The 70,155-nt window shown below is 43.4% G+C and overlaps 5 protein-coding genes across 8 annotated transcripts; 2 read left to right on the top strand and 3 right to left on the bottom strand.

Annotated features, from left to right (window-relative positions):
* Positions 1–27,053: 27,053 nt before the first annotated feature.
* On the bottom strand, positions 27,054–29,361 carry LOC112896254 (peroxygenase-like). The gene is made up of 7 exons (XM_025964174.1): positions 29,257–29,361; positions 29,011–29,144; positions 28,662–28,811; positions 28,295–28,380; positions 27,952–28,046; positions 27,735–27,860; positions 27,054–27,526 (listed from the first exon to the last, which is right to left on the bottom strand). Exons 1-7 carry the CDS (start codon positions 29,322–29,324, stop codon positions 27,388–27,390), a joined length of 798 nt encoding a protein of 265 aa, XP_025819959.1. The 5' UTR covers positions 29,325–29,361; the 3' UTR covers positions 27,054–27,387.
* A 4,091-nt stretch (positions 29,362–33,452) lies between these two features.
* LOC112897381 lies at positions 33,453–34,642 on the top strand. Of its 2 annotated transcripts, XM_025965669.1 has the most exons (4): positions 33,453–33,629; positions 33,707–33,851; positions 33,961–34,122; positions 34,196–34,642. In XM_025965669.1, exons 2-4 carry the CDS (start codon positions 33,738–33,740, stop codon positions 34,586–34,588), a joined length of 669 nt encoding a protein of 222 aa, XP_025821454.1. In that variant the 5' UTR covers positions 33,453–33,629; positions 33,707–33,737; the 3' UTR covers positions 34,589–34,642. The 2 variants fall into 2 exon arrangements, with proteins under 2 accessions (XP_025821454.1, XP_025821453.1); XM_025965668.1 differs by having other exon boundaries at positions 33,453–33,851.
* Positions 34,643–36,776: 2,134 nt separating this feature from the next.
* LOC112896756 ((DL)-glycerol-3-phosphatase 2) lies at positions 36,777–39,024 on the top strand. Of its 2 annotated transcripts, XM_025964885.1 has the most exons (6): positions 36,777–36,996; positions 37,084–37,308; positions 38,102–38,162; positions 38,285–38,432; positions 38,521–38,597; positions 38,675–39,024. In XM_025964885.1, exons 1-6 carry the CDS (start codon positions 36,903–36,905, stop codon positions 38,796–38,798), a joined length of 729 nt encoding a protein of 242 aa, XP_025820670.1. In that variant the 5' UTR covers positions 36,777–36,902; the 3' UTR covers positions 38,799–39,024. The 2 variants fall into 2 exon arrangements, with proteins under 2 accessions (XP_025820670.1, XP_025820669.1); XM_025964884.1 differs by having other exon boundaries at positions 36,786–37,308.
* A 204-nt stretch (positions 39,025–39,228) lies between these two features.
* Positions 39,229–47,444, bottom strand: LOC112896755 (phosphatidylinositol 3-kinase, root isoform). Of its 2 annotated transcripts, none has more exons than XM_025964882.1 (18): positions 47,041–47,444; positions 46,506–46,602; positions 46,020–46,116; positions 45,309–45,467; positions 44,969–45,178; positions 44,501–44,679; positions 44,216–44,363; positions 43,881–43,976; positions 42,536–42,671; positions 42,053–42,174; positions 41,764–41,958; positions 41,497–41,667; positions 41,100–41,237; positions 40,790–40,944; positions 40,151–40,294; positions 39,916–40,060; positions 39,650–39,824; positions 39,229–39,537 (listed from the first exon to the last, which is right to left on the bottom strand). In XM_025964882.1, the coding sequence occupies exons 1-17, from the start codon at positions 47,120–47,122 to the stop codon at positions 39,687–39,689; spliced, it is 2,412 nt and encodes an 803-aa protein (XP_025820667.1). In that variant the 5' UTR covers positions 47,123–47,444; the 3' UTR covers positions 39,229–39,537; positions 39,650–39,686. The 2 variants fall into 2 exon arrangements, with proteins under 2 accessions (XP_025820667.1, XP_025820668.1); XM_025964883.1 differs by having other exon boundaries at positions 39,234–39,502.
* Positions 47,445–52,278: 4,834 nt separating this feature from the next.
* LOC112897449 (NADPH--cytochrome P450 reductase-like) lies at positions 52,279–57,504 on the bottom strand. Its single transcript, XM_025965741.1, has 17 exons — positions 56,983–57,504; positions 56,109–56,168; positions 55,914–55,990; positions 55,417–55,558; positions 55,273–55,309; positions 55,117–55,186; positions 54,824–55,015; positions 54,621–54,713; positions 54,297–54,492; positions 54,107–54,190; positions 53,868–54,019; positions 53,672–53,768; positions 53,317–53,466; positions 53,159–53,236; positions 52,943–53,065; positions 52,740–52,853; positions 52,279–52,619 (listed from the first exon to the last, which is right to left on the bottom strand). The coding sequence occupies exons 1-17, from the start codon at positions 57,325–57,327 to the stop codon at positions 52,539–52,541; spliced, it is 2,091 nt and encodes a 696-aa protein (XP_025821526.1). The 5' UTR covers positions 57,328–57,504; the 3' UTR covers positions 52,279–52,538.
* Between the last annotated feature and the right edge of the window lie 12,651 nt (positions 57,505–70,155).

Here is a 70,155-nt window from a genome sequence, read left to right as displayed (position 1 = left end):
AGATACAAGCTCGGATGGACGAAAGGGTCGAACAGGCAGTGGCACTTGCTCTCAGCAAGCAGCAGGGTGCTGGAGCGCAGGCGGATGTTGTGATTAGCCTAGTCTCTCAGCGATGTAGCAGCTACGCATCCACGGCGGCCACTGGGGATGAGCCCCAAGAGAACATGCCAGTGGTCAACATCGAAAGATATCTAGTGGATTATATCACCATGCAGACACCATTTGAGCTACATGTGAAAGCAAAAAATATCACCGCTTTGGTAGCCTACGGGTCAGCCTTACCGGTGATTCTTGGTGGTATGATTCATGGAAGGTCGGTACCCTGGCTACTCCATTGCCACCATGGAGCAGATTGTGGAAGCCAACGGAGAAAATGAAAAACTCGAGCTCGATTTCGTTGGAGGAGATGGAGAAAAGACATTGGGATAGGCACTCCACGGTGTCATTCTATGGCACAAGGCTTACATCAAACTTATTGGTAATACAGCGGCTTCCCTGGATCCTCCTTCTCCACCAGACATAGATAATGATGATGACGACTTTGTTGGTGGTCCTTCATCTCCACCACCACGGCCTCCCTCACCGTCTCCGCCAAGGGTCAGGAGTAATCAGGCTCCAGCACCGGGCAAAGAAAAAAAAATAGACCTCGTCCCTCCCACCCACTAGAATCCCCAAGAAAGCGGAAGATTATCAAAAGGAAAATAGGCCCTAAGAAGAAATTAGCTTATGAGCCGACCGACAAGGAACCAGGAACCGATGGAGCATAAGCACCAAGCGGTGAAAGATCATTTGAAACCTCGATCACCAGAGAAGAGGGTACCAATAGGGTACCAATAGAAGCACTACTGGCATCAAAGTTCTATGATTGCTTGAGCGACGCCGCCAAGAGAAAGATAAAACTACCCTCTGACTTCGACCGCAAGCTGATAAAGGCCCATTAGAAATAGAAGAAAAGTGGGAAGACCGTTCCTCAACTAGGCACATAACACAAAATCCTTGAGCCCCTCCGGATGCAGATGGATAAAGAGAAACACGCGACAGATTTATGCAAGAAACGGGATTTACCTATATGCAGACAGCCGGGCAAACGGATGATCTCCCATTCGCTGAAGTTGTTGATCTTCCATAAGAGTATGGAAAATCTTTTGTCACTGATGATGAGGAGATCAGTCTAGGTACGCAGATGCACAAAATCCATAGATGGTACCTGCAAAAGTCGAAGGAAGAAGACAAACAATACATGTTTGGAGTTAAGTATCGCGACCACGATTTCTTCACTCGGGAGGATGACTTCTGGGTGAACTTCGAAGATGTACATGCAATATACTGTCGAGATGCCCTCGACATCTCTCTCATCATCAGCTGGGTCCTATAAGTATCGACAAATCTCTAGATTAATACATTTTATTAACCAGCATCGTATACTTTGGGAACAAGTCTTACATAACCCTCCAACTATTGGGGTCGGACTACATCACCACCTGAACTAAAAAACCGGATATTTAACACCTTTAACTTTATGAAACCATTCACTTAACCCCTTCAGTTTTGCTGAGTGGTTTTGTACACGTGGCGTGCTGAGCTGGATTGAAATGCTGAGGTGGATGTAAGTGAATGGTTTTGCAAAGTTAAGGGTGTTAAATATCCATTTTTTAGTTCAGGTGGTGATGTAGTCTGACTCCAATAGTTGGGGGGTTATGTAGACTTCTTCCGTATCCTTCGTGTACTATCTAATTTATATTGTATCATGTAGTATGGAGCTTCAAAGATGCCAAAAAGAAGGATGGAACCATCGGGTGGGCTTCATGAATCCCATGATTATCAACGAGGCAAATTTACTGACGAAATATCAGGAAACATGTGTTAACATGTTCAATGCCCTAGATAAGCAATTTTACAAACCCTATATACTCATACCCTACAATTTCGAGTAAGTCTTTATCGACTCATAACTCTTTTCTATTCCTAAATAAATGTTAAATCTAATACATGTATATATGCTTGTATATCTATATGTGCAGTTTTCAATTGATTTTGCTCATAATTTTCATGGAGTATAGCAAACTTATAGTGTTCGACTCGAAGAGGAGAAAATCCAACACATCATAGACCCATTGAACAGGTAAGTTAAATTTGCACAATAAAATCCTTTTCATTTTTAGATCAATTAAACATCAAACTTATTTTTAAGCGCATGGTGTGGAAAAAATTTATGAAAAAGAATAGAGGCGGCGGTCAATGGAAGGATAAATTGACTGTTAGAATGGACTTTCCGGTACGTGGGGTCACTACCATTTTGCATGTCATTTGGTGTTCTGTATACGCATACACAAATATTGTATAACTAAGTTATTATAGTGTTCGAGATAAGAAGACGAAAATAATTGGTTTGGGTACTATGTATGTGAATTCATGCGCGCCCTAACCAAATGTGGGCAGATGACGACCGAGAGCTTAAGAGTGCGTACAAACCATTCATAAATACGTTTCTAATTATGCCGATGTGATGAATTAATTATCGAGCTTTATTTTTTCAAAATGATAGATGATACAAATCAAGGAAGAAGTTCTCCATGTGTATAGGATCATGGCCATGTCGGAGCAGTTCATAGGATTCATTATGAACGAGATCCTGGATTCTAGAGGCGAGTTCTACCACGACGGCCATATTAATAGAGTATCTACATCGACGTCGTGAGAGGCTTAGTACTTATAATCGAAACAGAAATGACTGCTCGTTACGTTTCTAGTACTTGTAATAATCATGGTATTTGTATATTTATAAATATTATTATGTCTAAATAACTTAATTACATGATTGGGAGTGTTATTTAGTTTTTTCATACATTATTTTAACTTGAACATGACTAACAAATGTATAGTAGGGTATAGCTCTGGTACACGTAGCAATTCTAAAAGAATAAAGAGTAATAAATAATTAAAATAAAATAGGAATTAAGAAAAATAGGGAAAATCCTTTGGTACCGGTTGGAAAGACCAACCGGTGCTAAAGCGTTGCGTCAGCATAGCGGCCCCCTTAGTATCGGATGGTCTTACCAGCTGGTACTAAATGCAGCCTTAATCACCAGTTATTTTACCCGGTGATGAAGATCTGTGATTTTAGTCTCATTCTCGTAGTACCGGTTCTAGAACTGGTGCCTAAGGCCCCTTTTTATCCGGTTATTGAAGGCCCGTTTTGTACTAGTGAATAAGACAAAACAAATAAACTCTAAACCCTGGAACACCACATGGGATGCAATTCTGACCACGGGCGAACTTACATAGAGGTGAGGGGAGGCACGGGCCGCCGCTCAAAATTTTGATGTTAAAGGAGCTAACAAATTTTCACCATGTTTGAAGTTTAATAATCTACTTTCTTTTAAGGTGTGCCGCCACTCAAGATTTACTCTAGATTCGCCCCTAATTCTGACTAGTGTTGGTTCAACACTAACCTACTCGAGCACCCGCGAGTCTATGAATGACCATCTTTGCTTCTTAGGCAGATCAACAAGTTGATGGACTGGATCGCAAAGCTGATGTTATCCAATGAAACATTGATAACAGGGAAGGAAGAGCACCCAAACCTGGGAGGAGAATTCCATCGAACCCGTTCACCAAACAGGTCAAGAAAAGCATACCTTCCTAGCTAGACCTTCATCGGGTATCCTTTCCATTTCTTGCTTAATTCTCAACGTTTGCTACTACTTGGTGGTGGTTTGTAACTCCAGGCTTCGAGGGTTGTTTCGAAGTTGCATCGATATAATTCTCTTGCTCTTGATGAAATACGTGTTCAAGCATAGCTGTGGAAAAAAAACTTCATCGGAGAACCCTTTCCCTAGCCACGCTAGAAAAAAGAGGAAGGAAAACCAAGGCATTGTCGCTGTACAATGCTCCAGGTCGCTGAGTCGCTCAAATTAATGGAAGATATGTCTAATAATTTCAGAATTCGTGGAGCTGGACTGATAGATTTGAAGATCTTTGAGTATGTCAAGCTATTTTTGAATCTTGGATAAGAGTTTTAAATTATTTTATACTATATTTACACAAAATAATTTCAGTACCCTTTTTCCAGTAATGGATGACAGTAATGGATAAGAGCCTCTAGAAGCTAAATCAGCAAACATCAATTACCGACCACCAATGACTCCGAAAATACTTGTTAGTAGATTAAAATACTGTGGTATAGTGCCATTTTGATTACAAACTCTCGGTAAACTCACGAGAACCCTGAAGTTGGAATTAGAAAAAAGAATAAGGAAGGAGAGGTTGAGGGTTCCTTTGCTTGCTATGGAGGACAGAATCGAGTAGGATCAAGTACCATTTACCCAAAGCCCAAAGGCTGTGGAAACGATGCTGTGGCAGCTGTGAGGTATAAGACACTCTTACTTGGTTTCACTTTCACCGCAGCTTTGGCTTTGGTTGAGGATATGATCGATTACCCTTTCTTTACCGTCTTTCTTCTTTCCACCCATTAACCTCTTATTTTTCCTTTATTTCTCTTGTTATCACTTACCCCTTTTTACAAAATTTCCAATGGCAACTTGATGTGATCCAAATCAGGTGATGTTGCCTAGAATTATTAGATCGATTATCCTCTCACCAAGGCATCAATTGGTCCTCTATACCAGTCGACTAAGCTCAAGCTGTTGATGCTCTCCGATATCCCGTCTCAACAAAAAAGATAAAAGACAGAAATAGAAGAGATCGACCTAAACCCGCATATAGGATGACCGTGTGGAGTACTGTTTACGTATAATACGGACATCATACTGTAGGCTGGCTGTTGCTTGTTGAATTAGGCCCTCATTAGCTGTGAAAAGATTCGTTAGCACGTATCAAATGCGCTCCCATTGGAATGGGATGAGAGGCACTTTAATTTAAAGCCGGAAAAACGTTGCCAATCATATGGATCAACGGTCAGCTATACATTGCTCAGAACCTTATTTTGGCTGACCATACTAGATAGAGGCTGGGGCTCACTCTGGAAACTAAGAGAGGCCCTTTCGGCCTTTCCTCAGCTTATTAGCGAAAGTAACAGTAGGCGCGCGGCTGCGTCTTTTCCTCGAGACACGCGCGAGCCACGCCTGCATGCATGCGCAAACACAGATTAAATCATCTGCGATAATATATGATGCCTGCTTACATCAGCAATACGTTTTGGCCATGTCGTGTTGAATTAAGATGATTTGGAGATACATCTCGTGGAGGCCAAGAGCAATAAGTGATGTAGCATTTCATTTTTTTGGCTCAGTTTATTCGTTCAATTAGCAATTGTGGTCACTTTTTCTCTGTAGGTGCAAAGATCTGCACGCTTTTTCTCTGTCTGTGTGTAAAAGATCTAGAGTGCGTTTGCTTACAGCTATTAGCTCGAACTATATACTCCCGCATCAAATATATTTGATACTTTTGAATTTTCATTGTTTTTTAGGGATGACTTTGACCACCATTTTCCATTATATGTATGTATTCATAAATCTATTCAGATAAAGTATACTTTTGAAGATAAATTTACATATGCAATTGTTATATTTTCGAGTCATTGATAGCCAAAGTTGCAAAAGTTTGACCGAGTATTTATCCAAAATATCATATACTTCATCCGGTCGATCACTAGCGTTTACGTACGAAAGCATTTTTAATACAAATAAATCTACACAAATATTTTTATATCCCCAAACTAAATATTTTGAAAGCTATTAACAGTTTATCAAATTTCATTGACTGAATTTTAGTCAAAGCCATGAAGTATTTTTCGAAATTATAACGAGGAGTATTTAAACACGGGATATTTTGAATACTCAACATGGCGCAAATAATAGAATATATTTTATTCATAAATATCTTGACATCAGGCACCTTGAGCATGATCTCCAAGACCCTACGATTGCGGGACATATACAAGTAACCAAACAGCTATACATATTTAGCCAACTAATCCTAACATTAGAAACCAAACAGAATGAAATTTAAAAAACTGAAAAAAAAAGTTTTATTCAAGACAGAAGAAGAAGAAAAGAAGTTGAAACCGAGAACATTAATAAGCACCGCTTCGCTCTTGTGCCCATCTAACTCCCACCAACCTTGGCGCCACTCCCGTGACGCCACCGTGCGCGCTCACCACGCCTCACCGGCCGGCGCTGCCCTTTGGACCTTCACGGGCGGCGCCAGCCTCGATCAGACGATCACCAACAACGTCTGCTGGCCTCTCCCCTCTGTACGTACCTAGACCAGCCTCACCGGCGCCGCGGCGGCCGCCACGGCCTCGACGCCCTTGCAGCTCAGCGACCGGATCAGCCTCCACGGCGCCCATCCCGCGGCGGCGGCGGAGGAGGGCTCGTCCCCAGCGCCGTGCTGCCGCGCGTGCAGGCGCCTCCTGATCTCGCCCATGTCCATGGCCGCCGGCATGCGCACGGACCCGAACGCCATGTCGTGCCACCGCACCTTCCTGCTCGCCGGCGCCGCCACCGCCGCGGCGTTTGTTGGCGCTCCGCGGCGCGCGCGCTGCTGGGCAGGCTGCGGCGGGGCGGGTGCGGCCGTCGCGGCCTGGACGGTTGTTCTTGGACGCTCGGTGCGCGTGCTGCGCCGGCGTCGGGGCCTGGGGAGGAGAGGCGTGAACTCGAAGTCGTCATCCTCGTAGTAGTCGTCGTCGGGGGAGCACGGGTAGCGGTGCTCGTAGGCGGCGGCGGCGGACGACGGCGAGAGAGAGGGCCCCATCTCTCTCTCTCTCTCTCTGGATAGAGAGGGAGAGAGGGGAGTGTATGTGTGAGCTTGAGGTGTGTGTGCGCCCTTTCGCGTCGTGTGAAGGGCGTGCTGTGGTGAATTGGTGATGAAGAGAGAGAGGGGAGAGGAGTGATGCTTTAGAAAGAGTGGGGGAGAGAGATGCCGTGATGGCTGGTGGTGCCTTTTGTGGCCTGCTGATCGAGCTTGTCGTTGAATAGAACCCCGGGAACCCTTTGCTTTCTGCTTAGGTAAGGTACACCAGTGGTCGGTCCGGTCGGTCTTGATGACGTTGACATAGAAGCATCGGAAGAATGCATAATTTGACTAGTTACATATTAATACATAAAAACTCAACTCGATTCTCCAGCCAAGTCCAAAATACTCGGTGAAAATCAATGAGTTATTTGCCAAGCACGGATGGAGTACTGGTAGTAAACTTTGCTTTCCTTAATATAGTTGTTTATATATTATGTTAGTTTCTGTTAATGCTAAGCTGGATAGCTGAAAACTCTGAAATAGAAAACAGGTCGTGAGCACTTGTAGAACCCGAGATACCTCCATTTCATCTAGGGCAAATCTGAATTACTATGTATGACGAAGACAAACATTGGCAGATCTAGAAGACTAAAGCCACTAGAGACGACGGAGGAGGACGGGACGTGGTTGAAGGTGTGGTGGAAAAAAGTTATTGATGCGATGAAATGGGGTATGGTTCACGGTGTGGGGAAGGGAGGCCAGCTCGATGACCGGCTCACCCCTTCTGCATACTTTGGCCACGAATAATCCTTCAGTTCCATACAAATTTACTTAGATTCTCTTCATGGACTGGATAAATATTTTAAAAGGGACAAAGCAAGTCCCAAAACTGAATAGATCTCGAAAATATGTCAAAACATACAAATTCGGTCCATCACTTACTCACATGGTGATGTCCTAGGTATCGGCTTGGCTCAGAGTAGGCTCTGGTATCACTAACTTTTTCATGAATAAAACACTTAGTCAATTGGTGAATGTAGAGGAAAATCTATAAAAATTCTCTAGAATCATTGATTCATCCTCTGAACCCTTTTAGGTGAGGCCGTGGGTTTTAGGCGGTCATGGTGTTGAGGCTTTTTTTCCGCAGGCTCAGTTATTCTTAGCATCTTGTTAGGTTTCTAGAGCTGAGTAGATCCCTCTCTTTTTCTTAATTTTTAGGTTCGCTTTGGATCGCCCGGTGGTTTGTATTTCTGCGCTACGAGAGTTCTCTCGTAGCTGCGTCGTTGTTATTCTCTTTTTAATGAAAAATATGCTCAGACACGGTCTCGAAAAAAAATCATTGATTTGAATCACAAATCAACCGGTATTATCAGTACATGTCCTCTTTCTTTGGCCATATCTACCACTTCTCTAGAGTTCGATTTGGACGATTTCTATCATCTTAGCTATAGCTATCAATCGAACTTCAATGTGTACTTTGACCCTCAAAACTAATAAAAAGAATCACCGAATGAACGAATCAATCGGTTGTAGCAATACATATCCTCCTTTCATCGGCCATAACTTCCAAGTCGAAAGTTTGATTTTGATGATCCACGTGTCCATTTTGATTATCTCGAAGGGAGTTATCCAATTACGAACTTGAATCTACAATTTAGCCTCATAACTAATGAAAAATCACTTACTTAATCAGTGTTAACAATCCATGCCACCTTCTAATTGCTATAACTCTCCAAAGTCCGATTTAGGTGATCCAAGTGTCCATTTTGATTGTTTCAACGAGGTATATCCACCAGTGACCTCTCACTGCTACAGAATAGTATATCCCAAATATTTTATTACTGCCGGTTTGAACCGAACCAGCGGTAATAGTCTTTCTATTCCTTTTGCATCCGACGGTGATAATCGGTGATAAGACTTGTACTATTTGCCTCTCCCTCTCGGTCTCATTCCTCTCCATCTTTTCTCCAACTCCATCTCATTCCTCTCTCTAGATCTGCTCTCACCGCTCCTCCCATGCTCCCCTCCTCTACTCCCAGCGCCACCTCCCCCGCCGGCCGCCGCTCTCCTCCTCTGCTGCTGCCGCCATCTCCCCCGCAGCTCCCCTCCTATGCTCCCGCCACCACCTCCCCCGCCGGTCCTCCCCCGCCGCTCCCCTCCTCTACTCCCGCCGGTCCTCCCCTACAGCGCCTCCCCTGCTCCGCAGGTCCTTCCCTCCCCGCCGCCTTTCCTTAGCCGCCGCATCGCCTCTCCCCTCCTCTCTCCCGAAGGGCAGCGTCGAGGCGGCCGTGGCCGGGGATGGGGATGGGAGGCGCGCGTCGAGGCTCTGCGGCCGTGGCACGGCCCGAGCGGGGCGGATGCGGCGGGCAGGGCGCGAGCGGCGGCGCTCGGAGGCAGCTGAGGCGGCAAGCGGCGGCGCTCGGAGGCAGCTGAGGCGGCGAGCGGCGGGCAGGGTGCGAGGAGCTGGAGCGGCGCGAGGGCCCCAGCGGCGGCGTAAGGAGCCGCGGTGGCACGCGGAGCGTGCGCGAAAGCGGCGGCGCATGGGGATGGTGCGTCGGGTTTTTTGTTTTCTTTTGTTTTGGGTAAAGGGCAACACCGCCGGGGTGAGGAACCGACGGTGATGGACATCACCGTCGACCCTAATCCAACGGGAGGCCGAATGTCACTTTTCAACCGGCGGTGAAGGGGTCTGTGTAGCAGTGTCTGTTATGTAATTTCACTCCATCTTCCCCTCGATCCAAGCTGATCTTTGTATAATCCAACTCGTCTTGTGTCTTTTTGGTGTCAATAGGTGTGCTGATTAGAACAACTTCCGCTAGTTTGTAAAGATTGTAGTAATCCTTTATCTGAGAAACGCATGTAATAATAATCCCCAAAATTTGTTCGGTAATCCAAATATCTTGACTGACTTGAGCTGATTAGGCTAATTTTCATTGGTCATTTATGTAGGACAAAACAATTTAACTTTTTCCCCCAGAAAATTATTACTAGGCTTGATAGAGTGCAATATGGTGACCTAAGTATCAAGTGGTTTGTGACACGTGAAAGAAACGTACACAAATTTGCTACTAAATCCCCCTTTGTCGTGCAATAGTTACATCTCGAGGTACTACTGGGCTTAACAAACTCACGTGTCACGTGAGCACTTAAAAGAACCATCATCTGTTCATTTTAGTTCAACTGTTTCTAGATGCTTTGACAAGTCGATCGAGAGAGTGACCAAACCGGAAAAAAGATGCATGCCAATCGACAGGGTGATGGAAAAGGCCGATAGAAGACAGAACATTTGGGTCAACTTCCTGTGATGTGTGCTAGCACTGGAAGGTCTTCTCCTAACTTATTTGATATGCACAATCAGCTCAAATTTTCAAGAGAGTATAGTGACTCTAAGAAGGAGCCACTAAGGAGAAAGTGTATCTTCATGTCCAAACATACGATAGATGATCTTCTAGAAAATCATAGAGTAAAAAAAATACAGTAAATTGCCGAAAGCCAAGGAGCGAGAAAAAGATTCAGAGTGTGGAGTGGGGTATTCAACTCTTTCCTCAAGTACTCCCGTGAGATTAGAGTATAGCCTGGATCCATGTCACTGAGACGTCGTCCATGCATGAGCATGTATGATTGGCTTCTATCATAAAGTGCAAACATTTTAAATGAGTAGCACCAAAGGAAAAGAAATAGTCACCGCTACAGAAACAATTCGTAGGGATGTCTTATTTTTTCTAGAGACGGGTTAAAAGATAATCGCTCTTAAAAATGGAGCGCAGCGCAGTTATCGTAGCATCCGACCCACTCCTAGAAAAGTATTTTTAAGGGGCGGATGACGCCACCACCCACCCCTAAAAATAGTTTCACATAAAAAATTATAACTTATTCATATGATCTCGGATAAAGTCAAATTTTATATCAAAATTATAGAGAATGATGAGATCTAAGACTTTATAGTTGATAACTTTTTTATTTAAGGTCATTTAATGGTCCAACAAATTATTATGAACCTATGTAATAACTATGAATATATAGTATTTCGTACGACTCAAGTCATACTTTGATATTTCAGTAATTTTAACTTTTATATACACTAAAATATACTTAGTATATATTTTTTATCTATAGTTCACAATAATCATAGTGTAGAAGTTTTACTTTTTTATTTTTTTTGCTATATGGAAGGATTTAAATGAGTTTTTGGAATAAAATTGAAAAATATTTTTAGGGGCGGGTGGTGGCATCACCCGCCCCTAGAAACAGATTCGACCCGATAGAATCACAGGTGACTGTTTAGTGCTGTGGAGAGAAAAGTACGCGCGAGGCTTGTATGCGCTTCGAATCCCGGGTGACACAAGTGAGCATATTTCGTCAAAAAAGTTGTAACTTACAGGGGCTTGTGGTGGTGATTAGTTGGCTGCAATACTTTTTTTCTTTTTTCTTTTGTTGTTTTCAAATTTTTTAATTTTTAATTTTCTGTAAATTGATTTTTAGGAGCGGGTCACTGCATGACCCGCCCCTATAAATCGATTTCTAGACGGAACCCGCCCCTACAATACAAATCTTTTCAGGAACGGACGCATTACGTGTTCCTAAAAATCACAGTTTTAGCTGCAAGAATTAGAGACGGATACTGCACCAGTTCCTAAAAATATATTTTTACCAACACGGGAATCAGCGAATCACCGTTTTACAATTCTTTGTTCTATTTCTCAACTTTTGCATGCATGGATGCAGCATGCGTGAGGCAGATCATGAGCGGCGACTAGAATCATATGAGCAAAGTGAACATTAGTCAAATCCGCAATCCACATCCGTACATGCACGGAAAATATGAGTGCCGCACTGATTCATGATTGCACCATATGCCTATAATCTCTTCACATGATAGCTGAATGCTTGTTTAAGGAAAGAGCTTGTGTAGTTCACCTCCTTAAAGTGCGGTTGGTTGCAAATAATCTCTTTTATAACTAGCCTCATGTTTCGCGCAAAGAAAGAGCTAGAGATGCAGTAATGCAATGCAATGCTACAGACTGCACCAACATTGCCACACGAGTCTCAGTACTCCCATAGTCTCACCAAAACTGTCTAAAACCTGGCTTGATCACAGTAAATTGATGAACATATATATGGATGTTTACAGTGCAGTGTGCAGAAGAATATGGAAACATAGGTCTCCCATACGTCCAAACTCCAAACAGCAAGCAAAAGCAAAGGGGAGTATGATGGTACCCTTTCCACAAAGGGACCTTACTGGTGCTGTGTGTATGTGTGGCTACGACAACCTGATCCTAACTTGTTGACAATGCATATGCATGATTACATGCCCCGCAGGCTTGAAAAGAATCTTCATCTCCCAACTGCCCAATCGAGCATGTAGTGGCGCTTTACACATGAACTTTTTCTTTGGTCCCCCAATTCGCTTACCCTACCACCTTCCATTGATGCATGCTATATGTTTGGCATGAGATTAGGTTGGCATATCATCACATTCATGACAATGAAACCCGTACATCTGCGAACGTGTTAATTATGTTTGATAAGGGTGCAGTGGAAGCAGACAAAATATGGTCGAGTTTCGGAGACTGATGTGTAAATGAGGTCTCGCGCAGTCATGCTAATATTACAATGAGAATTTTTCCAAAGTACTAAAAAATTCATTAGGGGTGGAATTTTATTTTATTTTTTGAAAAAAAGGTAGTACAACTGCAAATTCTTACACACATGCACACACCTACTGTGATTGGATTGGCAATCTTGAGATTGTCGTCGCGACAATGATTATTGTTTATCTTCTCCATCTCAGTTCCTCAGTATATCCGGCCAAATTATGATGACCATTATGTCATTATGTACGTGGAGTTAGGGTGCCGATTCAGAAGATTTCGGAAAATGGGTACCTCCCACCCGTTGATCGGGCGGGAGGCGTGGGGCCGGGGATCTCCCGCCCATCCAACGGGCGGGAGGTTCCAAAACTTTTTCCAAACCCCTCCCGAGAGCCTCTTCGCGAATAAGAAAAGTTTCTTATTCGCGAAGAGGCCCCTGAGGCATCCCGCCCGCCCAACGGGCGGGAGGTTCCCAGGTTTTTGATGGTTATGGTTTTTTTTATGGTTTTTGATGGTTTTGATGGAATTTATGTTTTACAACTTATTGTTTGATGGTTTTGATGGAATTTATGTTTTACAAACTATTTAATGGAATTTATGTTTTACAAACTATTTAATGGAATTTATGTTTTACAAACTATTTAAAATTCATACTTTTTTCAAACACAATATTTATTCGCCATACTCTTTTGTATACATAAAAAAATTTAGTTCAATTTTACGAAGAATATTACGGTATCTAAAACTCATATGAAGATGGTTAAGTGATAACGTTTTGCAACGTAGAATCCAAATATTACATAGTATGATACATCAAGCCATTAGAAATAAAATAGTATGATAAAAAATAGTTTAAATATACAAATGCTAAGTCACAGTTACAATTACAAATACACATAATGATCTGTTAAAAATCAATGCGGCAAATATTACAAATACACATAATGGTCTGTTAAAATTACAAATACACATCCAGGTCTGATACAAACTCAACGCGGCAAATATTACACATGAGCAAACAACGTTCAAATAAAATTACAACTAAACGATGCCTGATGTCGTAGTAGCACTCGATCGGCGACGTCTCCCACTCCTTGATGCAACCGGAGGTCTTCCATATATAGCATCACCTATAGGCCCAGATTCAGTAGAACTAGGCCTAGCATCATTGTTCGGACAACGTTTATACGTGTGTCCACTCTGGTTACATACACTACAGCGCTGTATCCTCGTACAGAGCTCTAACTCATCCATGTCATTACGAATACGCCGTGTCTGACGGCGCCCTCTCTTAACCCGAGTTGTTCTTGGATCTGGAATATAGATCACAGGATTCGCTGCCTTAGTGAACGATCCAAGCATATGGAACCCATAGATCTTATACTGGCAGGTGCTGGCAATTGTCTCCTTCCTGAAGTAATAGGAAACATATATATCGACAGGACGTCCAATATCCGCATAAGCAGCCATTACATGAGAATAAAGTATGTGCAGCAACTTTAGCCTCATGCATGAGCAACAACAAGTACCATCAAACTTGAAGATGCACTCCTTTACAGGTGACTGACGTCTCATGCCACGTCGTGCTCTGTCTTTGGGAGCTACCTCAAACTTGAGTTCCTGTGTACCACATTGCCGTACGTGGTGTAGCTGGGCGTTAGCTGCCTTCTTGGTCATATAATCTGTCATCATTCTCCTAAAATATCTGTCAGGATCTTGCATGTATGCCTTATTTTTAGTGAACCGATCCCTAAAGTAATCGGTACACCCGCGGACGATGAATTCCATAATTGCAACCAGTGGAAGCCCACGAACACCTCGCATCACCCAATTGTAAACCTCGGCGAAGTTGGTGATCATTATGCCGTACCTTACACCATTGGTATCGTAAAGCAACGCCCACTTCTCCTTCGGTTCATTCTCAATCCATTCAGAAAAGGTTTTCACCGCTGGATCCCTCATCTACGACAAGATGACTGAAGTCGCTGCTTACCCATTCTTCAAGCACATCCTCATCATCATCAGACGAATCGGCATTCATTGCTTCATCCAATTCACGTTCTTCGTCTTGCAGCTGTTCAACAATAAGGGGTATGTTCTCCCCCTTATCAGCCACGCATTGAGGTGCTGCAGTGCCACCTGCCTCAATGTTTGACTCCTCAATTTCTTCATCAATATTTTCATCCCCCGGAGCAGCTTCAATGTTTATCAACGGCTTCTGGTGCACACTGACAAGGAGTACCAGCGGCCATTGCCAATGACTTGCATTTTGCAGATAAGTTAACCAGTCCTCGTTGCTTGCAAGTGGCATCAGCTCCCAGATCAAAGCGTGAGTGGTACGATTATGACGCACTGAACACTCACAGTGTGTGTCCTGAATAATCCTTAATCCGCTCATTAACCAGTTGCATAGGGATTCAAATGTCCTGTCGTGCGGTCTGGTAATTCCTCTGACCGCACAGTTGAATTCACTTAAATCTACCCCATTTGATCCATAAATCACATTTTCTTCTCCGTAATATATACTGAAAGTACCCTTCTCGGAAGACATATCTGTCAATCATTAATAAACTAGTTATACTACATATTAATACACAACGATCCTAACTTTCAGCGATTCCTAGATTATATTTTCCATATTCTAAACTATTCAGAATATAAATTATACGAAAAACAATTGAAAATACTAAAAACTATTCAAAATATAACTATCCTAATAAATATTCCCTAGATTATAGTTATTTTCAAATAATTATACGACTAGAATGAGAATATACCTCCGAACCGACGTGTGAACAGGGCTTCGCTGCTTCCTCTTCTCCCTTCCTCTCCTCCCTTTCTTTTTTCTGATTTTTGCTGAATAAAATAGGAATTTAGGGCCAGGTGGGGTCTTATATAGCGGGGGGGGGGGGACCTCCCGCCCGCCCAACGGGCGGGATGCCCCTCCGCACTGTAGGGCCGTACGTCCCGCTCGTTGGGCTGGCGGGATGCCCCCCACCCGCGCCAAGGGCCTCTTCGCGAATAGGAAAAGTTTCCTATTCGCGAAAAGGCTCTCGGAAGGGGCCTACAAAAAGTTTTGGAACCTCCCGCCCATTGGATGGGCGGGAGGTCCCCGGCCCCACGCCTCCCGCCCGTTGATCGGGCGGGAGGTACCCATTTTTCGAAATCTATCGAATTGGCACCCTTTTTTGAATTTAAATTTTTTTAGCCCTTTTTTTAAAAAAGTCTATGTACGTGTACGCAGATGCCCATCGGCCCATGGAACAGATCCTGGTGGCCTGACATCCAACAACGGGCCTGGCCTTGGCAGAGAAAACTTGCATACTGGGCTGGCAAGGCCTAAGCTGAACCTTCTGATGTGCTAAGCCAGGGCAACAATTTTGGGCTTTAGATGATGGATCGAGCTTTAAGCTGGTTGAGCCCACATTCTCTGCTCCGCTCTCCGACCAAAACTTCACAAAATTGTTTGCTTAAAAAAATTGCGCAATAATTTTTCGAGAGTGGATTTCCTGTACATGGCGATACATGCACCCCCCTAATACCATCATTGGATTCTTGCTCGATCTGATCATGTTCACTCAGGTTTTTGTTTGGAAGTGATTTGCATGAGAGCAGATAGATTTGTGATCAGGATACAATTTAATATTTTACACCGTTTATTCGAAAGTTTGTGGGCGGGAAACAACCATGCGGTCATGTCAAAAAAGTCACAAACCCAGACTAGATTACATGGTCAGCGGTGGTGTGATCCAATATGAGGTTGCGGCGAGATTTATTTGTGCGTTGATATTGCTATGCGTCCCTCTCTTTGCCCATCTGTTCAGGGCATCTAGTCTCTTTCTCAGGTGATAGCACTACACCTTGTTTTATTGACGGTATGCTTTTTTCTTAAGGTGATTGGAGACTTCGCACTACTTGAACAAATCATCAAAGTTGTTTCCTATTCAGTTAAGAATGTAATTTATTAGGCTTCATGAACTGAAAAAGGCGAAGTACAGCACTGGTTCTTTGTAATAGAGGCCTAGCCTGCTGCCGTCAAATGGAAATTAACAATTATCTATGAATGACGAATCTTATCTGATGGAACATGATTCTATTTTTTGCAGGTTCACATATGATTGCAGCCTTGTAGATTCATAGAGCTGTCAGATCAGAAACTTAGCATATTGTAGGGAAAGGTTAAGCATGCTAGGAAAGGGATTACCCATACTATTCTGTTATCATACACTACAAGAAAATAGCTTAATTTCGTCGGTCAGAAACCGTCAAAAATAGCCAGAAAACCATCGAAAATATATATATTCGCCGACGGAATAAAATCGACGAAGATGAACGTATTTTCATCGGCAACTGACGAAAATACATTTATTTTTATCGGCCAAGACAGCCGACGAAAGAGATATAGTTTGTTTCGTCGGCCTCAAAGACCGACGAAAATAATCGTAGTTAGTTTCGTCGGCTTCCCTAGCCGACGAAAAAACTGGAGCGTATACAGTATTTTCATCGGTCCCACTTGCTAAAAAATAGTTGCTGCATACTAGTTTTGCTGAATTACAAATAGTAGTTAATTAACATAAAAATAGTCATCCATAAGCACAGCATACCACAACATTCATACATCATCACGCAATCATGAAATACATCCCATAAGTGCAATCATGAAATCCATAGTGTAAATGACATATATATGTCAACCAAACCCAAAAGCACAAATCAATGAGGGGTAATATTATGTCTGCTGCCACCGTCACCTCCAAAAATATTATGTGCTGTCAATGGTGGCGTGGATAGACTGCCAGAAACTCCTCGAGGATGACTACTCGTCGAACCCTAATTATAGACAAAGTTAAATGTATATAGTACATATATATAAGAAAATTTGAGCATTGCTAGTTATATGAAAGAATTACCACTTGTTATATGAAAGAATTACCACTTGTGGAGATGGTACATGCATGTATGGTACAAAAGTCGGCGGTGGTGGAGGAGGCGAAGGAAGAGGTGGTAAATTAAATTATGATCCAAAGGTAGCCGCTAATATTTCCTAAAAAACCGATAATAGATCGAGTATCTTATACCAATGAAAAGTGCACAATGACTTGAAAAATATCAAACTTCCACAGTACCTGAAGCTGTCATTGCTAAACGAAAAAAATCTTGCATGTACTCGTGTTGTTGCCTTGCCCACTCCTCTTGTCTCTGCATTGCCTCTCTATGCTGCCTTATCTCCTCCTGCAGTCGACTTTCCCTTTCATAGCCCCAAGAACTCTGAGAGGACTGAGAAGACCTTGCCTCACTCAAAGCACCACTTGTATCAAAAACGCCATTCAACATGCTAAACCTGTCATGCTTCTTCCCTCCCCCGCTTGAGTATAAGGCACCGACATCCACATTACTCTTCCTCCAATCGTACTCCTCCCCATAACGTGCCACCATTTCATCACCATATCTCATCTACCATTCAAGCAAGCAATATTAAGACAATATTCGAATCATTGCTTAATTGAAATCAAATTGTTTTACTAATCAGAATCTGTGTGGCATTCTCACTGCAAAGCAACTCTGGCTATGTAGGATCTGCATCATGGTGGCCTTGATTGTATGTCTCAATATAGCTTGGAGTCACCCCACTTTCTGCCTCCTGCCAAATAAGAAATTGTGATATTGCAAGAAAGTACATAATAATCAAATTGAAATAATAAACACTTACCATTCGATGAGTCAAACGAAGGTGTCCATCGGCCCCATATCTTTGTGTAACCCATGGTCCTACTTGACGATTAGCTTTCTTCATCTTGGATTTTTCCACAAAGCTGGGTGAAACCCAATAAGCACAAAGTGCTCGCCAAGAATTTGGACACTTTCTCAATCAAGGCAAACCGCTAATATCAACTTGAAGATACTCATCCTCTCGAAGATATATCTCAGAAGCGCCCAGTTTCTTATTCATGTCTTGCTGCTTTAAGTGAACACACTGTATACGAGCATTGGACATCATGTCCCTAACCACCTTTGTCGTTGCCTTGTCAAACACAGAACGAGCCCTAACTTGTAAGCACTGCTGCTCCCCCTCCGGCAAACGATACCTCCCCTAAACACGAAAATAAATTAGTTAGACAACTTATGAATAAATTAAATAGATAGTTATACAAGCTATGACAAAAATAGTACTCAGAACTCATTCCAAACCCTCACTGCAGTTGTGACGCCCTGATCATCTGATTGCAGCTTATAGTACTCCCACTTCAATGCAAGCTGAAGCACACCTCCAATTGTGACCATTCCTGGGTAGTGAAACTGACAAAGTGTTCCTAATATTGCATTCATAGGTCTTAACCTATTTCTTCCCTCCCAACAAATATCATCCCATTGCCTACAATTAGAACATGATACTCATCATGTTTCTTACTAAGACTATATAATATATTGAATGAAACAATCACAATAATAAAATAGATTACTTACCAATCCCCATGTGGCCTAATCTGTCGACGATTTGCCGGATTGGTAGCTGCAGGAGTCATCACATTGTTGCCTCTAAATCTAAATATATCATATTAGTTAGCTAGCTCAAATAAAATTTTTAATAAAATGATCATAACTACCTGAACACAGGTTGAGCAGCAGTATCCTCCTCTTCCTACTCCTTTCCATCTCCATCTCCCTCTTCGCACCCATCTCCCTCTCCACCTCCATCTCCATCGCCCATCCATATTCGCAACATGTTCTTCCTCCTCCGCACCCCTACCTTCCTCTTCTTGCTGTTCAAAGATAAGTAGATATTTAGTGTGATTAAAGAAATTAAATTACATATGCAAACTAAATATGACTGAGCCTTGTCTAGACATTGCTAAAGTGCACTTCTTCGACTGAGGTGAGAACTGTTGCCTCTAAAGAGAGAAGACCTATCCAAAGATGTAGATCCGAAGATATGGAGCCATTATTTTTCTTTCCTTGACTCCTTGAAGATGAGGAGCCATCCTTCTTTCCATTCAAAGAGTGCACAAATGACCTCATCCTGAAAGAAATGGATTATGGATAGTTAATATCATATAAAGCAATGGTAAATAGAAGATAACAAGTTTTATAACAACAATTAGCAAATAATACACTACTAAGAAAAACTAGTTTTTGCATCACATTACATGTTAAAAGTCCTCGGGGTCATCTTCTTCAGTTATGGTGTCACCATGACTAGTACCATGCCTCGTTTCATATGTTGTCAATGAAACTTTGATAGCAAGACGTGGTCGTTTTTTCTTACAGACCTCAGAAACTATTATATCACCAGTATCACCATCTAATTTGTCAAGTGTCATTTCAATATCAACTTCAAAAGGTCCATTACACTCATCTTTCTGATATACTTTAGGAACAGTACGATCAAGCTCACATTCATCGTAACCTTCATCTCCAGGAATAGGCAATCGACCAGGATAACATACTTTCTGGACAATCCACCATGGTTCTAAACCTTTCAAATAGCATGGATACGACATATAATATATCAACTCAACTTGATGTGCGAGGACAAATGGATTGTAACCTGAAAGTCGCAATATATGGTTCACCTCCACTAAAACAAGTTTTTTGTTATGCTTTACCCCAGAATCTAATTTATTATTGAACCAATAATAAATTAGATTCTTAGACCTTTTGAACCTTCAAACTTCAACTCCACTATATTCTGAATGACACCAAAATACTCCGTGATAGAACCTTCTGAGGCACTCGCGGTGGTTACAACTCCATTATTTGTTGTGGCAGCATGTGGATTTTTTGCTTCAAACTTGGTTGAATGGAACCAAAATCCGTTTATATCATAATAACCATAACTCCTTGCAGTCGTGCTTCCATGTGAACCATGTGACAAAATTGGGACCACCACGTAAACCCTCACGCCGTAAGGTTTCAAGCTGTTTAGCAGTTGGTTGTCGTGCATATCTCCATTCTTCTTGATCAAACAACCTACATATTCTTTATTTAGTACAAGTACATCGCTAAACGTGAATCACATAAGAGATATATGATGGTACTTACACGAAATATTTATCCATCTCCTCCATATTTGTGTACATATATAACAATGCAGTGTTCCATTCTTGTATGCACATTTCATAAACCAAACTACCACCGAATGCAGTGTTCCATTCTTGTATGCACATTTAATAAACCAAACTACCACCAATGGCCTTACCATTCTACTGAAACAACTTGAGATTGCTCCTCGGTGTCTCATGCGAGGTGTGGTAGCGCAGTATATGAGCATTAATATTATTTTCTTCTGCAAAATATGTGCTCGTGAAGTATGATATCTCCTTGAGATAAAATGCCTTAGCAATGCGTCCCTCCACTCGTGTTTTATTACCGATGGTTGCTTTAAGCCTCTTTTAAGTCTTGTTCTACAAAGTACATCCACCTGTATTGTACAGGTACACCGACCTCAGTTTCATAAGGCAAATGCACTAACAAGTGTTGCATTATATTCATAAAACCCGGGGGGAACACCTTCAACATCTTACATATTAAGACAGATATTTTCTTACTCAGTTTTCTCATTGTATTTTTGTTAACTTCTTTTGCACATAATTGTCTGTAGAAAAAACTTAACTCAGCCAACATTATCCAAATTTCTTCTTCGAAGTACCCTCGGAGCATCACAAGCAACAACCTTTCCATGATGATATGGTAATCATGACTCTTCAAACCATTGATTTTTCCAGTTACAATGTTCACCGCCTGTTTCAGATTAGCTGCATATCCATCAGAAAATTTTAGGTTCTTGAGCTAGAAAAGAACCTCTTTCCTCTCAGTAGGCTTAAGATAATACTTAGCACGTGGCTTCCCCATATGTCCATCTTGATTGGATCTCAGATTAAGGGTTGGGTGAACACATATTTCAGCTAAGTCTTGCCGAGCTTTCAGATTGTCTTTAGTCTTATCTTTGAAATCAAAAATCATACTGTCGGTACATACAGATAGAGGTACCTCCCGCTAGGGTGTCCAGGCCTTCGGCTTCCCATAATCCATACTCCTCCTCGCCTCTGGGCCACGTGGCATACGGCCTCCGGGCCTGACAGCTGGGACCGCGGTCTCCGGACCCTCCCCCGAGCTCCATGAGGCCCGGGGTCTCTGCACACCCAGGTGGGCAGGAGAGCTCTCGGGTAGCCCCTGCGGACCCGGCCTCCCCTGGGAGGTCCGGGGCCGCCACGTGTGATGACCGGACCATCACAAGCCAGCCCACTCCGACCGGCCTCAGGGGCCCCGGGCCCCCCTTTCCCCGGGAAGGGGTCCGGTGCCGCCATGTGTTGCCCAGCAGGAGGAGCGGGGCTGGCCCCGCCACGTGCCTGCGGCCCGAGGCCCCTTGCGGGTCGCCTCCCCACCTACCAGCATTTAATGCGGTAGCTGAGTCGGGCGCGCCAAAGTCAAAAGGTGCGGCCTGCCACTGACACACGGGGCAGGTAAGCTGACACTACGGTAAGCCCGCCTGTTCTGAAGGCGGCGCGTCATATCACCGTGCACAGTGCGCGGACTGTGTACAGTCCCGTCACGGCGCTGCACGGGTGATGATGGCCTGTAATAGGCGAGCCACGGCGTGCGCTGTAACAGTGCATGCGCGACGGGTCATCGCTGCTTCACCGCCTGACGGGAGGTTCCATCTCAACAGTGACAGTACGGATACACTATTGTGCGGTGCTGACACCGGACACTGTGCAAGACAAGGCTGTACACGGCCATATCCTGGCTGTGGATACGCACATCAACTTCTCGATCGAGAGGACTACGGAGAGGAGCTCGAGGAGAAGACCTCCTTATCTCTCGTAGAACGGCCCCTGTTGGCCGGGCCCACCTGTCGGGGTCCCGCACAGTGTAAGCACTCCCCTTGAACTATAAAAGGGAGAGTGCACTCGTTAGAAGAGGAGGGCTCAGCAATCAGACACACAAGCTTATGCTGCTTTCCATTCAGGTTCACGCAGCCAATACAACACCAAAGTGGACGTAGGGTATTACGCTCCGGCGGCCCGAACCACTCTAAATCTTCGTGTCCTTCCTGCGTTCATCTGTCCACTGATCGAGCGCTCCTAAGTCTCCTCCAAACCCATCCTTAACTAGGATTAGGCGGGTGCTTTCCGCCACCCGGCTGGAGAATTCCTCCAACACATACTAATTATACTTTCTGCAACATTGCGCTCTTGATGCATTACATCTAGATTATGTGGAAGGATCAGAGCAGTAGCATAAGGAAGGCTCCAAATGGCAGCTATATGAGTCCAATTATGCTCCTCTTTTACCCCTTCAAACCCATCATCTGTGGCCATTAACCGACAATGGCTTGCTACAATCTCCTGACAGATCAAACGCTTGGGTGGATCCTTAGTAACAATTGTGTCCTTGCGAAAGACATCTCTTTGACTCCTGAACGAGTGATCATGAGACAAGAACTGACGGTGACAATAAAAAATCAGAATTTGCCACCATATTTCAAACGAAAAGCATATGTATCACCCATGCATATTGGACAATATAGATGAACGTGCATGCTCCATCCCGAGAACATTCCATATGCAGGGAAATCATGAATAGACCAAAGAAATGCTACCCGCATATTGAAGTATTCCTTCTACTGTTGTCATATGTTCTAACTCCATTCCACAAGTCATGCAGCTCATCAATCAATGGTTGCATGAACATATCCAAACGCTTACCGGGATTGTCAGGCCCTGGTATAATGAGAGTCAAGAACACATACTCATCCTTTATGCATAATGATGGTGGAAGATTGTATGGAATTGTAATCACTGGCCAACATGAGTATGTGACAGTATTTGAGTTAAAGGGAGTGAAGCCATCAGTGGCCAACCCAACACGCACATTCCGAGGGTCTCTTGCAAAACTTGGATCGTAATGATCGAGTGCCTTCCAAGCCGTACCATCAGATGGATGACTCATGCATCCTGTATTATTACGAATTCCATCTTTGTACCATCTCATATGTTTTGCAGTCTTCTGAGATAGGTACAACCGTTGAAGTCTTGGTTTCAAAGGTAGGTACCGTAACACTTTAACGGGCACACTTGTTATCTGCACACTTCCATCTTTGTTCACCACCTTCTTGTATCTACACTTCTTACAAAATGAACAGTACTTGATATTTTTATTTTTCTTCCAAAATAACATGCAATTGTTCTCACACATGAATTTTCTGATACGGCATCCCTAAACCAGCCAACAACTTTTTTGAGTAGTAAAAGTCTTTCGGGAACTTGTGAGGTTTGGGAAGCATGCCCAATATTAAGTCAACAAGATCATTATAACAACTTACTGAAAAGTTATACTTTGACTTAATAGCCATTAACCGTGTCACAGCAGCAAGCTGTGATAAAGTAGTGGTCCCATGTAATGGTTCTTTTGATGACGCAAGCAGACCAAAATATTCCGGGACCTCAGCAGCATTCTCAACATGTTCGATAAAATCATCCATCATTGCATCCATCCTATCTTCATTTTCCTCGAAGCTATCAACTTGGTTGTATGCCTCCTGCTCCTATGACTCCCCATGCTCGTATCGCCTCTCATAATTCAGAATGAAACCAGACTTGCAGAGGTGACGCTCTATATCAATCTTGACTTGACGAGAACAATTCTTATACTTATTACATGGATACTTTGCCAAACCACCGCCAGGAGACAAGAAAAATACATAATCCACAAAAGCTTGTGTGTTGTCCATCCACTCTCGCGTAGGCATTCCGTTACTTCTCCAACCATCGTACATCCAACTTCGATCATCTCCCATTTTCTCAAACTAGCTACTTCATTAACGAAAGTGAGAAATGTTACTTCATTAACGATAGAAAGCAAATAAAAGTTATCAAGCATATGTAACACAAATCTTTTTAGATATCATCAATGGTATATATTTTCTAAGAAATAAATTAGAAATCTTATAAGAATCAAAAAGTTTCTACGAACAGAATCACAAATATAGGTACAATAAGACCAACCATATTTCTAATAGGATTAACTAAAAGATAACTACAATCAACAGATTAATGCCTGAGCTCGAGCAGGGGAGGGCCAAGAGGAGCGCGTCGGCGGCGGCTCGGGCATGTGGGTGGCGGCGCCGGAGGCTGCGCGCGGGGTTGGCGGCGTGTACAAAGAAAACGGCGGTCGGAATAGGTGCGGGGCGGCGGCGGCGCCGGGGGGGGGGGCGTCGGGCGGCAGCGTGCGGGGGCGGCTCGGGGCAGCGGCGGCGCGCACGGGTGGCGGCGGTGCGGGGGGTTGGCGGCGCGTACAAAGAAAACATGCATGGAGCCAGTTCGCTACTTAGGGCAACTGTATTTTCGTCGGTTCAAACGAGGCCGACGAAATTACACTTATTTTTGTTGGCCTTAGCTAAACCTACGAAAATATAACTTTTATTTCGTCGGCCCTAGCCCTAGCCAGGCCGACGAAAATAAGTTTAATTTCATCGGTTTGGGTAAGCCGATGAACTAATTTAGTTATTTTTGTTGGCTTGCCATATGCCGATGAAAATAAATATGGCCGACGAAATTGATCTATTTTGGTGCAGTGATAATTTTTCCACCACTGCTACTACTTCCCCGTGATACAAGATGCCAGATAGCATCAAGACAAATTGTTGTTTCCAACGACTTACATGCACAACGTCAAGTCAACTCAATGTGGGCACCTGCTCCTTCGCTGATCATTTCGTGAAGTAACTAGGCGTATTATCAGTTGGGGTATAAATAAACATTGACTAATTTGCATATTTTAAAGTCCACATGTTACGTCACTGAGCGGGTATGCATGTGTCGCCGGATGCACGAGATGTTTTTCGTAATTTTCCCTTCCATCGAAAGACATACTCTGCATGTTTTTACGACTCAATGCGATTTCTCAGATGTTGAATAGGTACTGTGGTTCGACTCTGGACGTTCGAACTTTCTGCAGCAATGACTTTTCTGAAACTATTCAATTTCCTTGCTCTATTATAGTTTTCATATAAATTAAAAGAAAGATCGACCATATGCATGCGTCAGTGATTTGACAAAATGACAAGCCAGGGTAATATCAGTCAGGTGAGCATGGTTTGGAAGACCATTCATGTTTAAAATTTGAGACTTCTCTAGATACATTATATTATATAGGTATATATCTGTGCGTCGCTACGGGCAAAATAATTTATTGTTGAAAACCAAAACTTTTGCAGATGTATTGGAAATTTAGCTAGTAAATTCAGATCCAAGCTTGATGAGTTGTGTGGAAATTCTAGGTTGTGTGGAAATTCAGTTCAGTCCAATCACATATTTGTTTTCTAAGAATGAGTCTATACCCGTTCGTAACAAACAAAACAAATTCCCTATGTAAGTATCAATTTTCATCATATGAAATATTTGTAAATTACATACATATGCATAGACATACACTTTGAGGTGAACAATATTCATGCTCAATGTAGTATTCCAAAGTATGCAAACAAATAATTAGACACGTGTGAACACAAACAGAACAAAGTACAAAACAGTGAACTTCATCACTTTCTTCTCGCTCTATACTTTCATCTCCCTGTGCACCACCTCTGTTGTCAGCCTGCTTCCGATGCCCCATCGCTCTATACTTTCATCTCCCTGTGCACCACTTCCGTTGTCAGTCTGCTTCCGGTGCCCCATGCTGGTGAGGTAGGGCCTCACCAGAGCTCCGCATTGGCGTGCTATCAACCTCCTTGCCTCGCCAGAGCTCCGCGTTGGCGTGATGAAAATGGTGCACTCAATGAAGAAAGCTTGCAATCACACACAAACAAAGTTCAAAAGGGTCCTTCGATGTTCTCCTTAAAAAAAAAGTCACAAATGTTAAAGCAGGTTGATCAGGGCCCGTGGATAAATACATCATACAACTATTTTTATTTTCTTTCTTGAACTGGAAAACTCAATAAGTGTCAAGAACTGTGAACGATTTTGAATATATCCCCTACATTGGGAGATCATGATAGTTTAACCACAACAATCTGCATATATCCAATAATCGGCAATATCTTGCTTATTTGCAACCTATGCTACAACTTATTTGTCATGGAAGGAATATTTGGTACAACCAAAGAAAGGATGTGTGCATTTATATCCAAAAAAGGAGCCAAATTGCTTAAAGAAACTTTCAATATGAAGTGTTTCACCTCAGGCCATGCATGCTACGTTCCTCTTGCCTTACAAAAAAGGTCCTCGACACCTTTCTTATATCATCATAGCAAAATCACAGCCTTCAGATTCAAGCCTTCCCGGTTCTCCACTTTCACCAAGCATGCACCTTAAAACTGTAGAAAATACAGAAGAATGTACATATTAACTGGATTAGTGAAACTTGAACCAAACATGAGGCAGTAAGTTTTTTCTAAACTATGGTCGACTCGATATATGGTTCATATGAGCTCGGGATAGTAACACCGTACTCTAGATTATTAATGCATCTGTGCTCTTGTGTTTCTCAAAAGCCAAAAGCCAAAAGCATGTGGAGTTGTCAAGCAGGCTCATATCCTCCTATCTCTAGTCATAAAAATAGCTAGGACCTCTGGCATTTGTACTCTAATATCTATATTTATCTTGATACTAAATTAGCAGGAAAGGGGAAAGAAAAGGTGCAGATCGATGGTCACTCTCCTGCTAACATATTTCTTCTCTATTCCAAATCTCTACAGAAAACAAATATAATTAAATGATCCAGTTTTGAAGATTTGATCGTAGAAGCACAACAAAGCCATCGATATCTGATTTCTTCCCCCATTATATTAATATTACATCAGTTTCAAACTCCCAAATTTCCACATTTTTGTATAGTTCCAGCATGAACATTGGAAAAAAAAGGCATTGCTTTTGTGAGACGAAAGGAGAAGAAAATGGTGCGACACCACAAGTTTGTTTAATACAAATTATAAACAAAGCCAACTACACAAGGTAATGATGTTTCCACGATAAAAGTTCTTGTTTTCTATAATAATGCTTTAGCATTTCTTATTTAAGCACAGCCCAATGGCCAAGTTCCAGCTTTGTACTGTCAGCCCTTTTTCTTGAGCTGGACAATCCTTGGGCTCATTCAGAACTCAGGAGGATTTCTTGTTGTCTTGCAGTCGCTCAAATAGGCTTCCATCGAAAGCGCCCCGGACAGTCTCTCGCTGCAGCAGGCCATCCTTATCCTTTGCCACACTGTAGAGTAATAGCCATTCACCGGCTGCAGTGACCCTGTATGGACGAGATCATAAACACATCAGAAAAGGAAACTGTAAGAACAGTTTTCTTCACAAACGATAAGATCAAACATTCAAAATCAACTGCATGTGCGAACGATGCATTATACCAAAAGACTAACCGAGAATCGGCTGTTTGGGAAACATTTAAAATAGAACTGGTTGACAGAAACATTGCTGCTAATAATTCAGTCACCTCTTACCAGCCAATGAAATCATAAATATTGCGGTTTCCTTTGAGCATGGAAAACAACTCGTGCAACGTCAAAGCATCCGGATGCGTTCGGCCATACTTGCTAAATATAGCATCGAACTTTGATGGATCAAACCTGCGCAACATTGAGCAGGCATGAACTAGTCAGAAATTCTGTGGCTGGAATTAGGCACTTGGACAGTACTGAATGTGTTAGGCCTGCGCACCTCCCTTCAGTATCATAGGATTCAGAATCACTCCCATGCTTGCCCTTGTGGATGTTCTTTATATGGATGGGGAGCAAAGGGGAAGGTAACCATCCCTGCATTCAGAAACAGTTTTTAGTTCACATGAAAACATACAGTATTATACCTATATGAAAAACAAACAATGTCGAATCTAGCTAGAAAGGAACAGAATTGATGTGACACCCAAGAATTTCCCGAAACTGGACTACTCTGAAGGATGAGTCTCAGCGACTTGATTGAGATGCCTAGCTAGTCACGCAAAGCTAAAGCAGCTAGATTTGAGAAAGGAACCGTGCATCTGCAGAGAAGTAGAGAATGTCACCTGCTGTGTGGGAAAAGTGAGGAGGAGGTTGATGAGTATAGAGCCGAAGAATGATACGGGGAGCCCGCACCCAATTGCACGGAGGCCTGGAAAAGCAAATTGACACAACCATGAAACATCACCATCGCAAACACCGTAATCAACCTGCTGATGAGCTTGTCGTATCCATAAACAGAAAGTTTTTTGCCCCTACGCAAATGCAAACACTAGAGATTTTATTCTCACGCAACACGAGACTACTACTGCTCATGGTTTCAGACTTTCATGGGGATGGAAAAAGCTTGTGAACACTGAATCGTTACTGCTTCTTTTCTGAAACGAGAAAGACTGATCGATCAGTAATGACTGTTGAGTTGGCCACAGCCACCTTGAAACGTCTCCCAGGGGTAGATGATGCCGTCGCCGTTGCGGTCGAAGAAGGCGGCGTGCTGCTGAAGCACGGTCAGGCCGCGGGGGTCGCGCCCCCTGGTCCCCTGCGGGTGGCTCGGGTCCACCGCCGCCAGAGCCCGCGCGAGATCTGCAAACCAATCCAGGGGGGGGCAAAAGAAAGAGAATGATCAATGCTTGAGCTGGATTACGGCTCTGCTAATCTCAAGAACGATGGTGCTGTCTCCATCGATCTTGACGGCACTAATGGCAGTGTTCTGTTCTGCAGTAGAAGATACAGGTAACTGAGAAAGAGGGGAGGAAGCAGAGAGACAGATCGGGCTGCGTACATGGCTTGGGGAGCTGCTCCTGCAGGCTGGGGTTGAGCCTCCGCTCCCGGGTGACGGGCGCGTGGGGCGCCTCCGTCTCCATGGACGCGTCCTCCGGCAGCGACGAGAAGGACGACGACATGCTAGCTCGCGGACTGAACTTGCAGGAATTGTGGATCGATGCATGATCATACAAAAGTGGAACGAACCTCGAAGGAAAAGGAATCGGATTCGGGACAGGAGGAACGAAGAAGAAGGATCCGGTACCTGCGGAGGCGGGGAACGGCGAGACGGGAGCACCGCGTGGGGAGGCTCGAGACGAGTTGCAGAGTCATGCGTGTATGTGATGAAACCGACGGGCGCCTCGGTGTCCGCTCCGCTCCCTTTTTAAAGCCCCCGCGTTGCGTGGCGAAGGCGAGTGAGCCACGGGCGGCGGCTCGGGAAAGCCCCGAGTGCTGCCACGGGAACCGGCGGCGTGTCAGCGTGGCGGCCCGCACCGAACGGGAAAGTGCTTGGCCGCAACGGTGTGCAAGGCCACTGGAACTCGAGAAAGTGGCCACATGGATAGCGTCTCTGTGTGTGGGACGTGGCATCCTTGCTTGTACGGTTTTGATGGCGTTGGCGTGCATCGGTGCATGCCAATTTTTAACCTCTCGCGTCCCTCGCACTCGCTCTCTCCCAGATTTCTCAAACCTTTTAAAGCCGGAGATCTGGTGAGAAGGTCTCCGATTTTTGTATAGAAATAATGGAGTGCAGCGGTTTTCAAAGCTGAGGAGTGCGCGGTGAGCATCTCAATGTTCGTGGCACTGGCAACCTGGCGAGGGCCAGGATGGACGCGTGGCTGCGTCTCACTTTGGTACTGTGATGTCAAATTTTAATTGGGCCGAGATTTTCTTTCCTGATATGCTCGTTTCTTGGCCCACGCATGGCTTTTTTCTGTGTTCGGTTCTTGGGCCTAGCATTTTAACACTCCCTCTCTCTCTCCCCCTCTCCCTCCCTCCCTCCCTTCCTCCCTCTCTCTCTAGCCCCTGCAGGAGGAAAAAAACTTGAAAGTTTCTTTATCGTGCCTATTTATTAGGAAAAACATGAGAACGTATTTACTCTTGAATAACACACATATTACAAAGTCAAATACAAACACAATAAATAAAAAATTAGAAGCATTTCTCCTTTGAACACCAATCAGTGTTTTTTTAAAAAAAAATTGCGACTCAATTGGGATGAGCTAATTTTTCTAGTGTCAATCTTCTTGAGGTAGTGGGCAACTCCTTTTTTTAGTCTGGCGCATTCATCAAGAAGATTTCTTGCTGTCTTGCAGTGCTCAAATAGACTAGCATCGAATGAACAAGCCCCGGACAGTTTCTAGCTGCAACAGGCCATCTTAATTTGTCCTTTCCCACGCTGTAGAGTAATTCCATTCACCGGCAGCAGCGATCCTGTGGATATACAATTTCAACTTTTAAACAAATAAATGAAACTGTGAGGACGAAAAATTTCAAGAAGTATGAAGACATCCATAATAAACAGACAATCAATGGAACACCCAATATTTTTCAGTTTTCAATCTGAAACTGAAAAGGCTAGACTCAAGTATATTACCATTTTCACAATAATCTAGTCTACATGTAGTATTAGTAAAAAAACAATATTTATAAGAACAAACAGTCATAAATAGTAACTGCAGAATGGTTGCATTGATTCGATAAAACGCATAATACTATTAAAGAGCAGTATTTCTACTTCTCAACTATGTCTTACCAGCCAAGGAAACCATACATATTGCGGTTTCCCTTAAGAATTGATTTCAATTTGTCTTTTATCAAAGCATTTGGATCAAGTTTTAATGGATCAAACCTGTGCAAGATAAAGTAATAAACAGCTAGTTAAATTTAGATACAAATTTTATGCCTAGAAATACCTTGAAATTGGTGGCCTTACGCATACAATAAGAAATACATACCTCGCTTTAGTGTCATTCTCCCTCCATTTTTATTTACATATCGTATTAGATTTATTCTAAGTCAAATTTGACTAACTTTAACCAAATCTATGAAAAAATATAGCAACAACTATACTACTAAATATATGCACTATCAACAACTGGAGTAGGTTTAAAATCACTCTCGCGTTTACCCTTATGAATGTTCTTTACAGGACAGAGAGCAAATCCCTACATTCAAATAGATGGCTTCTTTTGGTGAAAGGCACATAACGAAATGAGTATAGCTCAGCTGGTGATGTTTCTTATGGATTTAATATATGCGCTATCTATAGCCAGGTTCGAACTCTCGACTCAGCACGGATGCTTGTATTTTTCTAGATTTATTCTAGGATTTAATGATCGTCATTCTTTCAATGGTGCGATATGCTCGTCGATCATCAATCTTAAGATCTATCGGCTCAGTATTTCGGAAATGCTCGTAGGGGTAGGACTACGTGCATATATTCATAGAGTGAGCGTGCGGCAACGTTTGCGTCTATTTGTACTGTATTTCTTTAAAAAATAAATTAAAAACACACGAGAAACCACTTTGTGACAATCATTTCTTCATAAACAAATATACGAATATTCGACAACACACATGAAGCTCAAGGCAAAGCAAAACTATTTCCAGTGGCCACCTAGAAATTTCTTCTACTGACTCAGATTAAAAAAGTAGTGCGTGTCTGAAACTAGATGATCAGTCTAGCAAAGCTGCAGCGAAACAGAAAAAGGGGAACGTACACGTAGAGAGGCCAATGGAACGTTACCGAGTGGGATAATTCATGACGAGGTTGATCCACAGCCTAATACCCTATTGCTCTCATGACTGAAAAACAAGGAGCTGCAATAAATAATCATTACAACAGTAGTAGAATTGATGAAATAATCCCCCGTTGGATCTGCAGATCAAACTGAACGACCAGGTGATTTGGAGAGGGGCAGATCAACGACGCAGGGACGAGCCGCAGAGCTATGCTCTCTCCGCTTTCAAAGCAACCAAAATGCCAAGAGACAGAGACGGGGCTGTCCACGTGGAACTAAAAGCACACATCGCGAAGCACACGTGGACGGCAGTGGCAGCCATTGACTATTATCCGTTGCAGCCTTCTGCAATAACCTGTGAGCCACCACTTCAGGTTCAGGCCTCACTATCTCAGCCACTACAAAACCGTGAACTTGGCCTTCTCCGCATAGCTGTGAGTTGACCGGAGCTCCACAGCGTCTCCATAAGGTTAACCTTCATTGACCATGCATGCCATCGTTAGAGCCCATAGTGGCGCAACGAATGGAGGGTGTCCCAAAACGATTATACTAAATATATTGTAAGAATTTGGTTGTGTGCGGTCACAAAGGCTGAATAATTCTTTCTAAAAGAAATTGCATCGCATTGCCAATGAAAAATGAAATAGTAGGAGGCACGAGGATAACGGTGGAGACACGAAATATAAGCTAGGCGCTAAGGTAGTGGTTTTTTTTGGCCTTGTTAGCCTGTCTCCGACGGGAGACTCTAAACTGTTCTCTACCCTGTACATAGGAAGATTCCGTTAGCCTGTCTCCGACAGGAGACTCTAAACCGTTCTCTATACCCTATATAGGAAGATTCCGTTCTCTATATGTTCCAGCAGCGTTCTCTAGAACGCTACAGGTTTCCTCTATATATAGAGATTTTCTCTCCTGTTCTCTATTTTTTCTTTACGTTTTAAACACTGGATTAAATAAAAATAAAATATATCCATAACATTTGAGGTATGATAAATACGTACGTACAAAAATTTGGAACAAAATATGTTTCTAATATAGGGTTTAATGTATAGAGAACGAGATTTAGAGAACGTTGTTGGAGACAAATGAGATATAGAGGAGAGAATCTTGCAGAGAAGTCTGTAAATGATGGATATAAGGCTGTCTCTAACGGGAGACTCTAAACCGTTCTCTACCCTATATATAGAGAATATTCCGTTCTCTATATGCTCCAGCAGCGTTCTCTAAATGGTCCTCTAAAATAGAGAACCCTACAGGTTTCCTCTATACAGAGAGATTCTTACTCCTCTTCTCTATTTTTTCTTTACGTTTTAAACACTGGATTAAATAAAAATAAAATATATCCATAGCATTTGAGGTATAATAAATACGTACGTACAAAAAATTTGGAACAAAATATGTTTCTAATATAGGGTTTAATGTATAGAGAACGAGATTTAGAGAACGTTGTTGGAGAGAAATGAGATATAGAGAAGAGAATCTTGCAGAGAAATCTGTAAATAACGGATATAAAGAAGGATATAGAGAACGACGGTCGGAGATAGCCGGTTGCCTGCATTGCTAGTTGGGCTGCATTGTGGAAGCCAAGTCCGGGTGTCTGGTTGCATGTTCTGGGCCCCGGTCGGTCCACCACTTGCGCACGCTCGGTGATGTTACCGATTCGGCGATAATAACTTGCGCACGGTCGGTCCACCACTAACCCTAGCGGTCATTTTTCCATTTGCTCACCGCCGCCTTGCTTCCTCTCGCATCTCCATCGCACCGCCCCCTCCTCTGCTCCCTCATCACCATCGCCTCTCCCGTTCCGGTGCTGGCAGCCTGGATGGCCACCAGCGACAGCGGCGGCTGCCGCTCCGTGTCTAGGGGGAGTCCATCCAAGAGCAAGTCCGTCAAGGTCAGTTCTCCTGCCTTTGTCCCGTTCATCTGCGAGGCCGGCCGGCTCTGTGAGGGTTGCATGCTCAACTACCACAGTAAGAGGGAGGCGGCGGCAAAGGCGGCTAAGATGAAGATGCAGGGATCTAATACCCAATCCGGCGGGGTGTCCCTTCCTGATGATGAGTCCGAGAATCCCTCTTCGGATCCCTTCAGCATTTCATCCTCAGGTGCTGACTCTCTGGTGCGTGAAATTTTGTTGTAACACTCCTTTGTAGTTGATTGCGATGCTTGATTTGTGTTGCTGTTTGTGTACTGGTAGAATTATAGGATTTGTTTCCTATTCAATTTAGAGCGGATCCGATGCAAAACTCCCCCAAGGAATGGAGACTTCTAAATGGGGTGGAGTGGATCATGAGACTGCTGAGAGGTGCCGTCATGGGAAACGTCCTCGTCGCCTGCTATGTTGGGATGGGAATAACACCGGCCGCCGCTATCTTGCTTGTCCTCTGAGGGTTAGTTCATGTTGCCAATGCTTGATCAGTGTGCTTTGCTTCCCTACCGATCACTCTCATTTTTGTTTTGTAGGGGAAATTCAACATGTGTGATTTCATTTCTTGGGTGGATGACCAGTGGCCACCAATGTTCCAGCGAGTAGTAGCAAGCATAGGGGAAGTTGTTGGGAAGTTCAAGAAGAAACTAGATGACCTACAGGTTGATCTGCTGGAGGCAATCCAGCTGAGGAATGATGCTGTTGAAGAGAACGAAGCTATACTTAGTGAGAAACAGGAACAACTCCTTGAGAACCAGAGGCTTGAGAGGGAATTTACCATGAGAACCAGGCTTGCTCAGACCACTTGCAGCACTCTGCAGAATAGGATCAGCAATGACTTGTATGACAAGAATATGCTCTATGGGTTTATTCTGTGCATGTTTCGGGTGATCGTTGCCATCCTGTTTGGTATTGCCCTGAAGAAGTAGGGAGATGTAGCACTACAGGTCGATATTTTGCTGATGTTGATGTCATGTAGATAACTTGGCGGTAGCATCTGTTCATTTTGCTGAACCTGTTTGCCTGAACAAAGGCTTGTTCAAAGGGAGGTTGTAGTCAGGTGTGTGTGAACTGAAGTAGCCAGGTCTGATCTAGGTGTTGGTAAACTAGGTAGCTATGCTTGAAATGGGATGTAGCTGTGCTTGAAACTGAATGTAGTTTTGCCTGAACCTGGAGGAGAGGTGGCGGCGCGAGAGCAGGGAGAGAGCCGACCTCCAGCGGGCGAAATGGGAACGGTAGTGGTAATCCTAATGCTCACCCGGGATTTTGTTCGTTGGCCAGTGTGGGCTGCGGGTAGCCAAGTTGGGCCCACAAAGGTGGCCATGCCGGGCGCAATGCAGGCTGCATAACCGGAGGAGGAGCTGAAATCCATCTCCCGCAATGCAGGCCGTACCGGGCTGTTTGCATTAGCTAAGCCTGCATAAGGGGCCTATTCATCCAACCAAACAAACTGGGCCTGCAATGTGCAAGCCTGGCTAGGCCCTTATGCACTGTACCAATCACAGCCATAGCATCCCAAGCTCGGCTGATGTTCTAGCATTTGAGAGCTCAGTTGCTCAGTACCTGACGCTACCAGATTATTAGGACACTAACGATCTTAGGGCATGTACAGCCTTGAGACTTCTTGTACAGTTTTCAAGACACAAGAGACACTAAGAGACACTTAAGTACAGCCCAAGATCTCTACAAGCTGTCTCTTAATAAATGATTAAGAGTAGAGACTTCCAAAGAAACAAGCATTTATAGGGTTGTACACACTAGAAACTGAGTGTTGTCTCTTACTCTTAAAAAGATGTGCAAGAGCCCGTCTCTTGACGAAGAGCCCGTCTCTTAAAATTTTATTCATTTACCCCCTTAAGACCCCTCAAGAGACGGCTATAACAATGGGCTGTACATGCCCTTAGAAGGGAAATGCGCTTGTTTGCATAGATCAGGAACACTTTGTATTGTGACTGATAACCCCATGGTCTGAATTGAGAACTGCTGGACGTATTAATTAATCTGACTTTAGCACCGCATGTAACATATGTCTGTGCCTGTGCCATCATCATTCCGCAGACATATAGTCTCTGCATCTAGCAATTGTGGATGACTTGGTAAGAGTAAAAGTGTAAATTGTCTACTAGTAATGCATGTTCTATGCTTACAGATAGTTGCAACGGTTAAAACTTGAAGTTGGATTTTCATGTCCGGACTGGTACAAATTCTGACAGTCATAGTCATAAAGAGTAGACATGCTTTTGGCTCCTATCCATCGCAGCCATGTGAATATTTTGTTAAAATCATCCCACCAGTGCATCAGACCATATGAACTACTTCTTGCTATTATAAATTATTAATCCCTAGGCACATTCTTCCACTGGTATCATCACAAAAATCATGGCACCACATTCTTCCACTTTTAAATTACAAAATAGAAGAGAAAATTATATAGAGAAACAACATAATCCATGTTACAACATGGGAATGAGAAACATCAAGAAAAATTTTTGATAGCTTGTAATGGTGCTGCAATAGTTCATGTGCTCCTGAACTCGATGGATTGTCATGCTTTGTATATGCGGGTTTATAGAAAAAATTAAAAATTAAAAAGAAGAAGATGAATGAAAGGAATAAAAAGAAATAAAGAAAGGAAACAGAAGAAAAGACTACCCGACAAGTCCCAAGATGAGCTGCATGCACGAATGCATCCATTATAAAATTAATGTGTCAGCATGGCTGCATGATGCGGTGGGCGTGGAAGTGATAGCTGCATGCATAATAAAAGCAGCGTAATAAAAGCGAGATGCGAGCGCTATGGGTTTGGAAGCATTAAATTTTTAGACCGAAATTAATTGTTAGGCTAAATTAGAGTCAAACCACCCCAAATAATCTTCTTCAGATGATAGATGTGGAATTTATAGCATAGACGATATATAACCTCTATTTTGGTATCCTAGGCGGCCTGAATTCAGACAATAGCATGTCCGAATCCTTGGCAGAAATTGGCCCCAACTCAAGCAGGACTCAAGGAGTCCACCCGGTCCAGTCGGTTTAGAGCTTATTTTGGCCCAAAAGCCAAAGGCCCAGCATAACTCTAGCCCAGCCCGACCCGACCCGCAACCCTTTCTTCCTTGACGAATCAGCGCCGTCGGCTGTGGAGTTCGCAGACGCGCACGCCAATCGGCAATCACCCAAATTCCCACGGAAACTAGCCAGCCACCTACACCCAGATCTCCCTCGCTTGCTCGCCGGGGCGCGCCAATGGCATCCACCAGCGCTAACGAGTCGGCTGCGGCGGCGCAGCCCAGGGCCGCCATCTCGCACGTCATCTTCGACATGGACGGTCTCCTCCTCGGTATCTTTCTTTCTCTCCCTTCCTCTATTTCTTGGATTCAGGGCGAGTTTCTTGGCTCTCGATTCTATGCGTCTGGTGGTGCTGCAGACACGGAGGGCTTCTACACGGAGGTGCAGGAGAAGATCCTTGCGAGGTACGGCAAGGTCTTCGACTGGTCCCTCAAGGCCAAGATGATGGGCAAGAAGGCCACCGAGTCGGCGCGCATCTTCGTCGACGAGTGCGGCCTAGACGGCCTGCTCACCCCCGAGCAGTTCCTCGAGGAGCGCGAGAGCATGCTCCAGGCTCTCTTCCCATCCTGCACTAAGCTGCCAGGTGAGCAAATGATGAACGCCTCACGTGTTTACCATTCGGCATAATCCATTCAACATTACTGAAGGAGTACTCTGTGTTGACGATTTCTTTTGTCCGGTGAAATTGCTGGGACCTGGGAAAAGGTAACTGACTCAAAAGGAATGAACTTGAGCTGCCAAAGTTTATCTATTCACTTGTAATTTCCTTTGTTGCTTTGTTGCTTTGGTTGATTCTGGCTCAATGTTGTTCAAAGTGAGGAACTGAACACTGTCTAGACTAATTCTTAAGAATTATTATTAACATCCTAATTCCACTTTGTATGATGTGATTTAGTTGGGTCATGCCAGACAGAATCGGCTACCTTGACAATAAGCAGTGTCTTATGGCGTCAGCCCTTTATCATTCATGTTGTCTAAAATTCCATCTTATACTGAAATCAGGGTCCTACTATCTTCATAAACAGGAATTGAACCAAAGGAAATTGGAAATAATCAGCATGTGCCACAGCAATTGCCACATTGTTTGTTGTGCCCCAGGCCGAGTTTAGACTTTACATTTGCCCCTCTTGAGATAGCCTCATGTAGCAACAACCAATAACTGGTGTTTTTAGACATGCATATGTCTTACTGACTGATGGCATTATTGAAGAAGAAAATCGGTTCTTTTACATCACTGGTCAATTGTTTATAGCTTTTTAAGTGACTTGTGATTGCCCTAAGTTATTCTTCAAATTCTTATAACATCCTGAGTATAGCATGCTGAATTAGATATTTGTACATTTATTTTAGCAGATAATGAAACCTGTTACCTGCAGGGGTACTACGTCTGGTCCATCATCTTCATGCCAATGGAATACCCATGGCTGTTGCAACAGGGTGCGTCTTTACATTTTCTTACCCATTTGATCTTGGTTTTGTAAACTACCCTTTCTGTACTGCTCATTGTGCTTTTCTGTAATAGAATATATGAATAATCTGTTCTTTTTTGTGGCCCACAGATCCCATAAACGTCATTTTGCACTGAAGACACAGAACCACCAGGAGATGTTCTCCCTGATGCATCATGTTGTCATGGGGGATGATCCGGAGGTGAAGGCTGGCAAGCCATCTCCTGATATTTTCCTCGCTGCTATGAGGCGGTTTGAGGTATTGGGTTTGACAATATTGTAATTCCTGTAATTGCAATGTTCTCTAGGATACTGTGCCCCTGATTCATTTGCATTACATTGTTTAGGGCAATGTAGAACCAAGTAAATGCTTGGTTTTTGAAGATGCACCATCGGGTGTAGCAGCAGCAAAAAATGCTGGAATGTAAGTGGTTGTTTTAGTTCTAGGTAGTCTTTTCGCAAACTTCTGCTCTCTGACAACAAACTCTGCTTATTATGCAGGTCTGCGGTGATGGTCCCAGATCCGCGGCTTGATGTTTCTTATCACAAAGGAGCTGACCAAGTTCTCAGTTCATTGTTGAACTTCAAACCCAGCGAATGGGGCCTGCCACCTTTCAAAGAGTAGACAAATTCCATATGACGATTTGAAAACTCCGAGGAATGAGAGAATTTCAAACACTAACAGCATTGATAAGAGAAATTTCATAAGATGTTGTTCAAGATTCTGTTTGTCTTAGGCCTTAGGCCTTAGTAGTAACAATTTGAGCATTTTTGTTGCCCCTTATTCTATGGCAGAAAACCACTTCATATGACTTCCCTTCAATGAAGATGTTATGACATTAATATGTCTATTCATGGATGTCTTGTTCTTTACAAACGCAAGATATTTTTATGACCTGGTCGCTCGCATGTATGTAGCAAATTAAACAAAAAGTGACTTAAGCATGTTATCAACATCCCAGCTTGTCACTCACTACTTTTTTTTTTTTTCAAAATTCAATGGTAACATTTACCGAGCTATATGGATATGCTGTGCGGCATTTCTGGACAGCTGGTGAGCTAGTCTTCTCATCACAAACTACATAAGACCATCCAATATTCACAAACGTTCTCTTGAAGTTGATATATACATTATACATTGATTGAGGAATGCCCATGGGTGGTACAACAGTTGGTGACAAACTCTACCCATCTCGGGTGACAAAAAATGGAATTCCTGGTGGTCGCCGGCATGACCACCTCCATCGACAGCAGCGTGTGCCACAGCTTGAACCCCAAATGGCAGGTTCCCACCTGTGTTCTCACCAATTACCATGGCTCATTTACAGTCTACACGATCCATCTATTATTAGTTCGTAAGTCAGCTGGAATGATCAAACCCAACAAAAACAAATACAGATTAGTTCCCTTTCCAACGTGTGCATCATACTCCCATAATATAGTATCATGACAACAGGGAAATATTATCCAACTCACCATGTACAGATTTGTGCTTGACTTATGCATCGTCAGCCTATCGCCAATACTGAGCCCATCTATGGATGGTTTCAACCATTTGAGGGAACAGAGCGCTGACACTTTCATTGATAAGATCCTGGAAGAAATGTATAGCCTCCTCATCATCCAGATCCAGCCGGAATTTCTCCTGGAGCTGATCGAAATGCACCACGGAAACAGAGAACATGTCATTTTGACAGCTTTTTGTAGAGTTGACAAGCTCAACTCGTAAAACCCAAATTTACCTTGAGACCTCCACTTTCATCGGCGGAGATATCTGGAATGCCTGACCGTTCCATTAACTTGAACAGATTCAAAATGAGGCTGCTAGACTTTCTTAGAATGTTGTAGGCTTCACAACAGTAGGATTTGAATCTTGTATAGTATTGGCTGAAACACAAATGCAAGTTTTGACAGTACATACCCATCTATTGAATGAGTGAAAGTTCAGATACTTGACGAAATTGTTCAACTAATTACCTTTCTGCACCACCCATGGCCTCAACCATTTCTTTACATAGTTTCATCGGTGGTGGAAATGGCTTTGGATCTCGACCAAGGATAAAAGCAAAGTCAACATGGAAAAGGCGTCCATCATCTGTTAGAAGAAGATTATCCAGATGCCTAGAAAACACACAAAAAAATGCAATTACTGGTAAATTCGTATTTGTATATGTTGTATCATTGTCAATGGTAGACATGGGTGACTTCGTCTGAGGAGGAAGAGGATGTTCAAAACTGCACAGCTGTGTCAGCCAGACTCGAACATTGCAACAAAATGTCCTTATCATGAATGTACTTCCATTAAAGCATGATAAGCAGTAGTATACTAGAGTAATTATTTAGAATTATAACCACAAATACCCATGTTTAGCTACATAATCCTAGCTAAATAAAATAGAAATCACATATACTTTCATGCATGGATAATCATCACCAAAGGAACAAATAGTGAACAGATAAATAAATTCAGAAGACTTCATCCAACTATCCGAGCTTGCTGTTTGTAATGATGTAATAATTGCTTGGTTTATTGCAGAGAGCTGAAAACAAGGCTTCTAAACTAGAAGGGTACAATAACAGAGGTACTTCAAACAAGAAGGCATTAACAAAACCAACCTGTCTCCAACCCCCAATATATATGTAATGACAGAGTAACCAGCGCAGCTTTTTATGAAAGTCTCCAAACATTGAGCTGTTATACCAAAAGGACCATCCTCATCCGGATGGAACTTCTGTAGGTAACTTGTAATACTGCGATGCTCTGATAGAATCTGGGACATGCAATACTTGAATCAATATAGCTATATTCACGAAGTTTGTTGAAATAAAGCCTAATAATGAACTGAAGCTAGAATTTGTAGGAAGCTTCATTGCAATGGAAAGAATATAGTGGCATTTGGCAACCAGACTTCCATTACCATGTTACCTGTGCTAGAGAACTGGAAGGAATAAATTCAAGCATCCCTTCATCTTGTCCAGTTGCAAGAACTCGATATGGAGTAAGGTGCAAGTCCAGATTTTCTAATTTGAGTAATCGGTCCATCAAAGAAACTGTTTGGATGACCTATAATCATAAAGAAACGATTAGCTATGATTCTCTCCCTGCCATTCAAACCCTATGTCAATGGATGCCATTGAATACATTACAGCTCACCAAGTTTTGCTCTATTCAAATAAAGTGTCAAGTAATAAGTAATTGATCAATATTAATTACTCTTTTGGAATGTCAAGCACCAAAACAACACAAAGACGATGATATCATTACGGACTGGAACAAAAGTAAAGCATTTGCCAACAAACGTAAAGCTACATTGATTGCTTACCAACTGATCTTGCCGGAGGTCATCTCCCTTTTTGTAAATAATCTTGGACGTTCCCCCATTTGCTGTCTTAAATGTCAGACGCAAAGGGTTCAAAGCACTTTTAAATATAGATGATTCTTGAGGCACAACTCCTGTAAGGAGAAGAGTTGGTGCTAACGGTGAACGAATTGGCTGGAATCAGTTCAAAAGAAACAAGTCAGTTATAGCTACCAAGCAAAGTTAGTCTGCCATAATATTTTCTAGCACTAACAGACAATACAGATTTACCTCATCGAAGTTTGTAAGCTCACTGAAAACTCCTGATAATAACTGCCTTAATTTTTCAATTTTCTTTTGTGCACTACCGCGTACATTTCTGACATCCTTCATGATAGAACATAACTGAGCAGTAAGGTCTGTCTGCCGCGTTAAACTCTGCCACAGTCGAAACCCATCTTCATCTCCATCCTCCCTACCAACTAACTGTTAAGAACAGAAACAACAATATATGTTATGCAAAGTTACAAACTGGGAATGATATAACCAAGAGGATTGTGCAAAGGGAACAAAATCGTACCTTCATCATACTATTTTCAAGCATGTCATATGTACCGTAGTATCGCCTTGCATATGCCGGACTATGAAGCTCAACTAGTATATACCACCGAAGGAAGCTAGCAATTTCGATGTTCGACAAAGCTGTAATGTGGGAAAAACGATCACAGTACAGAAACAGTTTCGTTAGGGCATTAACAAACATAAGCTGACAGAAGGTCTGCTAGGTAAAATTTCTGCATATCATGCAAGCTAAAAGTTTGCAAGGAAGACTCAATCTTGCATCAGCAATGATAATATTAAGTGTTTTAAGTTGCACATGCTGCTTAAAAATAATTCAAAGTACAGCCATAGTTTTCTGGGCAACATATGTGCACATGCACAAAGTTCCACTTTTTTTCTCTTTTTGATAAATAAATAAGTATTATGTTACTTCATCAACTTCAGGGACCAATTGCAGTAGATGGATTTGTGATCAAATATTTACGTAGGCATATAAACATACCACGGTTTACAAGAAAGAGTGCCAGACGGGACTTGTCGGATCTTTCAAACCGAAGAGCTTGCACTAACTGGAGCAAATAACACTGTAATTCTTCATCATCAGCCCTTTCAAGTACGCTGACAGCATAACCGCGGACCTTTGCACAAAAACAATTGTTTCCTTAAAGAATAGGTCATGAGATGATAAAGCATAAAGCCAGAGTTTTGAGTCTAATTATTGAATTATTCATTAGGAACTGACATAATAGGATACTCATTTATAATCTTATCTAAACATTTCACTCAGGAATAAAACTTACTAGTACCAGTGCATGAACCCTTTGAAAAAGAAAAAAGAACAGCAGGAAGCAGACAAGAAGTCAACAAACGGAAGGGCGCATTAGATCATCTTATCCAAATGATACATGTTTTGGATAAGAATCTACAGTGCAGTAGAACACTGATAACTCTTTACTGCAACGACATTCAGGGTATCAAGTAAAGAATACAACAAGGTGGATAGTAAATGGTGCACCAGATAAGCAATCAGCAAATGCCTATAGCAGCAATGCCACCTGTACCCCAGGTGAAAATCCACCTCTCTCACTGCTGCCAGGTGCAGCTCTGTGTTATGCTACAGCCTACAGGTAGGTCGAGAAGTTTGGGATGAGGATTAGAAGAATTGCGAAGGATTAGATCTGAATTGGAGAGGAGAGGAGGAATTGCATTTAAGGAAAGAAGTAATTGTCATATAATTGCATTGATGCCTCTCTTTCATTCTCTCCTGTCTTAAACGATGGTCATGCAGATTGTGCCCACCTTCTGGGCTGATGGCTATGCTCTTAGGCCTTGCTTGCAGATTACGCTGGGTTGACACCCTGCTGCCTACCAAAGCCTCTAGCAGGGCCACCTGGTGAACCCTGTAGAGCGAGTGAGCGACCACTGTTATCCACCTGACATGCCTTAACTGATGGACATCAGTAGACTACAAAAAAAAACCCCACAAATTGCGCATCTTTTCCTATAAGCATGCTGATTTCCATAATACAGAATAAACTAACACAATAAACATGGTTTAAGGAGGAGCAGACATTGCTTTCATTACACTGGAGAATGATGGGACAAACAGGGAACCTACTGCAAAAACTGAACAATGAAATTTGCCAAAAGAATGTATTCTTTTCTACTTGTTGACAGCAAACTGCCATAAAAAATTCCAGAAGAATGGCATCAGGATTCAGGACTAATTCACGTAACTGAACAGAGGATGAACAAGAAACATTTCTGTGTAATCTAACTAAAATCTACAAACAAGTGAACAAAATAAAACCAGAAAGATGCAGAAATAAAGGTGGCAGACAGTATACTTCGTCACTTTCAAAATCCGGTGAGAGAAGCTCTAGTGCATCAGCCACATCAATTGTTTCCCACTTTCCAATCAATTCAACAGCTTGCTTAGCTTCCTGCATAGCATTGTCACATTTTGGATTCAGACAATGCATTGTTCACCACTCCAAAAATCAACACTAGACTCTTTCCAGTATGTAATAGAAAAATTTGGCATGATGAAAAATGTGACATCAAATAAGTCAAATGCAGACTTGCAGTATAGTTTTATGTGTGCATCACTTAGTAGAGGCAGACCAAATATGACAGCACAAAACAAAAGAAGCACTTGCACATATAGGTTTCTTTTACTAACTTGGTTATCGCTCCAATCCACTGAGCGGACGAATTTCGTTAGAGCTTTCTTCTCAGACATCAAAGAGAAACGAAATTTCCACACCAATTGCTTTTCATCCACCTCTAAAGTGCGTGTAGGAGGAAACTTGATTATTGTTTGTAGTAACCTACACAGTAAAGACAAAAATCAATCAGCTAGAAACCCACCAACTGCACATCACTGTTAACAGAAATGACAAGAGTTCTGCTTCCAGCATCTCCTAATTCAAAGGAGGAAATAGAAAATAATACAACTTGCACATACTTTCGCTCATTTGAGCTTGGTTTTAGATCTCTATCAACTATTCCACGAGTCAAGCTCCTAGCAAGCTTTAACTGCTTGTGCTCAGATGGATTGGTTCGTCCGAGTTCAGGGTCCCATACAGTAACCAGCTCATTTGATAAGGATACCGGAGCCGGGATATAAAAATTTGCTCCAGATTCCTGCATGGAAAAAAAGGAGTCAGCGTTTACCCAGCTAAGATGAACAATTACTTTTCCTATAACTTGTACGCAGAACTCATGTTCAGATAAGTATTATGACTCAAGGAATTCAAAAGGTGAATTCCTCCAACTACGAAAAGTAGCATGAGAGATTACATTGTGCACAAAAACTGCAGATAAATTTTATATAACAGATAAAAGAGTCAGTCAACTACATAGTGAGTTAAAGAAAAAAGAATAGCTCAGTACCATTACATAAATAAATGCATAAAAAGGTGAGAATGTTAACCTGGAAGACAACTCTATGTTCGAAACTGCACAATTCAACAACCAGGCTAGGGTACAAATTGGCATTCCTCTCACACTCTTTCTCCTTAGCTTTTTCCATAGCACTGAAGGCAAGACGATCAAGCCAATCTACATGATGTATCTGCCCTCTCTCATACTTGTTAACAAGCCTCTCCAAACGCTCTATCTCACCCCTCTCATTCTTAGGAACCTAAAAGTTACATAGGAAAAAAATAGTAAGTGCACCTTGAGGTAATAGAAGTAAAGAAGTGCAAAGATTAGTTGAGAAGAGAACTACAACAGATGAACCCAGATTGCAAGAAAGCAAAGCTGCATGTTACCTTGCCAGGGGTTGTGGTGGGGACTCCTCCATCTGCCTCCTTTTTGGGCCATAGCCGCAGCTTCTGCCTTCCTGTTTTAAGTTGCCTTTTGCTGTTGAAAAGGAATATGGTAGCTCCACCGACAATCTCGGGTTCCTCACCAGATGACACATCCCACACCTACATGAAAGATTTTAAATAAAAAGAAGCTAAAACGCAAGGGAGACCATATGGGTCGGAAGTACATAATCATATTGGACACTGATGATTTAATTAAGAGGATTTATTAACACATGGCACGCCATTTTTTCATTAGGCATAGCTGGGTTACTTCCCAAAATATAGTGTGCAATCACTACTGTCAAGGTATAACTAGGGCACTAAGTTTTGATTCATAATCCATGGTGATCTCCAATGAAATTGACCATGAAACACATCCTCCTTTTTGGTTTATTCAAAGTGCACATTGAAATCATACAATGTCTCCACTTAAATGAGAAGCCAACATTTTCTACCAATCAAAAGTACAACTGAACAACATGTTGAGTATGACACAGATTAGCACAATTATATTAGATTAAAAACATATTTAATTTGTTTGGTCTTCATTTTCACAGGACCCCCTCCACATGTTTGCTAAACAATATTGACCTCTGATAAACACAAAAATAGAATTCCTTTCATTTACAATTGACAGGAGTGGTGTACAAAACACAAATCTAAGAAATATACCGTAAAAGCAAGCTGTGAGAGGGAAGTTAGGTCCCTGTACTTGGTACTAAGTGTTATCAGCTCATTCCAACAGTACATCGGTCCTGAAGGTTCCAGCCTAGCATGAGAGAATTTGTGCATTAAACCCCAAGAAACAGAACTGCTCACTGCTGATGATTACATAAAAAGAACATTTAATGTGTCTTTGAGTGCAATCAATTGGTTGATACTCCCTCCGTTCCAAAATGTAAGACATTTTAGTTTTTCCTAAGTCAAACTCCTTTAACTTTGACCAAGTTTATAGAAAAACATATTAACATCTGTAATACCAAATAAACGCACTGTCAAGACATGTTTCATGGTGGATTTAACGAAACTAATTTGTTTTTTGTAGATTTTGGAGCATCTTTCTATAAACTTGGTCAAAATTTGAGAACTTTGACTTATGACAAAGCTAAAACATCTTACGTTTTAGAACGGAGGGAGTATATCAAAAAAAAAATGTACCTTGTCTTTACTGGCAACCCAAATAGTATCCCATCGATGTACAGCTTGCACTCAACAAAGAGCTCTGGAGCTTTTTGTTGGGTCAACAGGATATGTTCTGGAAACCAGGAACGTAATGAATTATGAAATATACATGAATGACAAAAAGGAATAACATAATTACTCATTTTTTGCTATGATGCATACTAGTAAACATAGAAGGATTTCCTTCTTGCTCGGCAATACAACAAAGAAGTAAAAATCGCCTTTGTGGATGGAATGGAGAGGCAGAAGCATGGAGGATTGAAAGTAAAGACTGGATAAGAAATAAATATGGATGGGTTCTGTGTAATAACGGTGAAAAGCACTTGAATGCAGTCATGACTAATGAATCAGCAGAGGAAATTACAGGGTCAATTGGATTGGGATCACAGTTGAGGCGACTTTGGGAGTGAAAAAAAAAGACGGGTTTTTGACGCGGGTGGTAGCATGGCGAGCACATCAGGCCAAATCGGCGAGCAAATTGAAGGCGAGAAGAGAGGTAGTAGTGATATACCTGCGTGGAGGACGCGGAAGGCGAGCGGAAGGCTGATGTCGCAGGACAAGAAGAACCGGAACTCATTGCCGCCGCCGACCATCTTTCGGCGCCGAACAACCGATATGTTGTGGGAGAGGAATTCGAGGAAGGGACGACGGGATCAAGAAGGCGCGGAGCGATTTAGGTTGCTTGGCATGGACGGCATGGGACCGGAGGAGGAAAAGGACGCCGGGGAGAAGCGGGGAGAAGCGGCGGCGGACCGGCGGGCGGGGCGATTGCAGCGGGGGGCGACGAGTGAAGGGATTACCGTTCCTCTGATCCTTTTCTTTTCCCTCTTTCTTTCTACGCGTGCAGGCGGCGGTCGTGGCGACGAGCTACGGCGGAGCGTGCCGACGAGGAGACGGCGGTTGCGTGACTCCAGTTGCGAGAGGGTTCGCGTGGATGTGGATCAGGCTGCTGTTGTGTCCACGGGTTCGACCCGAACCCACTCCGCTCCAGTCCAGGTTCAGAAGCCCACCCGCATAACCTGTCCAGGCCCACCCATTCTTGAGCCCAGCTCGTTTAACCCGAAGAAACACGGCCCATTAGTAACGGGCTAACGGCTGTGTATTGTATCTCGATTTTGAATTCCGATTGAGTTCCAAAGGTTCACAGCTAGTCCCTTGCATGTTTTAATTTTATCCTAAGCTCAATTTTTCCAACTTTTATCAAAACAACAGAGAAATATTTCAACATCTCAAATACTATGTAAATGCACTATCAAGACATTGCATGGTGAATTTAATTTAACCAAATTGTTTTCATGATGTAGATGTTAGAACATTTTTCTGTCTAGGTGAAAGTCAAAGAAGTTTGACTTCGAATAAAACTGAACCAATCCAGATTTTAAAATTTCTTATAACTAGACTAAACGTTTGACTAAAGAAGTTTGATTGTTCTTTATGGTGAAATAAGCATATCCGGATTCAAGTTATTTTGTATTTATTATAGGAATTAATGGGAATGTTCTTTCTGTTCTATGGTTGGTAATATGCCTATAAACACTCGAAAAAAATATGCCATCAACAATGAGATATATGTACTAACTTCATCAATCTTAAAATCTGCCAAACTCATATGGTAAGATTGTGTTCGTTACGGGGCTGAGTGTGTATATCTCCGTATTTTTTACATTTTGGCCCTTTTTGCGAAAAATATTCACATTCGAACCCCCGGAGAATAAACCCACGGCGCTGAGGCTCCCGCCTACCTGCTGACTGATGGTCGGCGCCCGCGCCATGGCCTATGGCGCCGACCATGCTTCCAAAATCACCCTCCTGCCCGAGCCTTCTTCCATTTATTCTAAGTTCGTCCCTATTTTTCTCTCTCCCGTACCCTCCAATCCTCAAAAATTGACATATTCAACCTCAAAAACTTTGATTTGATCTATAGATCTGCCAGAGCAAGGTATCCTCTCTCTCCCTTCCTTAGGATTTCTCATTGCTTAGGGTTTAGAGTTTAGTTAATTTGTGTATTATGGTACCATAGGATGCCAAGGTGTGGTAAATCTAGTAAATCAAGGGTGATAAAGGGAACGGCCTTCACCCGTTTGCCGCTGCCTAGTGGTGTTCCAGTGCCGATGTGTGTTCTGCGGTGATGCTTGCAAGGTAGCCAAGTTCGATGAAGAGGAAACGTATAACCGAGGTATTGGATGTGTTGATAACTATGCGTTAGATCCCACACCTCGTCAGATCCGCATTGGTTTGATGGTAACAATTATATTTTTTTCTCATATGAAATCATGTGTATGAAGCACACTGAAAAGCCTATATTAGGATTGTGACAATTGTGTTTTTTGCAGTCCCCTCCCCCGCTATGTGATTTTGAGCAGTGGATCGACACTGAGATCAAGGAGGAGGACAAGGAGTATCTGCGCCGTATGAAGCAGTGGGATGCGGAGAGGAAGGAGTTGCTAGAGAAGACACGCCAAGAGGAGGCAGCAGAAAAGGAGCGCAAAGAAGAGGTGGAAAGAAGGCATGCTGTCGAGCGCAGGGAGGAGAGGGAGCAGAAGCTAGAGCGAGCTCGTCGTGCAAAAGCAGTAATGGAGGAGAATCTGGATGCATTAAGGAAGAGGAAGTGGCCTCGTTGCACCCAGTAGTCTTGCAGTAATTGTTGTCATGTAATCGACTTGATGTTGTTTCATTGTGTTTTCATTTACTTGTTTATTTCTTGTGTTGTCTTGTAACGGACTTGATCTTGTTTCAGTGTGTTTTCATGTACTCGACTACTCACTATGTTATTGTTTGTTGTGTATTACAGTAGACTAGTGTGTTGTTGTTTCATTCATTGTGGCCATAATATGTATTTCAATATTGCAGAACTAATTAAACACTCCAACGTAATGGAATTAAAGACTACCGAAGTAGTTCAGTACATAACTGAATATGCACAACACCTGAACTAGCATGTGAGGACATCTATAAACAAGGATAAAGATGTAACGCCGCTCCACATAAGAATGCCTAACCTTGAATGGTCTTTTACGTTTCACAGAATACTCCTGCAACCATCGTCTCAATGTATGCAAGTCCTTGAATAGAAGGCCCTTCCGGATTTCCATGCTATCTCCAGAATCAGAAGCCCGTCATCTCTTCCTTCTGCAAAAGCACTACGAGAATGGCTGACATCGCTGAATTTATGAACTAGTGGATCACCATCAGGACAAAAAAGTATGAGCTCCATATCCTCTTCGGTCAATGGTGAAACAGGACGGTCATCATCTGAATCAACGGCTCTTGCAGTCCCACGAGGCTCCTCGTCATCATCAATCTCAACATCCACACTGTTAGAAGCCCGTCCTGCATTGGATGATGGAGGAACAAGAGGAACACCAATATTATCTGGAATGTCTCCTGCATTTAAACCACAATTCAGAATGGCATTGGGTCAGAGGAATGGAATCAAGGGCGAATAGAAAAAGAAAAGGGTGTTACTACGACACTTACTTGGATGGTTCTAGGTCAAAGGAATCTCTTGAGGAGGCCGACGTTGTGCACCAACACCAGGACAAATCCCAACCTCATTCGGGGCGGATTGAGCATCAGGGACCGCAACTGGATCTGCCACATCCACCTTAAGGTTGGGTAACGGAGGATCAACAGTGCCGGATTCTCATGTTCTGGCAAAAACCCATGAGCGGGTGATTGCCTATTAGGTGGTGAATACACATGAGGGGTGAAATCAATTGACGATCTCCGCACAAACAAATCCAAACATTGAAACTCATTCTTCATGATGATCTTGACATACTTCTCCCATTCACCCTCACATTCAATTGGGACCAGCCGTTTGAAAATTCGGCCGTATTTACTGTAGTGAAGGACCCCTTCAACTGAGATAGTATCCTTAATTGAATTGCATTGAACTACATCACGAGCCCTACCAAACACCTCACTAAACAACGACGGTTCAACGAATAGCAAAGGGACCCTCCATGATACACGGTGACTACATTCTCCATCTAGTTGGTATGTACAACATGAAGATTATGATAGGTATAATACACATTTGCATACTAAATAAATTTAGTTAGGAAAAATTTTGGTAACGGGGTAGTTTACATTTGCATACTAAATTACCTAACTAAATCCCAAAATTTACCTAACTAAAATAAGTAAATTTACCTAACTAAATTACCTTACAAAAATAGCAAATTAAATACCTAAATTTACCTAACTGAACTAACTAAATTTACCTAACTACATTAACTAACTAAATACCTACTTTTAATAAAACTAAATAACTAATTTAACTAAACTAAATTAACTAAAAAATTACCTTGCCGCCGGGAGGTCAGTGCCGAGGGAGCGAGGTGCTGAGGCCCGCCGGCCCGCAGCCGCGCCGAGGCGGCGTGCCCTCGGTTGTGCCCTCGCCGCCGATGCTCGCGTGAGGGGTGGGCGGCGCCGCGGAGGAGGCTGCGTGGGGGCGGGCTCGCGGGGGGCACCCGGATGAGGGCGCGCGCCCGGCGGCCGTAACAGGGCGTGCAAGGGGAGGGCGGAGGCCACGCGGCCGGCGAGCTACGGTAGAGGGGCGGTCGGCGAGCAGGGAGAGAGGAAGAGTGCACGGGAAGAGAGATGGGCCGCGACGTATTGGATAAACGCTCGGTGCCAAGATCTGTGACGCCAAGCTCGGCGCCATGGATCCTGGCGCCGAGCCCCCAGCCACGTCAGCGCCAAGTCAGCGGCCATATTAGCTTGGGGGCTGGGACCCGCCATGGCACACGGCACCGAGACGTGTTATCTCGGCGCCGTGGGTCACGGCGCCGGCCCCTAGGGTCCAAATACGGAAATATGTTCTCTAGAGGTTCAAATGTGATTCTTTTCCAAAAAAAGAGCCAAAATGCAAAAAGTCTCCTATATATCTAGTTGTGAACGACTCGGTCCGCACTTTGCTTCGTAAAAATACTCCCTCACTTTGCTTCGTAAAAATACTCCCTCCGTCCCAAAACAAATGCAACTCTCACTTCCCGAGGAGTCAAGCAGTTTCAAATTTGACCAAATTTATATAAAATAGTATTAACTTTTATGTTACAAAATAAGTATCATCAGATTAATCATGTAATATATTTTTATACTAAATTTATTTGGAGATATAATGTTAGTAATTTTTTATATAAATTTGGTTAAATTTGAAACTGTTTGACTTCTCGGGATGTGAGAGTTGCATTCTTGTGGGATGGAGGGAGTAAGATGCAATATGTATTAGCAGATCAAAATTAAGATATTGTGTCCGTATATTTACACGCAGCTAAAACTGACTCAAAGCACAGCCGAATTCAAATCGGTGCGCCTATGCTTCTTCCGTGATCAGCCTTGGGGTACGGCTTGCAATTGCCATAGTGGCATATACTTTCTACTTTCTAGAAGCTAATTACGGACATTTGATCCGAAAAATGGCGTGTTTAAAAAGTAACAGACACAACCAAAGTAGTTTGCACCTTCCTGCTGGGAGCCTGTCATTTTCAAGTTTCGACTTTAAACGTTCGGGTTTATACATAAGTAAAAGAAATTTACACACTCAGTTTTGCTTGACTCGGAGTTGCCTTGTTCTCCGACCAATCTAATTTCAGGATTAAAACTGATGATTCACATAATCTAGTTGAAACTTATACATATAAAGAATTTGTACTGCACATAATTTCTCTGACCAATCTAGTTGCCTTGTTCTCTGACCATATCTTTAATCGATGATCACCCGAGACCCTACTTGCGACAACTATAAACAGTGTAACAGAGGCTTATTGTCAAAATTGTCCTCATCTTATACATATAAAGAATTTGTACTACACAGGTGCAAAAACCTCTTGAGAATATCTCAAAAACAAAAGAAATAAGAAAGAAAAAGAAAAAAATGCAGAGCCACTAGAAACATCTGATCTTAGTCCATTGTCAGTACTCTTCCGGCAATAATTGTACATTTGTAAAACATGAATGAATGTTGTCCCCCAATGAATATGGGGAAGTTTCCATGTCCAGCGCTTACCACACATCCCTCAGATATCTGCCCTCCGTCTGGAGATTCTTCACAAAGCTCTCCGCTTTAGAACTGTCAAGCGAACCCTGTTTTAAACCAAAAAAAAAAAGGACAGAGTTTGCATGAGAAATGAGAAATGCACCGCATTTTTTAGTGGTATGTAAGTACTTTAAATCCCCCATGAAAATGAGGCCTATCATCAGTACCTGCTCCTGAATGATGGTGTGGAGAACTTTATGTACATCTCTGGCCATGCCTTTGGCATCACCGCAGACATAGATATAAGCACCTTGGGAGATCATGTCCCAGATTTCAGATGCCTGGAAATGGACAGAGGTGAATTATGAGTCACTGGACCAGGGGCTGGAGGGGTTAACAGACGGTTATAAGAAAGGTGCAGCTGAATTACTTTCTGCGCCATTTTGTGTTGCACATATTCCTTGGTAGGGCCCTGACGCGAGAAGGCAAGAACCAGCTCAGACATTGCTCCTTGTTCAAGGAAATTGTTCAGCTCATCCTCATAGATGAAGTCCTAAAAAATAAAAATTATGTCAGCTACAGCCTATAGCAGTGCAGATCTTTGGTGTTAATAATTGTTTAAGTAAAATATTTGTTTGGTGTATACCATCTTGCTATTTCTGCATCCGAAGAAGAACACGGATCGACCAAGCTCGGCTCCAGATTCTTTTTGAGCTAGCCTCTCCTGGTATCATGGATGAAATTTGCACATTAGCAGTCTGATGGCCAGTTGAAAAGCATAAGTACCATGGAGCAGCAATAAACCTGCAAGAAGCCACGGAAGGGTGCTAGACCGGTCCCAGGGCCAATCATGATAATTGGCACTGAAGGATCAGCTGGCAGTTTGAAGTTTGATTGCCTCACAAATATCGGAGCCCAGCTGCAGTCCTTGCTCTCTTCTGATGAAACAGCATTCTGAAAATCCAATTGGGACAGCAAAGCATTAAGATAAATATGTGAATATATTGCGACAAAGACAGCTCAATTTACCCATTTAACGAGAATTATCATCTTTGGTAAATTGCGACTGGTGAGAACAGAGACTATTTTATGGAAAGGACAGAGAGATATCAAAACCCTAAACACATACAGACACACACAAAATACAAAGACAAGTTACCTTGATCCACGTTGAGCATACCCCCTTATGTACCCTTCCAGTGGGTGTTGTTTCATTCACAAGCGCACATGTGACATGAATCCTAGTTGGTGCCATACTGATAGACAAAACAAAATATATAGATCAGCAACAAAGAACTATTCATAATGGGCTTGCCATTCATAATTAGAAGTAAAATTTAAGCCGTATTACTTACCTAGGTGAAGATGAAATAGAATAGTATCTTGGTTGAAGACGAGGGGCCACAGCTGCAAAGAAGACTCCTAGTGGAGGCTTTGCCGAAGGGAACTCGGCCATGACTTCCAACAGGCTCCTCTGACTTGCCACAACCCATTGAGCGTACTCATCCTGAATCATGAATAAATTTGTTACATCTTATGCCTAGGATTTCCATATAAAGATGAAAACTTGCACGGTTCACTCAGAGAAGCTCACCTTCCCAGCAGGGGAGGCCAAGAACTTCAAACGGTCAGCCTCAGCAGGATCTGAAGCATAGGTAGCTAATGCAACCAGAGAACTCTGCAAATCATACACATCTTTGATTAGGGTGATTTTGATTAAATTGTCTCGTCAATTGTCAAATTCTGTAGGATTTTTGGTATGTTTACACTAATGAAACGCTCACCTTCTTTGGTGAGTTCAGAAGATCAGCATATCGGGCAAGAGCATTCCTCACGGTGATCGGGGAGGGGAAAGGATCCTCTTTGTCTGCATGGATGGTGAAAAATGTCTCTGGCGAGTAGCCTAACAACCTTTCTGCCTCCTCTACAACTTCAGGGCAGTTCTCGGTGTATACACCAACATGGTCACCAGTTTCATACCTGGTAAGCAGCATGGTAAATTATGTTAGGAACAACGATTAAAGGATGTGGGGGAGTGGAAATTTAACGATTCCACTAGCAGTCTATTTCCGATTAAACAATGCTCAGAACTTTAGATAATGACTTACATAAGACCAGATCCAGCAATGTCAAATTCCAAGTGAGTGCATGAACGATCAGAAGCAGGAGTGTGGAGCTCCCGTCGCACAGCCACATTAGCCCTAAAGATGCAAAGAGTGTCCAGCTTATTAATTTGAACTCCAATATTACAGAAAATCTTGGGGTTTTCTGCCATTACTGCAAATGTAGGAGAAAATAGAGAGATTCTTACCGGCAAGGATGCTGGGCATCATGGACAGCATGACCATTTGCAAGGCTGAAGTTTCTCTCCAAATGAGCTGCCTCCTCAGGCTTGATGAATTCAACCCGGTATTCAGGAATGGCAGCTGTGTAAGTAGTGCCTGGGGAGACATCATTTTCATCACGAAGTAAACGATCCATCTCTGGCCAGAGAGCTTCTTTCCTAAGGAGACAATAGCATTCAGGAAGAGCACCATAAATAACACTGAAGCAGTCAAATGACAAACTTTCAGCTTGAGAGAAACTAATAATGGTAATACATACCATGCATTGAAGTCATCCTCAATGCATTGATCATCATCTCCGAGACCAACCGGAACAAGGCGTTTTCCACCTAGTCAAACATGAAACACCTAAGGTCAGCTGAACAGCTTGACTAATGAAAAAGACATGTACGATAGTCATGACTCGTGTGCATACCTTGTTCACTTAGGAGGTCGTCAACTACCTTGGCTATCTGTAGCAGATCCAAGAGATCAACAAAATGAATGCCAGCATAACAAGATTTTACAAATGGGGAAACACATAAAGTAAAATGATCTGATAAGTTATATTTGTGAGTACCTTGTTGAAATGCTCGTACTGTCGATTTCCCAGACCAAACACAGCATACTCAAGATCACTCAACCAGACTCCCCTCTCATTTCCCTCAGTGAACCATTTGTAGAACCTAGCGGCGTTGTCAGTTGGCTCACCATCTCCGTACCTGAAATTTAACAAACTAACATTAGCAAGGTTTCCTTGAGTGCTAATACGGAGTAAATGAGAACATTCACTAAGTTTTTACACTTCCTGTATTGTTAATTCAACTATTGCAAAGTGAATAGTTGAATTAACAATTGCTTCATCCAATCTGACAGAATGAATAATTGAATAAAGGCAGACAAAGTGGTGCTGAGATCATTATAAATTTCAGGACAACATTATGACTGTTTGGGTGTTTAGAAGCTGCGAAACTACTACTGACTTATTGAATACTTCCACATTGTGCAATGTGCACTGAGGTGCAACATCAAAGTGTTATAAGAAGAAGAGCACAATGGCAAGAATAAACGTCTTACGTTGCCACGAAGAACAACGCTTGCTTCTCCTTCTTCAACTTCTCCTCAAATTCCTCATCCTCTGCCGCATAATCATCCTATAAACACCCATACTTTGTGTGTAAGATCATTTGAAGTGATCCTTATTTTGAATTGATGCACCAGACTAAAGTTCCGCTCAACGTTCATGGTTCTGTGCTGTTATCTGTTTCTTACCAAGTCCACAACTTTAAAGACTGCCTTGTCATATCTTGCCTTTGCCTCCTCAGCAAGCGCCTGTTAAATACATAGCAGATCAAATAATTAGAAGACCATATTATATACCTAAGAAAAGACTTGCAAACACTGAAGATTACAACAATGGTTCAAGACTAGAGAAGACAATTGTCTTTTCCCACCAAATCTACCAAACAACTCCCACTTTTCCCCTTTGCTTGTCCCTTTTACGCACGAAACCAACCACGACGATGTGATTTGGTTGGGGCCCCGAAAGAAAGGGAGTAGTGGAGAAGGTTTGTTTAGGCCACCAACCCTCCTTGAAGGTTGACATTGACAGCCATATTATTTTGAGCCAGATGCCTGTGTTGCTTATTTGTGGTCAACATTCGGCTACCGCACATGCCGTTGGCTAGTTGCTAGCAGCAGTCGAAAAAAATCCTGACAGGTGATGCAGAACGAGCGGCTTGTTGACTTTTTCAAGCAAATACTTGCTAGATCAGATAGTTGGACTAGGACACCCTGGAAAATTAAGTCCGATAAAATTCATATTTTGTTCCAAACTAAACTATTCAAACGTGGCGGTAACATTTGTAGACTCATGTGCGGTGAAATTTGCTGCCCTCGCTCGAAAGCGATCTCGGGGTCGGCACGACAATGATGGAGAGGAGTTTTAAAAATCCGTCACCATCACCCACAAAGCAGTAGTTTCTCTCCCTTATTAATCAAAACTCCCCGTACCCTTGGAATTATAATTTTGTTTGAAGCGTAGTAAACAAGAGAATTGATTCAGCTACGATTCGTCAAAAAAAAGAAGCAGCAAATTTAGGAGACATCAGAGATGGTGATCAATCGGTCGTCGCTGCGCACGCACCTTGGCGAACCCCTCGGCGGTGCCGGTCTGCGTGCCGAAGAAGACGGTGACCTTCTTCCTGCCGCCGCTCCCGTCGTCGGCCGCGGCCGCCTCCTCCTCGTCGGCGGCCTTGGCGCCCCTGGCCTTGGCGTGCGCGGCCTCCGCCGCGGCGGCCACCTCCCGCTTCCGCTTCTTCCCGGCGGCGGCCCGCCTCCAGAGCACGAGCAGCGCGGCGCCGAGCACGGCGGCCGCGAGCGTCGCGACGAGCGCGCGGCCCTCGGCGCCGTCCCCGCCCAGCTCCGGCGGGACGCGCCCGCGCAGCAGCGCCGCCACCAGCTCCATCGCGCCCGACGACGCCGAGTCCATCCTGCCGCCGGCCGGTGGCTGGTTGGTGGTGGTAGCTGGTAGGTGAGGCGACGGCAGGCAGGGGGGAGGGGAGAATGAATGCTGGGCGCGGCAGCGGCGATGGGTCCGGTTACGGCCGGGCCGGCAATTACAGTTCACAACAGCTCGGTGGACGCTGCTGCCGGCGAGGGGGGGGAGGCGCGGGGGTTTATATAGCTGGGCGGGCGGCGGGGTTGGCGCGGCGCGGTCAAACCACCTACCACCGCGGCGGAGAGAGAGGCTTCGCTGCGGCTGCGGGGTGGGGCCGGGGGGTGCTGCGTGCGCGGGCGTCAGGGCGTGGACCCGGCGCAGTGGTGGGGGTAGGTTTGGGGGCGGAGGGAGAAGCGTGGCTGCTCGGTGGCGTCGTGTTGGTACGGGGAGGTGGGCCCGCGTGTCGGGGAGCGGTGGGGACGGAACGGAACGGAGGCGTGCGTCGTTCCGTTTTGCTTGCTGGGTGTAGGTGGGGGAAGGAAAGGAAGCAGAGGTGAAGAGCGGTGGGAATGGGAATGGGAATGCGAATGGAAACAGGAGGCGTGGCAGAACAGCAGGAATAATGGCGTAGGTTTCTCGGCGTAATTGCACGATCTGTTGCAACATTTGTTGTGCTTGCAGCCACAGCACCGGTGATGTTATTTATAACGCGTGCGTGCGACTAACCGCTATATCATCGTACATATCCGCTGGAGATGATAATATTTTAGAAAAAAATATTCTAGAATAAAATAAAATATTCCAAAATAAGATAAAATATTTTGGAATATTATTATCCCTAGCTTTTTATTTTATTCTAGAATATTTTATTTTATTCTGAAATATTATCATCTTCAATGGATACTTGCGATGATACGGCGGCTAGTCGTACGTGCTATGAATAACATCCCTACGGGCAGCCGCCTCTGGCCCTCTCCTTTTTGGTTGCATGCATAGGGCGGCCACCGTGGCCGACATTTGGAGGCCGACGTTAGTTTTGAGCTCACAAAAAATTGGTCGGGATCTTTTCAACCCAACATGACTATATTTGTTTCCGATTATAATCGATTTATCGGTAAAATTAAATGATAATCCCATCAAACATTTTGCTTATTTTCATTTTTACTTATGTGGTAAGCCGCTTCAAAGATTCGAACTACGAGAAACGATTAGCGAGAAAAATCTTAGCTTAGCTTATAATCTAAACGGGGTTGACAGAAGCGGAAACAAATAGGACCGCAGCCTAGTATTTGATCAAGAGGTGCCATCAAGAAGGTGAGGATTGCAATTAGGGTTGAATGCAATCCAAGTGTTGGAGCCCGCGGAAATGATGCAGGTGGGCGAGACTCGGTGATGGATTGATACTGTTTGAGGTGAAATTAGCGTGCATGATGGAAGATAAGGTGGTGCCAACAAACTAGAAGGGCAAAAATATAAGAATAGGTTGAGTTGAGGAGGATGTTGCCATTTGATTAAATTGTCGAGATTGAGATGTGGCCTCAGATTAAAATAATCCATTAAGATGGGGAGACGGTTCATCTACAACAATGGCATGGCCACTAAAATGTTAGTTGGTCATTTTCTTATATATGGAAAAAATGGCTAAGTTACAATATTTTGGAACTACTTTTGTAGAAATCAAGCAATACGATTTCCCGAAGGTTCTTGTAAAATATTCAAAGAAGTAGTGGAATTCAAAGTCTAGGCGTGTTAATCGCACCTAGCGCGTGGCCTCAAACAATAGTCATCTATGAAGAACTCTATGTAACGTTTTATAAAGTTTTTCCGAGAAGAGTTGAGCTGAAATACGGTGGATATTTACATCTCCTTGCCTCCTATAGCAGGTGAGGCAGACTTAAAAAGCTTGGTCAAATTGCGTAGCACGTTGGACAAGAAGGGCAAGCGGATGGAACAAGTTTTTTTTGTGAGAAATGACTTTGACGTGATTCAATCCGGACCGGCAGGGCAAGAAGCGGGCGGCCGGTGGTTCTTGGGGAACAAAACAAAAAATGGAGAAGGCGAGCGGCGGACGACGAATGCAGACGAGGCCATGCCGGCAGGGGTGCCTGCCTTGGAGGCGAAGGCCTTGCAACTCTGCCTCGACCCAGATGGCAGGGCTGACCTGGTCTGAGCGAAGCCAGCAGCACACGCTGCTGATCTCAGCCGGCAGTACGCTTGCAGGGAGAACCCAATGAATGAAAATGAATGAACGATAACGAAGCCCACCCACGCCCATCCCGCAGGTGTGGTGTGGCACTGGGCTGCTCCTGCTCCTGCTCCTACAGGCTACTGTGCGTGCCGGCACTCTATCGTCCTATCTAGTGAATGAACAATCGGTCGCCCGGAGCTCGAAGAGAGGATGTATTTATCCTGTGGGTGCATAAGCTTAATCTATGAGGATGTATATACAGTAAAAAATTGATCAAAACTATTGGTTTTTCATTTTTTATGAGTCCATTCACATCCCCAGGCTTGAATAGTGCAGGTTTGGATGTTTGGTAGTCTAAATAGATCGGTTAGCTAGATTTCGGTTGTGCAAATAATCCTATACGGTCTGCATAGTGGGAAACATAAATGAGCCTCGTCTCCGGTTGTGCAGGCTGCACAGGACCCCGACTAGCCAAGTTTTGGCCCCAACCAAGCTACTGCAGTGCAGCTCAGAGAGCAATACATCCATCCAAATAAAATCTTACGTGGACCAAAACAAGAGATACAACCAACCAAATAAACCTACAAAATACGATATAAATCTGGTTTGGACTGATCCTGCATGACTTTGCATAACTTCCGGATCAAAAATAGACCAAATAACCAATCACGTGCACCTTTGCCCCATGTCCAGCTGTTTAAGCTGTAGCTGCAGAGCCAGAGCGCACGCACACTGTGTGTCTGCTTGGTTGGAGTTCATGGCAAGGGACGACGACAACTGCATCGGACGCCCGGTAATATATGTGCCCACGCCAACCAGATCCGCACAAAAGGCTTACTATTAAATCCTTTGGGTCAGCCAGTAATTTATAATTCAGCATATGTTTAGTACAGAGTTGGTTCAGTACACTACTTCAAATTATATAATAAATCGTATTTTTATTTGCCCCATAGTAACTCAATAATCCTTTGATTTGTGCATAGAAAAAGCAGTGGCATTGGCTGTATGATGAAAATAACTTATATAATGGATGATAAGTGGTCTTATAATTGTAAAAGCTAAGACCTCTTTCTCTCACATCCTCCTTTCTCCTTCACGCATCATGAAATATAATATAATATTGTATAAGATACTTGTTGCGAAAGAGCATGTAGGCTAACGGTTACAAGAGTCTCAGAAGCACGTCAAACTTAAAGATTTATCATCTCAGTCTTCGAAAATGCTCATAGAGGTAGGATTTGCATACGTGCTTTCATAAAGATAATTGTGCGTGAGTTGTGAGTGTCTAAATTATACTGTGTAATTAAAAAAGTATGATATACTTACTATATGTATATATACTCTTGCCGGGCAGCGGTCTTAGCTAAATAAAGTCGCGGCCGTCCTACCAACCAACCTCTAGGCGGTGCAAGAAACTTTGTTGCTGAGACACGCGCTTAACTGTTTTGTATGTCCTAATGAGCGCGGACGGATCTCTAGCTGATTTGGTTAGATGGCTCTACTAGCATTTCGTTCTCATATTTCGGGTTCGACTTTTCGTGGAAGCGAATTTCAAGCAAACATTAAAAAGGGAATTCCTCACTAGTACGACCAACGTTCGGAAGGTTTTCTCAATTGGAGAGTGGGTTGTTTTCTCTTAAATAGTTAGGGCTGTCATATCGCACCGGTTGAGTTTTTATATCCTGGTGAGCATCCTGCCAGGACCGGGTCAATCGAACTCGATCATCGGCTCCCACCCGCCACGCGCATCTCGTGTGCTGTAGTAGAGCGGTCGTGCGCAGACCTGGCCGGCTTTAGTTGTTTGACCCTCATGAAGCTGTGTGTAACCTACTGCGTGCACAGCTGATGAGCCACGACGCACCTATACCTTACGGCATAGCTACCTACTGAAACTAACTTTACGAGGGAAATTCAAAGACTACACTATCGATCGAGCCCCTTTCCTGCTTGTGCCATCATGAGTTCATGATGGAAGCCACTAGTGCAATCTTTGTCCCTCTATGTACGTGTGTATTCCTGTCCTTCTTTTAAGTTATATATAAATTTCCCGCAATGTTTGTAGAACGGGAATGCTAATAAACTACACTCGAGCGTGGAAGGAGCATTCAGCACTCCACGCTCCATTTACCTTGAGTAAAATGCACCGGTGGTTCCTAAACTTGTAAGGGTGTGGTACTTAGATCCATCAACTCCGAAAGTGTATTTCTAGATCCACAAATCTATAAGGTTGGGTTACTTGGATCCGTTAACTCCGAAAATACATTTCTGGATCCACAAATATTTTAAATTGTTCACCGCAGATCCATACGTATCCACGTAGTATGGATCCATGTATGCACCTAACGCTGCCATGACACGCTGATGGTACATTCTCAAAATTGCCAACATGGATTATGATGAGAATTGACGCTTTGCTCCTAGTTTTCTTCTCCATCATGCCATCCCCCTCCTCTTTCTCTTGGTCGGCGGGTCGCTTATCGATCCCACCACTTGCTGGGCTGCCTAAGGCCACCGCTTGGGGTGCCTCCCGCTGTGGTGGCTGGGACCACGTCACCATATGTAGGGTTGGATCGAAGAGATTGAGAGAAGAGCGGGGGTAAATGAGATAGGAGACATACAGTCAGCGTATCATATCTGCATTAAGTGCACACGTGGATACATATAGACCTACAGTGGATAATTTAAAAAGTTTATGGATCTAGAAATGCACTTTCAAAGTTGACGGACTTAGGTGACACACCCTTACAAGTTTGCGGATCCAGAAATGCACTTTTGAAGTTGACGGACCTAAGTGACACGTCCTTACAAGTTTAAGGACCGCCGGTGCATTTTACTCTTTTCCCTTCACTGTTCGGTGCCACGATGGTGACCGGAAGCGTATCTCGGTGGAGCTCCAACGTGGACTAGGGTGGCTTTAGCCCACCAATACCATGGAAAAAATTGACGTACTGAGTTTGCATTTTTCTAACCCACTCCTTTACATTTCCGCACTTCTTTCATGCAACTTGCGTGCCTTTATATTCTTAAAGTAGAATCAAGCTAGGATTGGCTATAGGTTGCAAAACTCTTGTTTGGGTGGGTTGAAATACTAGAAGAATCTTAGTTGCACAAGTTTATACTTTGTGCCAACTAGTGAAACCATAGTTTAAGGTTTTAATTTTGCCTAATTCACCTCGTCCTGCTCTTAGTCTACGAGCACCGATTCATTTTCACCGTGCCTCACCGTACTGCTCTTTTAACATTTTCAACAGCACGTTTAGAAACAAAATTTGACTATGAATTTGGTTAAAGATAGGTAAATTTGACTCAGAAAAACTAAATGTGGTATGTAATAAAACGGAAACAAATCAAATGTGATATATAAGAAAACGGAAGGGATACGTAGGGAAAGGAGAATGCTGGGAATAGACAATGCCAATATGCAATCAGTTAGCTAGCTAAGCTCGGATTGGCAATAATTGCCACCGTCTCTCTCACGTGGAGCGCGTGCGTACAATTCTATTTTGTATTTTCTGGTGCGCCGTCCATCCCTGCATGCAGGCAGGACTCAGGAGCAAATAAAGCATGTTGGTTGGTCCCCTTCTCCGCGTGCTGCTAGTATCCGTCATCCGTGAGCTAGGTTGAGGATCCGGCCCGTGGTTAAGTTTGGTATTGCAAGATGCAATCATGCAGGTCCTGTCCCTGTCGTAGAGAAAGTTGCCGTAGAGAATACTAGGCCCTAAGAAATTGACAGTGAAAATTGGCTTGTTGAACATAGCAGAAACTTGTCTAACCTTTATTTCCCTCACCAAAAATTTGGCACAAGATGAACCCAATCAGGTCACGAAAATCATGCACGGTCTAACCTTTATTTCGGTGGAGCACAATCTTGACATGATACCTCTCGCTGGCCCTGTCGCTCCTAGTCCTAAGCTGGAAGACACTGCTCTGCTTTGCGCTTTCGCTAGCTCGCTCATCTTCTAGAAGGCTACTACAGTACTACTAGCAGAAGAACCAGGAGACGAGGAGGAGAGCATCTTTCCACTCGCTATCGTGGACATCCATCCCTCTGTTCGCCTGGCGAGGCGGAATCCTATCGAGTTCCCCATGTCCTGTCGTGTGACGCCGCTGGTGGCCTGGTCTCCCACTCCCACGGCCGGCGGGGTGACGTCAGAGCGGAGCGTGGGCACAAGCTGGCACGCCTCCTCCGGCCGGGGATCTCCCTCCGGGCTTGTGGCCGGGACGGAAGGATCGTGGAGTGAGACGGGACGAGAGATCAGGGGGGTCATCGCCTACGTCACCCCCAGCATCGCGGGGCCCACCTGGCAGTGACCGAGCCTTGATCATCCATGTCCAAGACACTTAAAATAGCGGTTTTTAAGGGGACAAGGAGTTGATTGACGGTACTCGAGCCCATGGTTTCTTCAACTGGAGTTCAAGAAATTTCCCGCCCACTGAAACGGCCGAGATTTGACTTGCTCAGAGTCACATGCATGGTTAAAAGGGGAAAAAGAAACGGAAAAAAAGAATACCATTCGCCACGGATCGGACTTTAGACCGTTAATCTACGTATATATGATTACGTTGGATGTTCATGTGGTAATCAAACAAACTGGTAATCGATACGCGTCGTTGCAGCTAGCCGGCGTCGTGCCAGAGACTTTTTCCACGAGCATCAGCGCGCGACTGGTATTTCAAAAGCTGCTGTGGACCGTTCTGACTTCTTTCTCAACACAGAGAGGCCGTCAAACTAATTAACCAACCTTTGGTCAACTCGCGTGCTCCTTCGTTCCTCTCTTGTTGCTTTCTCCTTGCCTTTTTTTCTCTTTGCGAAAAATCACGTGGCCGGCCGTTTCCGATCCATCTCTCTCCTCGTAGAAACCAATCGACATTTCGACTTTTATCACGCTTCAAGATGAAGTGGGTGTTTGGTTTGGAGGAACTTATTATAAGCCCATAAACTTCTCATATGGAGGATTTATTATGAGCTCAAGGTGATGTTTGGTTACAGAAATTTATAAAAATATTTTCTATAGTTGATAATAACTTTTCTACCTCTTATTAATGCTTCTTTCTTCCCCTCTTTTTTTCTTCCCCTCCCACCGCCTGGCGCCTGCATGCATGCAAGCTGCATGCACCCGACACTCGCTGCATGCGCGCCCCGCCGAGTGCTCTGCTGTTGCATGTAGCTCACTAGGTAGGCCGAATTTTACACAAAATTCACACAAATTTTTACACAAATATTCATACAAATATACAGTGTTCAGTCCGGTAATTACACAAGTAATAAAGTCCCACACAAACAAGAAAATCGATTGTATTTATCGTCTACTAAACAACCTATTAGCTATTTCATCACGAAGTAAATTCATATTTATATCTTCTTGGAGTATTTTATCACCATCTTGGGCTATTTCACCACCATAATCCGTGGAGGCTTCGATCATAGGAATAAATTTTTTATCTTCATCAACCAACTCAAAGTCCCTATCCGCAATAGCACTATCCTTAATGAAATTATGCAGTGCCATGCATGCTACAATAATTTTGCTTTATTTTTTTGGATAACTAGATACATTCAACAATATTCTCCACTTCATTTTTAAAACCCCAAAGAACCGCTTGATGATATTTCTAAGGGAAGGATGAGCATAATTAAACATCTCTTTCTTACCTCTTGGCATTGGTCCATTTCTATACTCGGGGAGATGATACTTGGTACCCTTGTACGGTGATAGATACCCCGGTCCGTTTGGATATTCAGAGTGCACCAGGTAAAACTTCCCTAAAAATCAAATCATCATCAATGAGTAAAATGTGGTTAAACAAAGAAGTGGAACAAACAATTAATAGAATTAGTATTGTACCTAGAGGTGGATGTGGAAACTTATCACCGTATTTGTTTCTAGCATCACTGAACACTCTCATATCATGTACTGATCCAGGCCATCCCGTAACAACAAAAGTAAACCTCAAATCAAAGTCATAAATACCCATCACATTCTGACTGGTGTATCCATATCTCCCCATATATTGAACCACCTTATTAGCTGGGACAACAACTTTTATATGTGTCTCATCTATTGCTCTAATGGTATTGTTGAAGTAGGGAGCAAACCGAGGTTGTTGTAATCTTTGGTGCAAAGTACTAAATGTGGATCCTTAGGCCTAATAATATCTTTGGATAGCTTGATCACACAAGCTAAGATATGGTCAAATTTTCTGCTCACGGTTTCCATTGATCTCACAAATGATGATCGGCTTGTCTAACTAACTGAGGTGCACCAACTATTGTCACACCCGGTTTAGAAAAGGTAACCGAATGCATCCTATATGTGCGCCAGGATCAAGTTCCGCACATATAGTAGACTTCACAGGTGTATACCCGAAACAATGCATTAACGAAATAGAGTATAATAGTAGTTTGTTACATGACCGACAGTCTTAATCTTAGGCGAATAAATAAACGTATATAGCTAGCAGTGGACTTCAACTTCACAGGCAGATGACTGGAAGACATACGCCTAATACTCTTCGAAATCTTCAGGGAACTCTGGACAATTATCTTGTTCTGAGCAGCAATGATTTTAATAAAGCAAGCGTGAGCACACTTATGGTTGGTACTCAGCAAGTGGAGTAAATTATATAACATGCAAGTCTATAATCAAGAAAAAACTAATATGGTTTGACTGCGATAAGCATTTTTAATTGGTCAAGTTTTATTAAGCAAGCATTAACTAAGTGTAAGTATATACCAATCCCTTAAATAAATATCATTAATAGATAATCAACAACATAAATAAATAAAGAACATCGATTTGGATCATCTTTAAGTTTAATTATCATGTGAGTGTCCAAGCCACTCTTAACCGTGAGAACGACTGATATATCAGTTTTCACTCTGCAGAGGTTGTACACTTTACCCACAATTCGTGTTTCCCTTAATGCCCGGGTTTGCAAGGCGCTTAAACACTTCCAAGGTGAGTGGCAGGGATTCACTATAAGGCCTTTATAAAGTTTTCCTAACTTATGACAATCCACTAAGGTTTTAAGTTAAAGCGGTCATAACCCTCTCTAATGAGATAATGCCTTAGCCAAGGACCACATATATCAATATGCCTCAAGAGGACCGAGCTATACCCCGACGATGCAACCCCTCTTGCCCTTTCAGTAAGATTATCATAAGCTAAATTTTTTAATTAATCAGTTAAGACCAGAGCCATGTAGTATTGTGGTTGCATTATTTTCCTGGGTGGTTCTCCATGTTCCAATTGATGTAGTGATCTTAATTATCATCAATAAAGTATTCCGTAACATGTGTATACCAGCGTAACATGATTTCCAGGTTATCCGACCAAAATCTATGTAAAAGAAACTAGCGTAGGTACAACATAAATATAATAATCCAGATTTAATCAAGAGAATTCAATAGAAACTAGGCACATCCTTAAGTTGGGATCCATCATATTCTAGACACATGCATGCATATAAAGTAAATGTGTATATTTAATATGTTATTGGGACTGGAGTATGATCAAGGACCACTTACCTTCGTCAAAGAACTGCTGCTGCTCGGGAACATCTTCAAAGCTCGGCTCTTGTGGACCCTCAAACTGCGCACCATCTATCGTAACACACAGGTACATACAAGTAAACAAATACAATAAGAAACAGTACACCAAATAATATAAACAGAGCAAAATAATATTATCAAGCTACTGTATATGTCACAAAGATCGCGTGAGCGTGAGAATCGTTGAAAATGGAGAAGTTATGGCTAAAACATGATTCTAGAAGTCTATTTGTAGAAGATTTGAAACTTGAAGGGCTCTGACCAAAGAAACTGAGGGCTAGATCATAATTAAACCTTAGATCTAGGGTCTAGATCGTAAAACAGAAGGGTTTAGGACTGCAGGTTCTATTTTTGAAAAAGTCAGGGGTCTAAACAGAAGAAAAAGGATCTATTCGTGAATACTTTTGAACTACCATGGGCTGCAGGTTGATTTCTATGAAACTCAAGGGGTAAAGTGCAAGATTTCCTAGGGTTGACCGGTACCCGTTTATTTGACTGCGATCTAGATCTAATCTAGACCGTGGGATCTGGATCGGACGGCATGGGACGATGGTGGCTTCGGGGCGGTGGCGTGGGGCGCCGGGGTAAACGCGTAAACGCGTTCCTGGCCTCGGTTTCCAGTGTGGGTTGCACTAGAAGGTTGCGGGCATCACGGGTAACCCATCTAGGGGCTCTGGAGGCGGCGAAAGCGGCCGTAGACGGCGGCCGGCGGCAAGGGGTGGCTCGGGAACGATGGTGAGGTCGCGTGGATGCGAGAAGGCAAGGGGAAGAGGGAAAAGCGGCTGGCAAGCATCCTTGCCCCACTGCGGAGCTCCTGCGGCGGCTTGCGGAGGGGAAAAAGCGGTGGAGCGGCGGCGCGACGGGAGGCCGAAGCTCGGCAATGGCGGGCGGCGGAGGAGCTCGGTGTGCTAGGGTTTTTTGGACGGAAGGCGGCAGCTGCGGCTTGAGGGGGAAAGAGCTAGGGCACGGGGCTTAAATAGGGTAGACCGGGCGCCTCGGCGTGCGGGCCTGAGACAATGCGCGGGCGAGGCAGCGTCGGGCCGCGGTCGGACTCGGACTCGAGTCCGATCCGGTCGCGGGGAAGGGGACGGGCCCGACAGGCGGGAACCACCCGTCAGCGAGGGAAAGAGGGGAGGCAAGAAGAAGCGGGCCGCGCGGTGAAGGTGGGCCGGGTAGGAGCTGCTGGGCCGCATGGAAGAGAAGGAGAGAGGAGAGAAAAAGAAGCCTGGGGGCTGGGGGTGCGTAGGGGGAGAGAGAGGAAAGTGAGCCGGGCTAACTGGGCCGTGCGGGAGGGGAAGGAAAGGCTGGCCTGGGCCGGGCCGCAAGGGAAAAAGAGAATAGGAAAAAGAAAAAGGAAAAGTGGGCCGGCCCAATTAGAGAAAGAGAGAGAAAAAGAATTGTATTCAAATGTATTTGAATTTGAATTTAAAATTTAAATTCAAATGTAAGACAAGCACTAAAATAATGCGATGGGGCATAATATGCACAAAACCCATAGTTCCTTATATTTCTTTTTATGGTTAAGTAAATTAAAGTTAATTCATGGTAAATGCTCTAAATTCAAAATAATTGAATAAAAACCCTATGGATCCTAAAAGGAATTCTAGCAAAATTTATTTAGGTTTATAAATTAAAAATTAGAGTGTTACAACTGCCCATATGAACAATGCTAGAGTCTCTACAGATGTCATTTTTCTTGTAGACTTCAATCCATAAGATTCCACCAACAAATTATGCAGTCTATCAAATAATGGTCTACTCATCCTAAATATGTTGTAGCAAGAGGATCTATTGGCAAGTATTCTCTCAACCCAGTCCATTACTGTTTCGGTGGCAACCCTATATGGTGCTTTGTTCATTAAGTTTCATAGTATATACCAATCATGAAGACCATTTCCATGAAGTGTCTGGTCCTCTTTCTCCAATTCTGAACCATCTCCCAAATGTCACCATCACTTGAAGAACCACTTGATTCCCATCAGCTTCAGAATTCCCATCAGCTTTAGAATTCCCTTTAGCGTCGTTCTACAATAAAGATATATTAGTCCAACAAGAACATGAAACATTTGTAACACCCTAATTTTCAATTTAGAAACCTAAATAAATTTTGCTAGATTTTTGCAGGGTCCATAAGGTTTTTTATTCAATTTATTTTGATTCTAGAACATTTACCATGAATTAAATAATCTACTTAGCCATAAAAAGAATTATAAGAAAAATAGGTTTTGAGCATTTATGCTGCATTGCATTGTTTTATTTGTTGGGTTCAGTGAATTTAAATTCCCAAATTTGAATTCAATTGAATTGTGCTTGTCCGCTTTGTTTCAAAAACCTTTCTCTCCTTTTCCTTTCCTTCTCCTCTCTTCATTTCTTTTAGCCCGGCCCAATCTCTCTTTTCCCGCTCTCTTTTCTCTTTTCTCTCCCGCGTGGCCCAAGCCGCTTGGCCTCGCTAGCCCAGCCGCCCCCCTCTCCTGGCTTGCCACGCCTCTCCTACCCACCCTCTCTCTGCCGCCGACAGGCGGGCCCCACCTATCGGGGCCTTCCCCTTCCCCACGATCGAGCTGGACTCGAGCTCAAGTCCGACCCGGCCACGCCGCCTCCCCGCGTCACCTTGGCCCACATGCCAAGGCTCTCGGCTACCCCATAAATAGCGCCACCCCCGTGCCTTTCACCCCCACCAGAAGCTGCAGCCGCCGCCTTTTTGCCTCGCTAACCGTAGCCGCGCCGTTTTGCTCAAGCTCGGGAGCAGCCACTGCACGTCGACCCATCACCTCGCTTCTTCCTCGATGACTTTGACTACTGTAGAAGCTTTGTCGAGGGGTGAGGACCATCTCCGGCCGTTTTCCCTCTTTTTCCCCCTCCGTGCCACGCGGCATTGTTCGCCGGAGTGGCTCCGCCAGTCCTCGCCATCGAGCACGCCCTTCGCGGCGTTATCTCACCACCCCAAGCCCCTAGATGCATTCACTGTCACCTTAGCTCTCTCCTAGACCTAACCCCGGCACAAACAAAACTCCTAAGCCCTGGAACCGCCAATTCCGGCGAGTTCCTGGCCGGCCGCTGCCGTGCGCCACCGTCGAACCACCTAGTGCCGCCACTCGAGCTGCCTAGCCTGCTCCCGGCTAGATTAGATCTAGACCCA

The sequence above is a fragment of the Panicum hallii genome, chromosome 6 (assembly GCF_002211085.1).
Source record: "Panicum hallii strain FIL2 chromosome 6, PHallii_v3.1, whole genome shotgun sequence".
Taxonomy (NCBI): domain Eukaryota; kingdom Viridiplantae; phylum Streptophyta; class Magnoliopsida; order Poales; family Poaceae; genus Panicum; species Panicum hallii.
Note: the sequence above shows the minus strand (reverse complement) of the source record. Positions and strands in the feature narration are given on the sequence as shown.

What these genes read in the sequence shown, in the direction of transcription:
- LOC112896254 (XM_025964174.1), bottom strand. Translation starts at nt 29,324, where the DNA reads ATGACTCTGCAACTCGTCTCGAGCCTCCCCACGCGGTGCTCCCGTCTC. An exon ending in GCCGTTCCCCGCCTCCGCAG is followed by an intron (nt 29,145 to 29,256) that starts GTACCGGATCCT and finishes CTGCAAGTTCAG; the next exon opens with TCCGCGAGCTAGCATGTCGT. An exon ending in GGAGCAGCTCCCCAAGCCAT is followed by an intron (nt 28,812 to 29,010) that starts GTACGCAGCCCG and finishes ATTGGTTTGCAG; the next exon opens with ATCTCGCGCGGGCTCTGGCG.
- LOC112897381 (XM_025965668.1), top strand. Translation starts at nt 33,558, where the DNA reads ATGGCCACCAGCGACAGCGGCGGCTGCCGCTCCGTGTCTAGGGGGAGT. An exon ending in CCTCAGGTGCTGACTCTCTG is followed by an intron (nt 33,852 to 33,960) that starts GTGCGTGAAATT and finishes TATTCAATTTAG; the next exon opens with AGCGGATCCGATGCAAAACT. An exon ending in ATCTTGCTTGTCCTCTGAGG is followed by an intron (nt 34,123 to 34,195) that starts GTTAGTTCATGT and finishes TTTGTTTTGTAG; the next exon opens with GGGAAATTCAACATGTGTGA.
- LOC112896756 (XM_025964884.1), top strand. Translation starts at nt 36,903, where the DNA reads ATGGCATCCACCAGCGCTAACGAGTCGGCTGCGGCGGCGCAGCCCAGG. An exon ending in CTGCTATGAGGCGGTTTGAG is followed by an intron (nt 38,433 to 38,520) that starts GTATTGGGTTTG and finishes TACATTGTTTAG; the next exon opens with GGCAATGTAGAACCAAGTAA. An exon ending in GCAGCAAAAAATGCTGGAAT is followed by an intron (nt 38,598 to 38,674) that starts GTAAGTGGTTGT and finishes CTTATTATGCAG; the next exon opens with GTCTGCGGTGATGGTCCCAG.
- LOC112896755 (XM_025964882.1), bottom strand. Translation starts at nt 47,122, where the DNA reads ATGGTCGGCGGCGGCAATGAGTTCCGGTTCTTCTTGTCCTGCGACATC. An exon ending in AGCTTACAAACTTCGATGAG is followed by an intron (nt 41,668 to 41,763) that starts GTAAATCTGTAT and finishes AACTGATTCCAG; the next exon opens with CCAATTCGTTCACCGTTAGC. An exon ending in GCCATGGGTGGTGCAGAAAG is followed by an intron (nt 40,061 to 40,150) that starts GTAATTAGTTGA and finishes TTTGTGTTTCAG; the next exon opens with CCAATACTATACAAGATTCA.
- LOC112897449 (XM_025965741.1), bottom strand. Translation starts at nt 57,327, where the DNA reads ATGGACTCGGCGTCGTCGGGCGCGATGGAGCTGGTGGCGGCGCTGCTG. An exon ending in GATGCCCAGCATCCTTGCCG is followed by an intron (nt 54,714 to 54,823) that starts GTAAGAATCTCT and finishes TTGCATCTTTAG; the next exon opens with GGCTAATGTGGCTGTGCGAC. An exon ending in CCTTCCGTGGCTTCTTGCAG is followed by an intron (nt 53,237 to 53,316) that starts GTTTATTGCTGC and finishes CCATGATACCAG; the next exon opens with GAGAGGCTAGCTCAAAAAGA.